This window comes from Colossoma macropomum, unplaced genomic scaffold (assembly GCF_904425465.1).
Source record: "Colossoma macropomum unplaced genomic scaffold, Colossoma_macropomum, whole genome shotgun sequence".
In the NCBI taxonomy this organism is placed as follows: Eukaryota; Metazoa; Chordata; class Actinopteri; order Characiformes; family Serrasalmidae; genus Colossoma; species Colossoma macropomum.
This window is the reverse complement of record NW_023494806.1, coordinates 30,354,797-30,426,885: the sequence shown is the minus strand read 5'-3', so window position 1 is coordinate 30,426,885 and position 72,089 is coordinate 30,354,797. Positions and strand designations below refer to the sequence as shown.

The window sequence follows — 72,089 nt, the reverse complement described above, 5'->3', positions numbered from 1 at the left end:
TGCTAAAGCCTGAGTAGACTGATAAATCAAAGTGATGATTCAGTTATTAATCTCAGTGTTACTGAGTCTGAGTAGGCTACTAAATTAATTTGATGAGCCAGTTATTAATTTTAGCATTACTGAGCTCTCTTGAGGGATGGTTAAATTAATGATCTGCTCAGTATTGAACATGTTTGCGAGTGATTGAACATGTACTGTACAGGAGATTTTGGGAGTAGCCGTGGACTGAAGCAGGCTGTGAGAGAGAGAAAAGCTGACTTGGCAGTTTTCATCCAGTAAAGAACAGAGCATTTCACATCAGGGAGAACACAAGAATTGAGCATTTCACACTCACATTCACACTCAAACCACTCTGAATGATTTTGCTGAAATGTTAATCATTGAATTATGCAGAATTTTGAAAAACACTTGAGTTCCCTTTTAATGTGGAGTAGGTATTTAATGTCAGTCCTGGGTACTTGCTGTATGTTGAATGTTTGTATCTCCTGATTAGAGAACTGTGAAGTCCTTCATTAAGTGAGGCAGGTCATTAGAGTGAGGCAAACATCTAATAATATGCGTGTGAGGGTGCCACCTAGCATTTAGTCCATTAACTACAACTTAGTCAGTGCATAATACAGAATGAACAAAGAACATACTCAGATCTGGTGAAACTGAATGTCAGCACAAACACCATCAGACCAAACGGCCTCAGAGAAAAGGTATCAGACCAAACGCAAGCTTGGTCGAGAATATAGTGGTTCGTATAACTTAGAAAACTATTATGTATCTCTATATAAATGCCAGTATAACATTTCCAGTTTTTTCTGACTGTGTTTGGTCTGACGGTGTTTGGTCTGACGTTCAGTTTCACCAGATCTGAGTCATGAAGTTTATCTCTGACTTGGGGGCCTAAGGATGTCCTAAAATGTACCCTGTAGCCCCGCCCAGTGCTATTTAACATATATTTGCATGTTGGTCAGTTTGAAAACGAAATTGAAAAGTGGAAAATGTAAAGTAAATGTCCAGCAGGTGGCGCCAATGTTCGTTTGCATTTGCCTTTTCATTCTGACACCTAAAGCGCGTCCGCGCCGAAAACTGAATCACAAACTGTCACTTTGCTGCTGATTTATCCATTTTGCATTTTCATTTTGTCAGATATGCAGCCGATTGCTGTGAAAAAGAAATAAGAACGTAAACACTGCATTTTGATTTTAGTTTTGACATGTATTCTGCATTTCATGAAGAAAAGCCAAAGCTAAAGTGAAGCTTGGATTTTATTTTCTCTATTAGCTTTTTCATTTTAGATTTGGCCATGAAAAACCAGAATAACGACTAAAATGAAATGACAAACAGCTGTTTTACATTTATTTTTTTATTTTTGTCACAAATGGCTCGTGCTTATGTGAAAAATGAAATTGCAAATGTAGGTATTTCATTTCATTTTCAATTTTGGCAGGATATTTGCGCAGATGATTGGAAAAAGAAAAGGCAAAAAAGAGGTTTGCATTTTCATTTTATGGTTTTAATTTATTATTTTTTTCTTTTTTGGCTGGATTTGCCTCCCATACTAAACAGGTCCTGTTCAACCCCTCCAATTTTCAGCCCAATGTTGAGCCGTTACTATTACCCAATCAGGGCGCTGGAGGCGGGGCTTGATTGAATAGGGTGGGATTTAAAATAACAACCGTTCCGCCTTTTTCTGTGACCGCGTGGTTCCAGTGTGAAGCCGCTTCAGGCCAGGTGGTGGCGCTAATTCTGCAACCATAACTTTCTCCAACTGCACTAAAGCGGAGAAGCAGAAGGTTGTCCACGCCTCCGCGCTCATACAGTGTTGATGGAGGAGCAGATACAAGAGCTGAACTGTTGAAGGTAGGAAGCTGTCCGACACTTTAACACTCACTGTTCTTCATTCACTCTGAGACAAACAGCTGGAGACACATTTGAGTTCTGAAAATAAGATTTAATGGGTTTAAAATAGATTAAACAACACAGAAGCAGCTTCATTCAAACAGAGCTGAGTAATGTGAGCTGCTGGGCCAGAATATTTAATGGAGTTTTTGTATTTATTTATGATTTACACTATAAACAAGCTACGTGGAAAACTTCCATTGTGTTAACAATGCTCTTGTCTAGTGGACTAAAATGCTGTTTTGCTTTCAGGCCAACGCTGCCCAGTTAGTTTTAAAGAGTCTTTTGGAAAATTCTTGGCTTATCATATAAGCTTCTGTACTTTTGTGTGTTCATGTTATCAAGTCAGCTCCTTCTTTGTCAAACAAGCTGTAGAAATGAGTCCTTTAGTCCTTTGTGACTTTCTCTGCTCCACTGTCAGTTGTTGAACACATACAACCATCTTACCAAATAATCATAAAAAAACAAAAAGATGTCATACCAATATTAATCACGTAATTATAATATGTGTAGAAATATTGACTAAAGTTATGCAAAGTGGGTGAAATTGTATAGCTATTTGTACAAATGTGGTGAGCAGATCAGTTTGTTCAATATGAAGTGCTTCCTGAGAGCTGTGAATGTCTGGGTGGGGGTTGGTGGTCAATAGCTGGTAGATTAAGAGCTGGTAGGAGTGTCTGTGGTGGGTGTCTGAGGCCTAGAGAGGGGGAGGTTTAGTGTGTTGGAGCAGTTCAGGAGCTTGATGGTCTAGTTCAGGTGTTCCTGTCTCTGTCCTGGAGACCACATGCTCTGTATATTTTTGTGAATGAGGTGTTCTAGATAAAGGAAGGCAAAACTGTGTGTAGTGTGGGGTCTCCAGGACTGTAACTGAGATCCAAAGTCTAGTTGTAGAAACTTTCCTGAAAGCTTGATCTTTCACTCTTTCTCCAGAGAGCATGAGTGTGAATAGAGTGTGATGGGGCTGGTAGTCATATTCACAATGAAGTAGTTGTTCCTGCAGGAACGACTTCATAAAATACAATAAAATAAAATAAAATCATTTTAATTGGAGTGTGGGTGTGTCATTAGCATAAGCCCCGCCCTTCCTACCCACTTCAATCTGATAGGATGCACTCAGATGTCTAGTTTTGATTGACAGTGATTTCCATGAAAAACTGTAAATGAGAGACACCCAGAAGAGACCAAGAGTTGTATTGGAGATACCGTTTTACAGTTCAGTGTGTCACATCATATTAGTACATTATGTGTTAGCTAAAAAGTGTTAAGACCTAAACAAAATGGATTCATATGGACTTGGAGGTGATTTATGACTTATATTTTCCACAGATTCTGAGGCTGAGATTTTCATATTCAGGGACTGATGTTCACCAGAGAATTGGATAACACTTTGTTAGTGGGTAAGTGCATAAAGTTGTGTGTGTGTGTTACTTTCTGTAGAATAGTCCCCAATATATTGACTTTAATATTAATGCCAGATTTGCTGCTTTTGTATATATTACAAATTAAGATCTCAGGCAATAGATTGATCAGAACAAGACTTTTATCGACCAGGTACATTTGCATATGCAAGGAATTTATCTTTTTATTAAATACTGCATGCAGTAAAGGATAATTTCAATCTATTTTGAGGCTTTTGACTTCAGTAGGTCAAACTACAGCCTGTCAGGGGGTTTTATAGACAAATGTGAAAATCAGGAGCGTTCTTGAACTCTGGGCAGATCAAAGCATCTGTATCAAGCTTGTCGAATTGTATTGGAACAAGAAAAAGAAAACAAAAGTAAAATGCAATCAACATATGTGAGGATGTTTTTTTAATGCAGGAAAATTAGTCAGATCTCATGTGATCAAAGAGGGGGTGCATTTTTGTAAAAAGTGCAAATGGAATCTGGCCAGAGCCAAATATGATGCGGGCACGGAACACAATGCAAGGTTTAAAAAGGCTCATAATCCAAGTGCTATATTGAGTACAATTTCTAACAAGCTAACTGATACCTCATACAAACTAATGTAGTAAATAAAGTCTGACAGTTAGCTCTCTCCCTGTGACCCAAGCCACATTCATGTAATGTTAGAAGCCAAACTGGAGTAAAAATGCATGTATTTTTTGAAACAGACTAAGACCCAAAGTATAACAAACTAACTTACTGCTCTTCTGGAGTATGAATATGTCATCAAATATCTGAACATCAGTCCAATGCCAGTGTGTGTGTGTGTGTGTGGCGATTCATATATATATATATATATATATATATATATATATATATATAGTAAATACACATACACATATGATTTTAATATTATTTTGCATTAAATGTGAGGGCTTTGGTAAGTGACACTCTTTCCTGAGCCCCCAGCTTAAACACACAGCTACAGTGCTGAATCTGCTAAATCAGAGGTTCATAAACTTTTATTGCCAGGTAATGTTTGCCCTGCAACCCACACAATAAAAGTCAAAGATTTTCAGCCACTTTTACTCAGCGTTCTGTTCTGTCAATCAACAAACGCAGCAGCACACCATGATAAAAAAATTACACATGCATAGGCCTGCATTGGTGAGATGTGTGATAAATGTCACTTATTTGTTCTGTAACTAGATGTAATCCATTCAACCTTTACCTTTACTATGAACACTTTAATACATTTTATTCATATTTAGTTGGTTATTACATCTGGAAGCTTTGAGTGGCGACCACATGTCTGTACTGCTGTATTTTGATTTGTTTAGTGTCTCCTACTGCAGTTTTTTCTTAGTTCAGTGTTTGGATAATACTGGAATGGCAGCCCAGGCACCATGACTGCTTTAGATGGGATATTTATTCATTTAAAGAGTAAAATTACCTTTTCATTTAATCACAGTTTTAGTCTCCTGGCAGTATTGGTACCTTTTTTCCTGCTGCATTCCTGTTTGCCAGTTGTACAAAATCATCCTGCAGCTGAATCACTGGTACAGCATGACCATTTTCTCTTATTTCCAGAAAAAAAAGAAATGCAGTACCCAATTCTGATCCATCTAGGATCCATCTATTGGAACCCATCATTTAGCTTTAGTGATTGCAGTGCAGTTCATTGCTTATTGTTCTCTATGTAACTGTTGTTCCTGCTGCTTTCAGATTGACCTGCAACTCTTTTAGTGAGTACTGCCTTCTCTGTTAACTTCATTATAAGTCCATGGGAAATCTTGCGTTACCATCTTGCAAAATCATTAGTTGTTTCCATTAATATTTCAATTGCATGTTATCAAACTGGTTGTACTGACAGGGATGTTCAAGGTGTTTGCGAAGGCTTTTTTTTCCGTGTTTAATAATGACGTCCCTAAGAATTTTAGGAAGCTTCTTTACGTTCACCACGATTGCCTCTTGTTGCATGGATTTTTTTCCTAACAGATGGCAAATTTTTTTATAATGACAGCAGGTGCAATTTGCGCAAGAACATTTATATTTTGCAGCATTGATATGTAGAACTTGTTTTTATTTTTAACTGTGACATATTTTTAAAATATTGTATGAATATGTTTTTCCGTATTTGTTTTGTTTTTTTGTTTTATTTATGCTTATGATTACATACTTTTTTGGTGTATTTATAAGATCAAAGTCAACAGACATTTCCATTAGTTGTGTACAATTTAAGTGGCTATACGTGCTGGTAGTATTTTAAATAACAAGTATTCAGACACTTTTGTTTTTACTCACTGAGGTATTTCCTGCAGTCCATAAACATACATACATATACATCAACTAAACCACTTATCCTTCTGGGTCGCGGTGGGTGCTGGAGCCTATCCCAGCTGTCATTGGGCGGAAGGCAGGATACACCCTGGACAGGTCACCAGTCCATCACAGGGCAGACAGACAGACATACACATTAACACACACTCACACCTAGGGGCAATTTTAGCATGTCCAATTGGCCTGACTGCATGTTTTTGGACTGTGGGAGGAAACCCACGCAGACATGGGGAGAACAGGCAAACTCCACACAGAAATGACCCTGGTCACCCGGCCGGGAATCAAACCCAGGCCATTCTTGCTGTGAGGCGACAGCACTACCCACTGCGCCACCGTGCCGCCCAGTTCATGAACATTTTAAAATATTCTTTGCAGCAGCTGTGTTTGTTGTTCTTGTTGATGTTGCTGTTGACATTTTTCTGTCTCTGTCTTGTTTGTACCTCTGCCTCTCAGTGCAGTCTCCCTCAGCATTTCTGAAATTACCGAATAATTGCTTCTTGGGTGAGAAAAGTCTGGATTTTAAATTAGTTGTCCAATTGGTAGTATTACTAAATTTTTCAAAGGCTCTGAATGCTCATTTAACCTGGCTTCATAGCCAAGCTATTAAGATCTCTAAACAGCTTATTGCTGAGCTTGTGGACCCGGGTAAAAAATTTATTTTAATTGGTTATCTAACACTGTTACTGTTATTTATTTGCTGATTTTAATATATTACAGAAGAAAAACAACATTAAAATCTGGTGTGTGTAAAAGCTCGGGCTCCCCCTCAGTCAATGATGGTTGTAGTCAAAGAGTGCAGTTTTTGACTACAGCACACTGTGTTGCCTCTGGTTTATTTAAGAGTTGTTTGCAATCTTCAGACATTGACATTTCTGATGATATCACAGTAAGATCACCTTCTGACAATCTTCCTGCAGATGTTTGTGCAACAACACTGCACAGTAGGCCAGTCCATCACTGTTCCTGTGCCAGCCAAATCATTTTGCAGGTCTTGGGCAGTGAGGCAGGGGTTTTGCTTTGCATAGCTTGCCAGTCTACAAGCAGTTTTTTTCCAGAGATATTACTTGGTCTTCCAGTATATCACTTTGACTTCAGTAGGTGTCCTTAACATGTTTTTATTCTTAATGCCATTTCAGACAGTGAACGTTTATAAACAGGAAGTAATCAGATATTTTAGATTCTTCTTTTGCTTTGTAAGAGTCGATTATATTTAGCTTCAGATTCTCAGACAGCTGTTTAGATGAACCCACGGCTGTGAAATGTAAGACATTTGAAGGATCACCTAATTTATTATGCTCTGAAATTGTCTGTACATGATTTGGATTAAGGCTGAATGAGTCAAATAATCTTTGAGACCTTTCAAAAAATGTACATAGGATAAAACATACCGAGTTTAGAGTATTTTTTTTTTTTAACTTCAAGGCATGATGGTGGCATTTTTCAAATAATTCTAGTCATTCTTGCCATTCTTTGCCCCGGAAATTCCGATATTTAAACTATGGAATGATGACTTGAGTGGTCTATATTGTCTATTAGAGGAATTTAAGTCATAAGGTGATATGGCTTTTCCACATCAGATAGAAGTTTATTCTTTCTTTCCACCTTCTACCAGTTGATGTAAGTGGAGCATTCATGATTTGGATGAGACCACTTTTGTTGCATTGCACATTGATTTTGGATTTTCTTTGTTCTTCTTTCAGTAATGAACGAAGTCTTCTCCAGCACTTTTCTACCCAGCTTAAATGTGCTTCCATAATCACATCAGAGCATTCCACCAAGAAGGAAGTAAAACTGCTGAAACAGTTGAAAGATAAGAATATGGCATCCAGAAGACGTTCCACTGCTCAGCAAATGTCATCTGGTGCCCTCCACATGACCACATCTAACAGACAAACACGGAAACGCAGCAAGAGCAATCACTGTTGCTTAGAGTGTGGGAAGAGTTTTACTCTACAGATTTCTCTGAAAATACACGAGTGCGTTCACACAAGAGAGAAGCCGTATCACTGCTCAGAATGTGGAAAGAGTTTTACTCAGCAGGCTTCTCTCCGACAACACATGCGTATTCACACAGGAGAGAAGCCGTATCACTGTTCAGAGTGTGGGATGAGTTTTACTCAGCAGAGTACTCTCCGGCAACACAAGCATATTCACACAGGAGAGAAGCGATATCACTGCTCAGAGTGTGGGAGGAGTTTTACTCGACTGAGCTCTCTCCAAAAACACCAGCGCATTCACACAGGAGAGAAGCCGTATCGCTGCTCAGACTGTGGGAAGTGTTTTACTCGGCAGAGTACCCTACACGAACATCAGCGCATTCACACAGGAGTTAAACCATATTACTGCTCTGAATGTGGGAAGAGTTTTACTCAACGGACTAATCTCCAACAGCACCAGCTCATTCACACGGGAGAGAAGCCGTATCACTGCTTGGAGTGTGGGAAGAGTTTTAATCGTCACAGACATCTCCAAGAACACCAGCGCATTCACACAGGAGAGAAGCCGTATTACTGCTCAGATTGTGGGAACAGTTTCAGGCATTCAAAGACTGCAACAAGACACAAGTGCTTTAAGAGCAGTGATGGAAACGAACAGGAATGAGAGTAACCATAACACATTCCAGGAGAAAAAGTCTCCAGGGAGTGGTGCTTCCAGCCCAGAATTCAAACTGTTTTTAAGGTAAAGCCACCTATTATTTAACACTGTTCCTGAAACATGAGCATAAATTGAAATATGATTTCCTGTGTTGAACACCAAGTCAAGCCTAAAGCTTATACCACCAATTAAGGTGTGGTACTGCATATTCTCCCCAAAATGATTCCTTTATCTGTTGAAAACAATTAAGAGGCTCCACATTCAATAATAAGAGGTTCTTTGCTCTCTAATGTATTATATCTAAAAAAGTATTTTATTTCTCATGTAATAATGGATATTTTGACACACATTTGACAGTGTGCTTGACTCCTTAAATCCCACTTTGCTCCTTTGATTCCTACACATTAACTAGTTAATGGTTGTGGCTATGAAATTGCCACTTTGCCTTCCCTTTGAACCTTTAGGATATGTTGTCCGTATGCTGTAGTTTCGAAATATTTGTGCCTGGGACTGCAATAAAGGAGACATGACTCTGAAGACTGCAACAGGGAAGTTTTTTTGCTGTGCTGGGTAGAATGAACAGCTTTGTAATGGAGACACTGGAGTATGAAGGACTGCAAGATAGCAAGCTATCTGAGTGACGTATTGGCGACCTCTCCTCAGTATGGTTTACACATGCCTGTTCTACACGGCATAAAGTCACATACAAGCCTAGAGTACAACTCATCCATGAACTTTCCATTATTGTATTCATAGACTAAATACTCGTGTCTGTGTTCTTTGTGACACTCGGAGAGTGACTGTTCTTTGAGAAGGGCAATGTCACATGAGATAAGGACGTGTTTATGCCAATCTCAAATCTGTTCTGCCAGACATAGTGGTGGCCTATGGTTCAAGAGTTTGAACTGGGTATATCATTGTAGAACTGGGATAAAGGTGACCAATACGGATGTTCAAAGCCTTGGGGCACACTGAGAGCGACTCTTGTTGATGTCATTAGGATGCACATGAGGGATATTTTCTTTGTTTTCTAAATCTCACCACTGACACTGTCTTCAGTTATGTTCCTGAATCAATCCAAGTATGCATTGTAATAGTTTTGATTTGTAATGATGATTCAATATGCATATATGTGAAGTGTCTAATTTACATATAATTTGCGTAAAAGCATTACTACTTTGACCAGGTCTGTGTTATGTGGCACTTGGACACTTGGGTGCTCTTAAGCACCCACTGCCCCCCAATTCTCTCGTCATTTTCTTTAAGCTTTTGCGCATTAGTTTTTTTTTTTGTTGTTGTTGTTCTTCTGCTGCCCTGGCCAGGGTGTATCCTGCCTTCTGCCCAATGCCAGCTGGGATAGGCTCCAGCACCCCACCGCGACCCAGAAGGATAAGCGGTTTAGATGACAGATGGATGGATGTTCTTCTGCTTTTATTTTTAAAGTAATATTCCTTTTTTATGTTCCTGTAAACCTGAAAAAATCATATTAAATTTTGTGTATTCTTTTGAAAATCATAATGGGGTCCACTCTTTAGTAAGAAAAAAAAATGAATGGGTGTTTTTAATAATTTATAAATTTTAATTTTAGTCATGCTGTGGTAAATCTTTCTAACACTAAATCAGCATTACCTTGCTTTACCTTTTGTGATCAGAACAAGAAGCTAGTTACTAAAACATAACGGTCTTGTGTATATGTGAGTAATGGATGACCAGGGGCAGTCCGTACTTCATGGACGTTTCTCTGCATATGCAGCTCAAACAAAGAAATCTGAACACTAAATGAGTCACCATGTGACACCTGCATGTGATGTCACTGGGGCTGTATCACCTCATGACTCACTGCAGACTTCTTTAGGGACCTGGATCTTCTCCCACACTCCAAGTAAACAGGAACCCTGGTGGTCATCCACTACTCACATAAGCAGTTACATTTATAACTACCATTATGTTTTGTGTCACCTGACTGCCAGGGACTTATCTTACCTACTGTATGATTTGTACCCAAGCCGTCACGAGGAGTGCATCAGATGTGGCCCCTGACGTAGGATACTGCACCCAGCTTCAAGTCCAATGACACCATCACATTGAAACTGTAGAATTGGGGGAAAAAGTGCAGGGTGTAGATTATGCGGCTGCTGCACAGATGTCAATGAAAGGAACTCCTTTTAGGGCAGTTCAGGATGTGGTGATTCCCCTGATGAAGTGTGTAATAGCCTAGTTGTCAGCTATGTAAGTCACCTCAATAACATTGACCAGCCAGTGTGAAAGGTGCTTCCTGGAGAGCTGGGATCTCTCTTGGCTTTTGAAAACCATATGAACAGCTGATCTGTCTTCTGCACCTTCACAGTAGCAGAGACGTAGTACCTCAGTGCTTTCACACGGCGCAAGAGCTGTCTCTTGGTGTTTGACTGGTCAGTGTACGCAGGAAGTCTGGATTCGGCCTTAAAGTCACATACGAGTCATCCGAACCCCACTAAAGGCAAAAGGGGCTGACAGATAACGCATGTAGGTCACATATGTGCTTTGCAGTGGCCAAGGTGAACAAAAGTTTGGTTTTTAGTGACAACCACTTAAAAGTAGCTTGCTCCAAGGGTTCAAATGGAGTGTCAAATGGAGAGCTCCTAAGGTGGTGGCCAAGTCGAGAAGGGCCAGTGGAGCTTCCAAGCCCCTATCATGAAGGCTATGACTAGCTTGTGAGGGCCCAGTGATGTGCAGAAAGTGAGACCTCCCAGTCCGAAAAACCTTGTATACAGTTTGAGTAGAAAGAACTCTCATAGTCAGAATTGTGTTTAATGACTCTGGGAGAGCTCAATGACAGGAGGTGGTTCTAAGGGCCACAGCTGGAAGTAATCCGATTGTGGATGCCACACTTCTCCCCCAACCCGAGTTAGATGGTTCTTCTGTATAGGGAGTTTCTACATAACATCCATTAGTAGAGATAGAAGCAGAGGAAACCAGAGGCTACCAGGAAGACCTGATGTCATTCTCTTTGAACTCCAGAATGAGAGGCAGCAGGGGAAATGCAGAGACCAGCTCCCTCAGACAGTTGTGGGCCATGGCATCCTGTCCCTAGCGGGCTTTCTTGGTTCCACTCTGAGGACTACAGATGACAGTGAGTCGTGTCTGATAAGGTGAAGAGGTCCACCTATGCCTGCCTATATTTGTCCCAAATCAAATTGGCCACATCTTGGTGGAGGCTCCAGTGGCCGATATAGTGGCACCCAAGATAGACAGCAGAGCATTGCTCCAAGCACATATCTGCCCTGGAAATTTGGAAGAAAATGGTTTAGTTTCACTGCTCATAGCTCAAGGCGGTTGATATCCTTCTGGGCAACTTCTGTTGTCCACCTGTGCCTCCAAACAGCACCCCATTATGTTATAGATGCATTCGTTGTCACTACCTCCCTGTATGCTGGCAGCTGACCCATTATTGTTTTGGACGTGAGGAACTGTAAGAACCCCTGTGGTCTGAGGGCCTCCAGACACATGGAATATGGACTCGAGCGTGCCTGTGGCAAAGTAGGTTTAATTGGAGAGATATCAGCTACATCTGGAAGCTTCTCAAGTAGTGCCTCCTTAACGCAATGAAACGTAAGGAGACCCTGAAGCCACAGAAATTTAGGTAGTACACCCTTGCGCCCAGCCTCAGGTGACTGATGAACAGCAGAATTGCCTGTGCATTGGTCTATGGTAGTAAGGCCTTCATCATTTGGGCCATCTGGCTTTTAGTCTGCCAAAAGCTCTCTCTACACACATACTTGCTGTGCTCTGTCTGTAGTTATACATGTGCTGATCCTGTGTAATCCCGTCACCTCCAAGATATGGTTTCTGTAGCCATGGTATGCTCCATCCGCTACAATAGATGCTGGAACAGAAACACCTTGAAATTCCTCCATGATGGAAAAGTTTTCCAGACTGACCTTTCCAGAAGATGGAGGAATTGCCAAACAGTTTTGCATTATGCCAACCTGCACTGATATCCCAAAACATTAGCTTGCGGTCCACGACACCCTGCAGCAGTATGGAGTAGTAGCCTTCCCTATTGTAACAATCTGCCTGACTATTATGTTAGGCTAGCCCCATTTATCCCTGAAGCCATTGATGTATTTCGCAGGTGGGACCTTGATTAGCAGTGGCTTCAGGTTGTGGACAATGGTAGAGACTACCTCTTGTGTTACCGTGCATGCTGTTGATATGCCTATGCCAAAGAGGTGCGAGATGGATCGGTACTCAATATTTGTAGAGAGCCTCCATAAGGTCATTCCAACACTTTGCTCCACTGTAAGAGGAACTCTGTAGCATGTTCTTTGTCTCTCCAGGTGAGGTCTCAGGTTATTGCCAAGATACATGTATGTGTCTCTTCGCATCCTTACATTATCTGTTACTTTTACTGGCCATATGGAAATATGATTTTTACGAGGTAACGCACAGAGCTGATCTCAAGATCAGACCATTAGCTTAATTGAAAGATAAATAAATAAATAAGCATGTCAAGTATGTGCACAGGACGTTTTCTGATTCATTTTACATTAGACATTTTAGTTTATACAAATAAATACATCAAAATTGTTCTGGACAACTAAATATTTTTAAAAAATTGCTTTATTTTAGGGTGAGATTAAATGGTACAGCGCTACTAAAAGCATGCCAACTACAGCCAACACAAGTTAACTTTGAATGATAATAGCTTAATATTTCTTTAAGCATGATTTATAATGTCTATGTGTCTGCCTTGTGATGGACTGGCGACCTCTCCAGGGTGTTTCTTGCCTTTTGCCCAATGAGCACTGGGATAGCCTCCAGCAACCCCAGCAACCTAGAAGGATAAGCAGCTTAGATGAATGAATACCATTAGTCACTGTGGAACCATTTAAGCCCAGTACACTCCATTTAAGCCTTGATCAATGTGTTTCAATGAGGAGTTCCTCTAATTATGAACTTGGATCCATTCTTACTGCACTCTTGTGTGAAAGTGTTTTATAATAACAATTCTATGTATCCTTTTATTTTACTGACCTAATTTACAACTATAATTAGAGCTATACGTTACAAACGACACATTGTTTAAAACTATTGTATTAGCATCAGCTAATGAGTATCATTTGTATTCAGTGAGAAAAACAACAACAAAAAGACAAAACTACAGCATCTGGTTACGGTAGCAGTTGGGAGAACAGAGAATCTCAGGCGACCCTGTCCCCTGCAACTTCCTCCAGCTTATTCCAGGGGACCCCAAGTCGGTCCAAGGTCAACTTGGGTCCTAGGACGACCTCAGGGTCTCATGCCAGTAGGCCATGGCTGGTAAACCCTCCACCAGGAGGCAGCCAGGGGGCATCATAATCAAATGCCCAAACCACCTCAAGTGGCTCCTCTCAACGTGGAGAAGTAGCAGCTCTACTTTGATCTCCTCCCCGATGACTGAGCTCCTCACCCTATCAAGTAGAGTGTAGCCCGCCACCCTTCAAGGAAAGGTAATTTTCACCGCTTGTATCCGCAATCTCATTCTTTCAGTCACAACCCAAAGCTCAAGACTATAGGCGAGGGTTGGGATGTAGACTGACCGGTAAACAGAGAGCTTTGCCTTATGGCTCAGCTCTTTCTCCACCTTTACAGTCTGGTACAGCAACCGCATTACTGCTGCCATCTGTCCCAGCCAGCAACCGATCTCACAATCTCTCTTTCCATCACTCGTGAACAAGACCCCCTACTTCTCCACCTGGAGTGGGCATGCCTCCAACTATTACAGTAGCATCAGCTAATGAGTATCATTTGTTTTCAGTCAGAAAAATGACAACAAAAAGAAAAAACTACAACATCTGTCCAAAAATTGTAGAGGCATGTCACCTTTACCATAAGGGCACAATAAAAAACTTGTCTATGCCAGCAAAAAACGTTTGGAGTGGACAGAAAATCTTTAAGGGAGAGAGTAAAGGCCAAGATCAGAGTAGTGGCTCATCAGGGAAGGGAGACCTTCTTCAGTTCAGCAGTAGAGCGGGAGATTTTGGAGTGTCTTCCAGTAGGCTGTAAACAATAAGTTAAGGTATGCAAAATAAAGGCTAAGTTTAATGGAATAAATGAAGAATGAAAAATGTGAGGTTGCAACGTGATCTAAAGGTGGTTACACTAATATGTCCATGTCTTTTTACAATCCTGGCAGGTCCTGTGCGACTGGGGTTGGGGTTTCATTCCAGCAGACCTTTTAGATTTTGATGAGAATCATATTCTGGCTGGTGACATTCAGAGCCCGTTCACGAGGGGAATACCAGGGTGAAAGTCATAAGGAAATGGAAACAAAAAAACAAATAAAAAGGAAAGAAAATCATCCAACTAATAAAAAAATGGCATTTTTTATTTCATTTTTTAAATACTTAACATGTAACTGAATACATTTTTGTTTTTATATTTTTACCTTTTTATATTTTCAATAAATCATCATGTGGGCTTTTTGGGCACACACATGGGCTTAAATGGTGCCACAGTACTAATTAAGCCCATAATAGACTTTTGGCTTACTTCTTAAATATCTCCAATTTTCATTCTAAAATGTACATAAAATAGTGAATACTTTTTCAAATGAGATTAATCTTGCATTTTCCTAACAGATATTCATTACAAATCGTCAATATCTATGAAAAACACCTGAAAAAAAGATTTTGGTGGGCTTAATGGGTACATTTACCTAATACTTTTACTCATACTCAAGCAATTTATCACTACATTACCAGTACTTTTACTTAAGTAGGGATTTTCAGTATTCGTTCCACTCCTGGAATCTGCCTACAGATAATCACTACAGATCCCTGGAGGTTCTAGCAGAAGAGGAGACAGAGCAAGCATTGAAACAAGAAGCTAGAAATGCAAGTATGCAAGCAAATATAACTACTGAAAACTCTACAGAATAACGAAAAAAAAACAATGTTAATGAATTTTGAACTAAAAAATTTTGAGGAATTTGGATGGATCCTCTGACTCCTTTTGTTCTTCCACCTCTGTCTTTTCCATTCTTTTCATTTCCCAATTCTAATTCCAGTCCCTCTTCATTCTATATACACTGAGTGGACAAAGTAATTGCAATGCCGGTCTTTGAGCTGCACCTATGAGATGCCCACATTTTAAACAGCCAGCTGGAAGTTATGTCTATTTCAGGCTCTACGTTTGTACTAAAAACTTGATTGTCTTGTACTGTATATATTAGACATGTCTTGTACTGTATATATTAGTCTCCATTGGTCTCTTTCATGAACGAGTCATTTCTAATGAGGGAGCAGGTCTTTAAGCATTAACTGTATCATATGTAGTTACTCAGATCTGCTCACATGCAGCATGCTTTACTATTAGACACAGCTTATAGATCTGAATGTTCTGGTCACTCGGTGTAGACTGCAGCCCTCCTGCCTTCCCTAACACGCTTTCCTTCTTTTAATTCTGTATCTGTTACAGTCTAAAGGGTCAGTGGGCATGTTCAGGGACTGCCGAATTTAGACCAGTTTTTGTTTGGAAAGAATACCAAATAACTCCTGAAGAAGAATTAGTGTTACTTCAAAAATAATCTGAACAACTCAAAAAAGAGCAAAATAGGAATTAATTTAAAGATGCTGTTACCTTACACCGCAGACCAGTCAAACTTAAAGTAGTTTCACCACACATTAAAGCTTTATATCTCACAGACAATGAACAGTAAAGCATTGTTCACTGAGCTAACTTAAACTATTATTATCATCATCAAACTTATTTTGATAAAAGTTTGTAATTGAGGTTAATCCTGCTTTTGAAGTGAAAAATGGAAGTCAGCCTAAAAAAGCTTAAACAAAAGCCTGTAGTTGATTAAAAAAAATACAACGAAGTGTACATTGAACTCAGTTTTCAAACTAATGTATGGTGTTGTCTTGGTTTTCTTTTGCACACGACTAAAAATAAGAACACTGTGTTCCTGAAAATGTTCCAGATATTCCTTACATACCTCACTGACTGAAGAGCATTGCTCTCCTTTACGGTTTTGCATTTGAGCTGCTTCTTTTACAGTTCTCCACCTCCCTGAGAAAGAGGCAGTTGAACAGTTACTCCAGTCAGCTGAAAGCAAAACCAGAATCTCTTAAATCCTAAAAGCTTTCTATTGTAAATATTTGGTAAAGATGGAGAAATAATATCACAAATTGAAGTGAATGAATATAGAAGTACACAAATAACACAACACAGCACAATAGGATGTACTGTAGTATTAAGCTACATCTTCTTTATGTGTCATTTGTTTTATAGGCAACTAGTTAAGCAGCTAATTTAGTCTAGTTATTATCAGTAAACACACTTTAAGAAGTCTTTAACTGAGGGTAATGCTCCTTTTTAGTGAAAGATCCTGCAGAGCTGCATCTGTACACTGTACAAGAGCAAAGAAAGTCAGAGAGAGCACGCTAGATCACAGCTCACATGAGTGACTCACATCCACAATTCAACCATTCTGGAAGAATTTTGCAAATGAAAAAAATCACTCACTGTACTTGTACTGTTTCTTCTTTCTGGGTGCTGCAATACTGACACAGAGAAAAGTGACAAACACAAACACAAACTACAGCTTCAAACTCTTTAACACAAATACGATTTTTTATCTTTATATAAAAGAAATACATACATGAAATTTCTTTAAAATATATTTAGAAATGTTTAAATATTTCTATTTATTGTTATTTTTTGAAAATAACAAACATAACATGCTGAAATGCTAAAGCACATTCACAATATACAACCAACAAACTGTATAACACCTCTGAAACACTGCTTATTCATACAACTGCACAAATGTTCATAACATCCTGTAAAAGTATACAGTAATATACTGTAATAACAATCTCTGCACATGACATCACATATACATATATCTCCTTAGCTCCTTTTACGTTCACCCTGGAGAGCAGCAAGGACGCCGTGTAACAGGGTGTGGAGACACAGTTTTCTTTTTATTCTGAAAACACCACAATTCGCTTAGCTTTTCAGCCAGCATACAAATTAAAGAGCACATTTGTGGTGGAGCTATTGGAGAGGGGCATGGTCAGAACAGAGGGTAAAAGGGCATCCCAGCAGGTAATAACAGATAATAATAATAATAATAATAGTGCTGTACTTCCTGAACGGATAGCTTTCGACCTATGTACAACACTGGAACAAAACAGCCCCCAGCCCCCTGTCTGACACGTCAAAGACGAAAGGGAGAGTAAAATCAGGAGAATGCAGCAGCAGGCCCCGACAGAGAGCTGCTTTAACACGGTTAAAAGCCTGTTGGCACTGTTCCATCCACTGGACTGCATTTGGTGCTCCATTTTCAGTGAGATCAGTCAGTGGACTGGTGACATCCAAATAATTAGGTATGAACCTATGATAATAGCCAGCCAGCCCCAGGAACAGTCTCTCCTCCTTTTTGGTCTTTGGTCTCCTGCAGGCAGCAATTGCTGCCATCAGTTTGGGAACGCACCTGTCCGTGACCCAAGTAAAAGCCCAGATACCGTACCTTCACCCATCCAATCGCACACTTCTTTGGGTTGGCTGTGAGCCCAGACTTCAAATCCAGTGTCAGGTAACACACAGTGTTCATCAATACACAGCATTGGGTAGGCATCAAATGTAGACATTGCATTGATTTTTCAGTAATCCACACAGAACCATACAGTCCCGTCGGGCTTGGGGAAAGCAACACGGGGCTGCTCCATTCACTGTGAGACTCCTCGATGTCAAGCATGGCTATGATTTCATCCTCAACCATGATTTTTTGTGGTCAGGTAAGTGATAAGGCCAGCTGTGTACAACGATGTCAGGAGGAGTCTCAATGTGGTGTTCTATGAGGTCAGTACAGCCAGGCAGAGGCAAAAACATGTCAAAAAACTCTATTTGCAACCTGGCCACCTCTGCTTTCTGGTACGAGGAGGGCTGGTTGCCACAAGAGAGCAAAGTGTGACTGAGTGTTTTTGGGACCTCCGGTCTTAATTAGGCTCTCTTTGGAACTACCGTCACCAGAGAAACAGGGATTGCTTTCCTTTCAGGGTTTTAGGAGATTGAGGTGACATATCTGAAGTGTTCCGCCTCTGTTTTACCTCATAGTAGACTTCTCCTATTTGCTGTGCGACCTTGAAGGGTCCTTGCTACTTAAAGCAATTTAGAGCTCAACGTGGGGAGTAAAACGTGTACTTTGTCTACTGGTGAAAACCTACACAGCCGAGCACCCCTGTTGTAGGTGCAGCTCTGGCAATCTTGAGCCTGGAGCAAATTCTCCTGTGTTAAGTGGCCCAGTAATTGAAGTTTTGCTCTCAGGTCAAGAACATACTGGATTTTGTTTTCACTTTTTGAAGGCCCCTCCCCCAAATATTCTCTAATGACATTTAAGACACCCTGGGTCTCTTCCCATACAATAATTCAAAAGAAGAAAAGCCTGAGGAGGCTTGCGGGTTCTCTTGCATGGCAAACAGCAGGGATTGTAGCCACTTATACAAATTTTTTGGGTTGTCCTGAATGAATTTCTAAATTATACTTTTAAGGGTTTGATTTAACTGTTCGACAAATCCTTCCGTTTGAGGGGTGGTAACCACTGGTACGAATCTATTTAATGCATTTAAACAACTCGTATAGTTTGTTTAAATGCAGGGCGTAAACATAGTGACCTGATCAGTCAGGAACTCTTTCGGGATCCTGACTCGGGAGATCACTCTAAAGAGTGTCTCTGTGAACTTACATACTGATATACTGCAAAGAGGCACCGCCTCCAGACATCGCATTGCATAATGTACTAAGATTCAAAGCGATACCCACATGCACTTCTATCCAATGGTCTGATGAGGTCTGCTCCAGCACCACCAGATTGAGCACTTTCTTGGAATCGCGTTCTTTGGTCAACAGCCACCTCCTGCAGGAATCACAGAACTGTTGGGCCAACAAAAAGGGCCAGTCAAATTTCCATAGCATCAGTGAGCGGAACTGCTGACTGTGTTGTACTGGAGTCCGACCAATCCTCTGAAAGATGGCTTTTTTCAGCTTATCGTACTTCAGCTGCGAATGAGCGGGTGGCTGTTCGGCGGCCAAGGGGGCTTAACCCGTGAGCAGGGGAAGCAGTCATTTTGCCCAGTCCTTCCTTGGCCCCTCCCAGTCTTCCACTGCTCTCTCAAAAAGTTCCACAAACACTTTTGGGTCATCCTGGGGAGATTTTGAGCCTTTGAGATAGAGATGGTGGCTGAAGCTGGAGTACTGATTGCTGTCAACAAGCTCTGCATAAGCTTGCTGTCTGCCTGTCTTGAAGTAGGCCTGGTTTTCCTTCTGTAAATCCAGAAGAGCCTGATGTTGGGTCTGCTCCAGGAGGGAGAACGCTTTAACAAACTCTCCAACTGGTGAGGACTCCATGGCGACGTTTGTCCGCACTCCTCAGGTTTCAGCACCACTGTGACCAGTTTTTTCTGTTCTTCTGAAACAACACAACTCGCTTAGCTTTTCAGCTGGCATACAAATTAAGTAAGACGTTCACAGGACCTGTCTTTTTCTTCCTTGGGTCTTCAGTGATCTCCTTCTCTCTCTAGGCTCTGCTACTTACTGAGAAAAGACTTGGCCATAAGTAGGCTGGCAGAAACAAGACATAGGCGAATCTTATCAGCTACTTAGCATGACTGGTCCTGCATCCTGCATGTGACGCTCAACCATCCACAAATACCTAGTTATAATTTCTGTCATGCGATATACCCCAAAAACTAAAGAGAAGACCACAAAGTGTATTTCAAAAGAAGAATAGTTTACAGAATTTAATAGAACTTTTTTTTTTTTAGGTTTAAATGAACATAAAAAGAAGTATTAGTAAAAGAATAAAAATGGAGACAAATATTCTGAACAGGTTAACATGTTCAAACAAACACACAAAAGCTGAACTAACCAAATGTGTAAAGAATGAAATCAGCAGGCAAAAACGCAGAAATAGAAAGAAAGAAGAAAAGAGAGAATGGTGGGGGTCGAGAGCACCCACATGTGTCTTCCCTACCTAACACAGACTTGCCAAAAGTGCTTATACATTTAATAAAAATTATATGTAAATTAGACATTCTACATACAGAATAGCTGACACATACCGATTCACCATTACAAATCAAAATTATTGTAATGCAGACTTGGATTGCTTCGAGAACAAAACTGAACACAGTGTCAATAGTGAGATTCAGTCAAAAAGGATACTGTCCCTCATGCGCATCGTAATGACATCAGTAAGGGTCGGTGTCAGTGAGGCCCAAGGGCTTGAACAACTCCAAATGGGCACCATTCACCCAGTTATATGATGATGGAAAAACCCCGTTCAAACTCCTGTACCATTGTCCGTCCCCATGTCTGGAAAGATGGGCATTAACAAGTCCTTATCTCATGTCACAGCCTCCTTCTTAACAAAACCACTCTCCAAGTATCACAGGATACATCAACAGTACTTAAAGTCTATGAAAACAGTAAGGGGAAATTCATGGATGAGTCGTAGTCTGGCCTGTATCCAACTTTATGCCATGTAGAATAGGCATGTGTAGGCCATACTGAGGAGAGGTCACCAGTATGTCACAATGGTGTGATGTCTTGCAGTCCTTTATGCTCCTGTGTCTGCTTTACAAAGCTGTTCAATGCTGCCCAGCACAGCAAAGTTTCACTATTGCAGTGTTCAGGATCACATTTCCTTTATTACTGTCCTCAACAAGAACATTTCAAACAAACAGCATACAGAAAACATCCTAAAGGTTAAAACGGAAGACAGACAAAGTGGTACTTTCATTGCAACAACCAAGAACTACTTCATGTGTAGGAAACAAAAGTGCAAAAGAGGGACTCAAGGAACTAAACTCAAAACATCCATCATTGCAACCAAAACACTGTACTTTCTTGGATATACTGAAATTAGAAAGTAAAGAACCTTTTTTATTGATTGTGGACCTTCATAATAGTTTTCAACATATAATACAAATGAAACTAAATTTGGGAGGAGAAGCTGAAGTACTACACTTTCTCACTGGGTGTATGAGCCACAGGCTTGACTGGGTGTTCAGCACAGAAAATGATATTTCATTTTAGAAACAGTGTACAACAAGTGACCTTAAAAACTGTTTGAAATCTGGGATGAAAGCACCATGTGTTAAGGTTGCACTCACTACTTTCCATTTCCACCATTGCTCTTAGTGCACTTGTGTGTCATCACAGTCTTCGAATGCCTGAAACTTCTCCCACACTCTGAGCAATAATAAGGCTTCTCTCCTGTGTGAATGCGCTGGTGTTGCTGGAGATGAATCAGTTGATTAAAACTCTTCCCACACTCTGAGCAGTAATAAGGCTTCTCTCCTGTGTGAATGCGCTGGTGTTGTTGGAGATTACTCTGTTGATTAAAACCCCTCCCACACTCTGAGCAGTGATATGGTTTCTCTCCTGTGTGAATGCGCTGGTGTTCTTGGAGATGGCTCTGACGATTAAAACTCTTCCCACACTCTGAGCAGTGATACGGCTTTTCTCCAGTGTGAATGCGCTGGTGCTGTTGGAGAGTACTCTGATGATTAAAACTCTTTCCACACTCTGAGCAGCTGATACGGCTTCTCTCCTGTGTGAATGCGCTGGTGTTGCTGGAGATGACTCTGACGATTAAAACTCTTCCCACACTCTGAGCAGCGATACGGCTTCTCTCCTGTGTGAACGCGCTGGTGCTGTTGGAGATGACTTTGACGATTAAAACTCTTCCCACATTCTGAGCAGTGATACGGCTTCTCTCCGGAGTGAATACGCTGGTGTATTTTGACAGTACTCTGTCGAGTAAAACTCTTTCCACACTCTAAGCAGTAGGGAGTTCTCTCCTTCCTGCATTTCTGTGTTTGTCTGCGAGATGTGTTCATGTGGAGGGATGATATTTGCTGAGTGCTGGAACATCTTCGGGATGCCATATTGAACCTGTTTCTTCAGTTTAACATTCTTCTTGATGGACAGTCCTGACGTGTTGAATGGAAGGACATTTAAGATGGGTAAGAAAGTGCAGGAGACTTCAAACAGGACATCATTTATTTCTGGAAGAAGAAACAAGAAAATCTAAACTCAATGTGTAATGCAACAAAAGTAGTCTGATCCAAATCATGAATGCTCCATTTACATCAACAGGCAGAAAGTGTGAAGAAAGAATATTCCATCTGTTGTAGAAAAGACAATCAACTAATTACTCAAACTCATCTATTAGACACAGAGACCACTGAAGTCATGTCGTCATGCCCATATTGGGAACAATTGCAAAGCAAAACCCCCAACTCACAGCTAAAGACCTGCAGGAAGATTTGGCTGGCACGGGATCAGTGATGCACTAGCCTACTGTGCAGTGTTACTGCACAAACATTATATACACAGAAAGTATCAGAAGGTAACCTTAACTATGATCTCATCACAGATGTCAATGTCTGAAGTTTGCAACACAACTCTTAGAAAACCCAGAGGCATTTTGAAATCGAGTGCTCTGGTTAAATGAAACAATAAAATGTGGTGTGTGCAGTGATGTTAATGATGATTGAGAGCCAAAGAGTTGAATTATTTTAGTTTTGTTCTCTTCCAATATATGAAATTCACTAAATAAATGGTAACATTGCATTTAAATTTGTAGCAATATATGATATTTATGTTTATTTCATGCGGATGTCGTATTAACTTTACATTTAGAAAATTAAACATGTACTTTGACCAGGGGTGCCTAAACTTTCACATACTACTGTACAAAAAACATCCTGAAAATGTTTGTTTTTTATTTTTTTTTTGTTTTCTGTGTGAAACATAAAATGTTCGTTCTTAAGGATGGGGGTGTGGGGTGTCGTGACCCCAACTGCCTAATAATATAGTGTGGATGTAAGGCCGTTTTTTCCACTATCGAGCCAAATGGTTCTCAGGGCCATATTGAGCCGGTCTGCGCTGGTCCGGACTCGTGAGACCAGTTACGGTTTCTTTTTCCATCTGTTGTACCGCTACATCAGAACCAGGAAATACCCAAGAAAACTACATAAACGAGTGTCTAACTACTAACAGTCATGCTCACACCACCCACCACAAAACCAGTTTGATTCGGTCACTCCAACTTTAGTCTCTCGGTGTACTCTCATCTTCTTTATTACGTTACTGAAACAGCCTGTACTGAGGTGGGCTTCACCTGTAGCTGGATAACTATTTTACTGTCACTTTAACACCAGTCACTCAAATTAGTGCTCTCAGATACAAGTCTTTATCCTCTAAAGTGGTGTTTTTTTTAATCATAAGTTTGCTAGAACCAAGCCCGTACTGCACTGGGAGGCACTGTGCACTTGAGCTAGCTTAGCCTAGCAGGCGATAGCTTAAAGCACTACAGAACAGGTTCAATTTCAGCTTTCTGTCACTCCACCACCAATGAGTTGACTTTCCTCTCACAGTTTTTATCATTTATACATGTGATAGCAGAGTACCAGTTAAGTTGAATCGAACCTGCACTAGGATATTTGGATCTCTTCAGCTATGCTAAGTTAACTAGGAGAGAGGAGCCGGCTAGCATTAGCTTAGCTATGAGGTTCCAGCTCCAGACACCAGAGACCAGGTTTAATTTTGGCTTTTCCTCACTCTAACATCAGCTGCTCAACTTCACTTCCTCAGTTTTGAGGCATTATCATCTAAATTTGTGTCAGTAAAGCTTTTATTAGTCAGAATCAAACATGTTCCATAGAAAACAGAGCTGGCAGCATGCTAGCTAAGCTAACGCCTACCAATTACTCTCTCGGTAAATATCTTTGATATTTATTGAATGGTGGGTTTATAACTGTGCATTTCTTTCATTTATTTGCTGTCTGTGTTAGCAAACTGAACTTATTTGATTGTTTTTAATAACACAGCAGGATGCGGTGGCACAATACTGACATAAACATAGAAACAACCAACAAACAGCTGCGTCGTTACATCATCCCACCGAACGGTTCTATGGCTTCGAGTACGGTTAACTAACTGTGCTGAAAAAACAAACGGAGCCCAGTTTTTAAGAGTTCTGTGTCGAACCATGTCCACGTGGAAACGCCACTGGAACGGTTACCCTCCATGCTCAGAACTGTTCAGCCCTGCAGTGGAAAAAGGCTTATGACTACGGCTAAATCCCATACAGTGCAGTTTATGGGTTATAATCTAGGTTCTGTGAAGGGTTTAAATTGTATTAACTAAAGTTTTGAATTGCTGGTTATACACAGTGTGTTACTGTGTATGTTTTGCAAGTTGAGCTCACATGATTGTTCCGTACTTGCAATCAATTTTTCAAATGGAAATCATCTTGTGCTGCCCTCAGATACTCTAAGTTTATATATTTGTGATATCATTTTTTGAGGTTTAAGGCCGTGTAGTTTTGAGAAGAGAAAAGGAGTGGAATTGTCAAAGTGTCTAATGTTGAATGTTTTCTTTATAACTTCTTTGAGCTGTATATACTTAAAGGAACAGTGGAATATTATATTTTTCCTTTATGATGTTGAAAGTCATGAACAAGCCATTAGTGAATAACTGCTGCAGGCTGGTTACTCCTCTCTGACTCAACGCTGAAAATATGAAGGGTGTATTGTAGATCAGAAACTTGAGGTTGTTCCATAAAAAAGTGTGCTCAGAAGGAGAAAAACTACAACTGAGGATTTCACTACATTTCCAGCAAGCAGCTGGGTGGTACTTGTGTTGTGTTTAGAACAATTTTGTGATTTTATTGTGTGGTCTGTTTAGCGAATGATGTTATTGTCTAATTTTTTAATTAAACCGCCTTCAGTATCCAAACATGGTTGGTTTGCGTTACTTGTCCAATGTTGAATGTGAAGTAGCTGGTATGACAAGACGTAGTAAAATTCAGGGCTCCAAATCCCCCAAGATGTTTCGGCTTTTGAAGCGTGGATAATTTTGATTGGTGATTTCAGTAGAACCTGATACCTGCACATTTGAGAGAAGATAGCCAGCCAGAAAGTGAAGTGACAGGGGTCACAGAAAACAGATAATTGATTTTAAGGAGGATATTCATTTTAATAGTGGGTGTTCAACAAATTAAAGATAATGGTAGATTGTTCCATCTTTCTAGAGTGTCCTTCATTTCTTGCAGTAGAGAGGCATAGTTTGGTTTGGAGAAATGTCAATACCAAGATACTTAATAAACTGAGCTGCGTGTTCAGATGGCGAGTCCCGGACCTCAGCACACCCACTGAATTTGCTCAGGGGCAGAAACTCGTATTTTCACAAGTTGATGGAAAAACCAGACGCCTTGCTACAGCTGCTGATCATATTAACTTAAAATACAATACAAATTACAAATAGAAATAAATTAAGTCCTACATAGAACTGGCAAAAATTTGCTTTAAAAATTACATCTATTTCAGACCGATATTTAATGACATATTTATAACTCATTTCATAAAAAGCAACACACTTTGACTCCAACTTGGCTTCTAAATTTACATGAACGCAGCTCAGGTCATGAGGAGAGGGAGGAAAAGGAGACAGTGAGACAGTGAGCAGAAAAAAGATGATGAGAAAGAAAGTGCCAGGTCAGATATTCTTCTTCCTTGCAATTATTAGACTTTATTTACTCTATTAGTTTGGTTGTTATAAGTATGAGTTAACAGTTAGCTCGTTACATATTGTACTTAATACAGCACTTGAATTATGAACACTGGAGCACACAAAAGAACAGAAGCCCATGAGATAAAAGCCAAGAATCATAAAGTTTGCTCCAAGAGACGTCCTGACAACTAACTAGGCAAAGTTGGATCAAAGCATAAAGCATTTTAATCCACTAGACAAGGGCATTGATAGCATAATGTAAGTTTTCCATCTAGCCTGTTTATAATGCAAATCATAAATATCATTAAAAACGACCAAATATTCTGGGACAACAGCTCACATTACTCAGCGAAGTTTGAATGAAGCTGCTTCTGTGTTGTCTAATCTATTTTAAACCCATCCAATCTTATTTTCAGAACTCAAATGTGTCTCCAGCTGTTTGTCTCAGAGTGAATGAAGAACAGTGAGTGTTAAAGTGTCGGACAGCTTCCTACCTTCAACACTTCTGCTTGTTTCTGTTCCTCCATCAACATTGTATGAGCGCGGAGGCGTGGACTGCTGACCACAACACAACCTTCTGCTTCTCCGCTTTAGTGCAGTTGGAGAAAGTTATGGTTGCAAAATTTGCGCCACCACCTGGCCTGAAGCGGCTTCACGCTGAAACCATGCGATCACGGATCACGGTCGTTATTTTAAATCCCACCCGTATTCAGTCAAGCCCCGCCTCCAGCGCTCTGATTGGGTAGCAGCAGGACTCAACTTCGGACTGAAAACTGGAGGGATTAAACAGGTCAGCGCTGTACAATAGAACTGAAAAGAGCACCATTAATGAAAAAGATTGGCAAAGCGTTTCTGAGCTCTCCTGTCTCGCTTCTTTTCTAACTCCGAGCTGTTCTCACCTCATGTCTGTCAGTCTCAGCCTCTTGCTTCTCCCTCCTTTTTTCAGATGTCTACCTTAAAACACAAATACCTTAAAACACTTATACTGTGTCTTCAAAAAAAAATAAAAAATCTTTGTGCATATCAATTCATAGCATATGCTTCTTGCACACATATATAATGAAATGCACATGAAGACGTCCAATCAGAAAAGAGGGAAAAAAAGAGAATTCACAATCACATAAAACTTTAAGAAAAAAAACAAAACAAAAAAAACATTTATGGGTATTTAGTGATTTAGTATTGGTAAAATGCACAAATAGTATGTAGATATTGTTTAATTTCTTGTTCAAAAATATACAAAAAGTTCGCTTGTTAAATTTACTTTTGTAAATTGATATTTGCCGAACTGTCAGAGTTATTGAACATTACTACCATAGCTTATCTGTATAACTTTGCTCCTGTCGTCCACTTTCTAACAGCTAACATGATTCCAGGTGTTAAACCATTAGAGAGCAAGGGTGATGTGAGGTCTGTGTTTATGCTCGTATATAAATTTGTGTTTTTATGGTAAACATCAGGAAAGAAAGGAGGGAGATGCAAGAGGTTGAGACTGACAGACATAAGGTGAGAACAGCGGTATTATAGGAGGGAGTGAGAAAAGAAGTGAGACAGGAGAGCTTAGACACAAATCATACGTGTTTTTTATTAATTGTGCTCTTCTCACTTCTATTACATGTTGTTGACATACATGAAGAGTTCCATAACTTTTTATGTTGTAACCTTTTTATAATATAACTTTTTAATGGGATATTCAGACAAAATAAAAATCATGAGCTGTATGTAGTTCTGGATATTAAAACATTTTTTAAAATGGGATATTTCTAGTAATTTTTATATAAAACCATAAATGTCTAAAACTTGTCACCATCAAACCCAGGAGAAACCACAGCTGGTCTTCAGAGTAGTGTTAATTTATCTATATAATTTGAGAAATCGTATCTTCACTAGCCATATAATAACCATTATAACTTTTCAGGTTGGAATTCTTGTGGTGAATTTAAATAGTTAAATCTTTTATTATACATTTTCTCCAAAACGTGTTTAATAGCTATTAAACAGGTCCTGTTCAATTCCTCGCATTTTCAACCCAAAGTTGAGTCCTGCTGTTACCCATTTAGATCGCTGGAGACGGGGCTTGACTGAATGCTGTTGGGATCTAAAATAACAACCATTCTACCTGTTTTTTTGATCGCATGTTTCCAGTGTGCAGTCACCTCAGGCCAGGTGGTGGCGCTAAGTGGAGAAGTGGAGTAGCAGAAGATTGTGCTGTGGTCAGACAATTAGTTCTCACTTGATCTTCTCAGCTTAGCTTAGACTCCTAGCAGTGATGGTACCTTTTATTCTTGCTGCGCTGCTGTTTGTTGGTACCTTTCATATCATTAGTCTGAGGAAAGTCTTGCATTGTGTACCATTAGTTGTGGTTGTTCAATATAATATTCAAATTGCATATTATCAAATCAGTTATACTGACAGGGATGTTCAAGGTATTTGCTAGGGCTCTGTAGATTTTTCCATATAAGTCTTGTTTAATAATGATGTCCCCCAAGAACTTTAAGAGGCTCCTTCACCTTTACTGTGATTGCAACTTGTTGTGTGAAATTTTCCCAAACAAGGGCAACATTAATTTGCACAAGAAATTTTTTATTTTGCAGAATTTATATGTAGATGATATGCGATATGTTACATCATATGATATCTACATCATAATAAACTGTGAATGTCAATAACAATAAAAAGAGTTTTTGTTCCCAAAAGGGAGAGTGGAGTTGTGGCAGACATTAGCCTGGGTTTAAAAAGCTGGATATTATTTTGCTTGCTGACTGACTAACATCTGCTAGATAAACAATGTAGCTATAGCAATATGTTTATAACATTCTCAGAATGTTTTTTATACAGTTGTATATGAACGTTATATGTGAACACCCCGGTCAAATGATAAATTATATATATTTTCTAAATGAAAAATTAATACAACATTTGCATGGAATAAACATTAATTTGACATTTTTACAAATGTAAATTTAGAGCTACTATTTATTTGATGAATGTAATATATTGGAGGAGGAAAAAAATAACATAAAATATGGTGTGTGCAAATGTTTGGGCACCCTCTCAGTCAATGGTGATTGTAGCCAAATCTTCCTGCAGGTCTTTGGTAGTGATGCAGAGGTTTTGCTTTGCATACCTGGCCAGTCTACAAGTAGGTTTTTTCAGAAATATTACTTGCCCTTCAAGATCTTGCCTTGCCTTTCTTAATGCCATTTCATACAGTGAAAGTTTGTAAGCAGGAAGTATTCAGATTTTTATATTCTTCTTTTGCTTTGTAGGAGTCAAGTATATGTTGTTTCTGATCTTCAGTCAGCCGGTTAGATGAACACCTGGCTATGAAGTGAGAGCACCCTTAATAGATTGAAGAATCACATCATTTATTATCCTGTGAAACTGCCTAAACATGATCAGATTAAGACCTAATGAGTCAAATAAGCTCTGAGACTTTACCAAAATAGTGACATGATGAAATGACTTCAGTGGTCGGTATGTTTGTTTGGAGAGTTTGAGTAATTAGGTGATTCCCTTTCCCAAATCAGATGAAATTTTATTCATTGTTTTTACTTTCTGCCTGTTGATGTAAGTGGAGCATTCATGATTTGGATTTGGATGATTTGAGTTTTACAGTCCATTGTGTGGGAAGAGTTTTACTGTACAGCGTTCTCTCCATCAACACCAGTGCATTCACACAGGACAGAAGCCGTATCACTGCTCAGAGTGTGGGAAGAGTTTCAGGCATTCAAAGACTGTGATGACACTAAGGCTGTGTTCAGATTGTATTCAGTATTTGAACAAAGTCTTTACAAAGACAAGATATTTAAGGCTCATCTTCATTGTTTTCTGGGGATATACATTGATTCTGAAATTGTTGCCTGCAACTTGTTCCAAAACACTTAAGACAGGACCAATTTAAGATGAGGAATATTGTAAAATCAATAAAATCTGCAGTCAAGCTTGGATATAAAAGAAGCATCCAAGAAAAGCCTAGTCATTTATGAGCAAGCATGAGTTGAGGCTTGCCACTTTGTCAAAACTGCATTAGCAAAAAAATTGTTATGTTCCTCACTCAGGGATTGCAAGGATTTTAGATTAGCTTCAGGGAATCCAAAGAACTCTCTGTGCATAAAAAGGAAAAAGTCTAAAGTGGATATCATTGCATGGGCTCAGGAATGCTTACACAAACTTTTGTCAGTAAATACTGTTGTTGCTGTATCCACAAATGCAAATTAAGACTGTACTGTGCATAGTGGAATCCATATATCAACAACATCCAAAAACATTGCCGACTTCTCTTGGCCTAAGCTAATCTGAAATGGACTGTTGCACAATGGAAACATGTATTGCAATCTGACAAGTCTGACTTTCAGATTGTTTATGGAAATAATGAATGTTGTGTTCTCTTGAACCAAAGGAGAAAAGGACTATCCAGATTGTCATCAGCGTAAAGTGAAAAAGCCAGACTCTGTCATGATATGGGGAGTATTAGTGGGTAATTTGCACATCTGTGAAAGCATAATTAATGCTGAACACGTTTTTGCCTTCTAAATGCTGTTTTTTTTCAGTCTCCCACTGAAAATGTTGACCTTATTAAACCCAAAATATGACAAGAAAAGGCCCATATAGTTGCACAGCTGACTGTCTAGCAAAATAGTGTCAAAAATTACACTTTAAAACTGAATCAGTTTGTATATTCAGCCCCAAACCATTGTTACTTGTTGTTAAAGGATAATGTAACACAGTGGTAAACATACTCCTGTTCCAACTTTTTTGGAATGTGTTGCAGGCATTAAATTTGAAATGAACATATACATACAAAACTACTAAGGGACACCTTCTTCAAAGAGGCTTTGAAGAGGCTCCTCTACATCACTCTCCATAGTCATCCTCTTTGTCTCCTCCTCCTCCTCAGTCCTCTCATCTGCTGGGTGATGAACTCAATGCTGTCTCTGGGGATAAACTCAGCAGTGTACCAAGAGGACAGACGCCTCTATGAATGACAGCCTTCGGCCTCATAATCATTGTGTTCCTCATAATCATTGTCTCCTGGTCTTCCTCCTCCATATCATCCTGAGCATCATAATCATTGTACATCGGTTGATGTTGGAAAACATACGTGCTCATTTCACACAGGTTAATCTGAGGAACGCTTCATAATTTTCATCACTTTAATCAAGAGTAACAGCTCCCATAGCAAAACAAACATTCTTGAAATTTCTATCAAACTAATAGCAATGATAAAATAAATGGACCAGTTTTCTGGCTTAAACCTGTACTAAATCTGCATTTTAGGGCACATTAGGCCTAAATTTGCCTATTAGTTTATATGATAAATTAAGTATTTCTTCTTTTGTTAGAAAATTGCACAGTGCACAGAAAAAAATAGGTTTTAGTAACAATGGCATAAGAAGAAATTAATTTGGAGTGGAGCTGTGAAATGCATACACTTAAAATAAATGAAAATAGAGCTGAAGATAATAATCCACCAGTCGTCGCTCATCACTAATGGCCAATACTCAGTCTGAACAACAGGCGAGGTGCGGTGAGTTGGGTGTCTCATTAGTAAGCTAATATCTAGATAGGTGTTCTTTAAAGTTGCAGAATAAGTGCTGACTTATACTGTGCTTTCTGCTAATGCAGTATTACTGCTATGTTTTATGTGTTATGTGTAACTGATTTTTTTTTATTTTTTACGCCTCTAATCAACACATATTAAACTTATGAAGAGGCTCTATTCTGCACAGACAGTATACATATGTAATGTCCAGGAGTGAAATTAAGTGGTCCACGAGGAAACTGAGCGGTCAATTCACTGAATACTTAAGCACAGAATGAGATATAATTATATATATTAAGATATACTTAGCCTGTGACATCAGGTTGCATTCAAACGCCTTCAGAAATGATTTGTTTTGCTTGAATGGTCTGAATGATGTGGTTTGAGCACTAAAAAGGATACAAACGTTCTGTATCACTCACCTTTTCCCTCACGTCGAGATAATGTGTAGTGTGAGTAAAAAACAAAAATTTGTTTCTTAATATAGCAACATCGCTCCCACTTTATGACATAGCATCCTTGCAGACTTTAGGCCCTGTTCAGCGCACAGGCTGTACATGTAAGTAAGATGTTCATCTACAGTGGCTGGGTGTACATTAGCGGCTCAATGCAGCTCAAAGGTAAGTTAACGATTTAGCTCATAACAATACAAGAGCAACTAATAGATGTAAATGCTGTTTTTTAGTGTATTTTTAATGAATGTATTAATTAATGTTAATGTCTGCTGCAAACCTCAGCAGACCCTGCACAGCTTGTGGTTGAAACTGAGAAATGTAGGCAGTACATTTCATTTATTTATTTATTTATTTGTACAGATTTTATTTTTACATATTTTTCTTTGTTCTATAATGTTATCTACCTTCGATTGTATCGACTTCCACAATGAAAGAGCTGAAAAGCTTGAGCTCATGGCTTTCTAAGATTTTCTCATAACCAACTACTAGCCAGATTGTACCCTGCTTAGCTTCTGAAACCAGAAAAGATCAGAATCTCTCAGTGCCAACTTCTAAGTGTCAACCAGTTTAAAGTATTCCACACACTTTTTTTTTTTATTATTCTCTTCATTGTTCCATAAGGCATACTCATTCTAGAAATTCTTCTGTAGTTCACATGTTGTGAATGAGTTGGAAGAGATCAAAATTTGAAAACGATTGCTGTAATATTCAGATCAGTGGGCCTCATTCACCAACCGTGATTAAGAAGAATTTTTTTCGTAGAACCCACTTACGCTTTCATGAAGATTCTGACATTCACCAATGTTTTCTTATTTGGGGTTTGTTCTTAGACAAGAACCGAATCTACACACACTCAAGACAGTTCTGCGGTTTGAGAACACATCATGAATGTGATGTGGACTTTTTCTTAAGACCTTTTTCAAGAACAAACGTAATAAAAAACCTAGGAAGATATTGGTGAATGAGGCGCATCGTTCGGACTGATTGTAGAAAAACCTGTAAACTTAACTGTGCATGGAGTGTAACTTACTTAAAATGCATTAGCAAAGATCCATTAGCTTCTCAGGCTATCGCCTTACAGATGATAATACATCATCAGAGGCTTTTTTCGCTCTGTGACTGCCTTTGTGTTTGTATGTTTATTTAACTGTGTGTGATACCATTTAAATTTAACTGATACATATCAAATAAATTAAATCTTACTGTGTACAAAGTGATTATGATTATCAGAAGAATATAAATCCGTATGCTAAAGTTGTTAAGGATTTTAATGTACTGCACAGATATTACTTTAGCTTATAGAAGTTTGCATGCTGTGAATATAATGTTAAATGCTAATGGGCAGTAGTAACAATCATTATTTTGACTCTAAATAAGACTCTTTTTTTTTTTTAAGGCCAAACCAAAAACTGACTTAACTGACTTAAACAGTAACAAACTCTGGAGAACCTTTCAGAGATTCTAAACTAAGCTACTTTATTGAAAACAGATAAACTAGAAAGCCTTTTATAATCATGAAATGCATGTAGTTTAACACAAACCCTGTAATATCATGTTTGGCTTTAGCTTTATTTGTACAGATTATTTCCAGTGATGTAGCCGAGTCAACTCAAATGTTTTTCAGGTTGTGATTTAGGATATATGAAAAGTAACTCATGTAGTTTTCCAAAAAACAGTTTATTTATTCTTGAGCAATTTCCTTTATTAGCACAGGAAATTACATTCCATTTTATGCATATGCTTTACATACAGGGTAAAACTGTGAATTTTCCCCGTAAAAGCAGGTTTTTATTTAAGTCTGGACTGGAAACACTGTTTTCTCCAGATTCCTGGTGTGTTAAGCAGAGCCACTTGGCCCTATATGCTCACTATGCATGCTGCGTAGGGCCCTGCTGGTCATGAAAGAAGAAAAAAAAACATGAAAGTATATTGTAGAAACAGCAATCGGGTAAACTTGTGTTCTCTCTTCTCCAAGTCTAATGTCAGCATATTTAAAAAAAAAAAGTGAAAAACAACTAGTATTACATTGTTATGAATGCCAACTGAAACAGTGTTAACAAACTGCAGCTTGGAAAATATAACCATGTCACTAGTAAACATGTGTTCATATGCACATGCATGAAATGAAACTTGCACTTTGCAGCAACAACCACTGTAGTGAGCAGTCCGGTGCAGATAATATATGAGTGTGATGTCACACTCCTCGTAGGTGCACATACTTTTAAATAAGACCGTGATTTTCTAGTCTCTCAGTTAAGGTTAGTTAACAACTCTGGACTAAAGCAAAATGGAAAGCAATGGATTAACATTGACTACTGATTAAATACTGCATTTAATATGCTGGTTAGCTGGGCATACTCGGCAATATGGATGCACATGTCTTAGTAAATAATAACCACCCAGGATTCAGCCAAGCCATAGTATAAATCAGGGGTGTCCAATCTTATTCGCAAAGGGTCAGTGTGGCTGCAAGTTTTCATTCCAAACAAGCAGGAGCACACCTGATTCCACTAGTATAAGCAATGGCTCAGACGTCAAACAAATGATCATGCGATGTCCTGCTTTGTTGGAATAAAAACCTGCAGCCAGAGCGGCCCTTTGTGGATAAGAGTGGACAACACTGGTACAAATGGCGGTTGGTATTTGAAAATGTATAAAAGTAATTTGTGGACGCCAGTTTGAATGTTAAAATTAATAATACTATTATATATCATTTTAAACATTGTTTATGTATTGTTCTGTGTAGGTCTACGTATTCTTAGACCAACAGATAAAGCGAAGGAGAGAGGACTGTAACTGTGGCAACTGCAAATGGTGGCAATTACATGGCTCACGGGTCAGGTAGGAGGGCCCTGTTGCACCCCCGCGGCCCCAGGGAGGTCAGGACCAGTTCTGGTGTTAGGGTTACACTCATTGCTGCCCACTTCCACCATTGCTCTCAGTGCATTTGTGTGTCTTCACAGAATTTGACTGCCTGAAACTCGTCCCACACTCTGAGCAGTGATATGGCTTCTCTCCTGTGTGAATGCGCTGGTGTCTTTGGTAAGAACTCTGTTGGGTAAAACTCTTCCCACAAGCTGAGCAGTGATAAGGCTTTTCTCCTGTGTGAATGCGCCGATGTCTTTGGAAAGAACCTTGTTGAGTAAAACTTTTCCCACACTCTGAGCAGTGATACGGCTTTTCTCCTGTGTGAATGAGCTGGTGTTGTTGAAGATTACTCTGTATAGTAAAACTCCTCCCACATTCTGAGCAGTAATATGGCTTCTCTCCTGTGTGAATGCGCTGGTGTTCCTGGAGATGACTCTGTCCAATAAAACTCTTCCCACACTCTGAGCAGTGATACGGTTTCTCTCCTGTGTGAATGCGCCAATGTTGTTGGAGAGAACTCAGTTGAGTAAAACTCTTCCCACACTCTGAGCAGCAATATGGTTTCTCTCCTGTGTGAAAGCGCTGGTGTTTTCGGAGAGTACTCTGTAGACTAAAATTCTTCCCACACTCTGAGCAGTGATACGGTTTAACTCCTGTGTGAATGCGCTGGTGGGTTTGGAGAGTACTCTGTCGATTAAACCTCTTCCCACATTCTGAGCAGCAATATGGCTTCTCTCCTGTGTGAATGCGCTGGTGTTTTAGGAGAGTACTCTTTAGAGTAAAACTGTTCCCACACTCTGAGCAGTGATGCGGCTTCTCTCCTGTGTGAATGCGCTGGTGTACTTTGAGATGACTCTGTCGATCAAAACTCTTTCCACATTCTAAGCAGTTGTGAGTTCTCTTCTTACTGTGTTTCCATGTTTGTCTGTGAGATGTGTTCATGTGGAGGGTACCAGATGACATTTGCTCAGTACAGCTTCTTCTGGAAGCCATATTCTTTATTTCATTTGTTTCAGCAGCTTAACATTCCCCTAACTCGAATGTTACAGAAGCATATGCAGGTTTATGGGGCAGTGTAGAGAAGTGGACCCTAGGGGCAGGAGAAGAACTGAAACAGGACGTTATCAAATTCTGGGGGGGACAAAAAGAAAAAAGTGAAATTTTGTCAATGTGAAATTCAACAAATAGTCTGATCAAAATCACAACTGCCCCACTTACATCATGTGGCAACAAGTGAAAGGAAAGAATAAGCTTCCATCTGATGTGGAAAAGCCTAATCAATAAATTATTCGAGCAGACATTCAGAGCATTGAAGTGGTGTAGTCATTCTGTCGTTGATGGCACGCCAATATTAGAAACTCTAAGATGGATTTCTCTATGGCAAAAATGAATAGGATTTTCAATAATATACAGAGCAAAATTGTTCCAAACTTGATATGCTTTATCCTATGTATATTTTTACACTGAATGTCACTGGATTCTCTGCTGAAATTATAATTTTGCAACATGCGTTTCTTTTTTGTAAGGTCTTAACACTTCAAGTCAGGTATAGACAATTCCAGAGCATAGTCAATTATGGAGTCCTTCAAATCTCTTATGGTGCTTACACTTCACAGCCACAGGCTCATCTAAAGAGCTGACTGAGGATCTGAAACTAAAGATAACAGACTCTTACAAAGCAAGAGAAGATCTATAACCTTTTTTATATATCTATAAAAAGATATATGAATACTTCCTGCTTATGATTTTTAACTGTCTCAAATAGCATTCAGAAACAAAAGTTACTAAAAATCAAGGAAAGATCTGGAAGACCAAGAAATATCCCTTAAACAACTGCTTGTAGACTGGTTAGGTATGCAAAGCAAAACCCCCACATTACTGCTAAAGACCTGCAGATTTGCCTTGCACAGGAACGATAGTGCACTGGCCTACTGTGCAGTGTCGTTGCACAAATAAACTCTTTGGCTACAATCATCAATGAACTGAGAGTGTGCACAAACTTTTGAATATTTTATTTTTTAATATATTTAATCTTGGATTTAAACTTTCATATTTAAGGTTGTAATTATTGTAATTTCATAATCATTCTAAAAATGACATACATATTGTGTTGATTTGTATTTCTCTCTGTTTCTTTAGTCAAATATGAATGTTTATTCATAAGGGTTGGGGTATTACAACCCCAAAGGCCATTCACCGCTACCCAAAACCCCCCCCACACACACACACACACACACACACCCACTCCCCACCCCGTGTTGCTGCTGATTTGTTTACGTTTTCTCTTTATTGAGTAGAGGTCTGTAATTAGTTACACGGGGGATTTTGTACATTTAATAATTTAGTGTCAAGTGTTACTTTTTTAAACAAGCAGTTCCTTGATCAGCCAATATCGTCATCTTTGGAGTTGCTAGGAAATTAAATGTCAAAGTTACTTAAGCTACATTGCTTATCTATCTGATGTTAGTTAGCCAACTATAAATACAGTGAACGAAACAAGTATTTAAACACTTGTGCTTTTGTCATTTAATAAACTTTCAATGTATGTAGCCACTTAAAGTGTACGCAAGTAATAGTAATGTCTTTTGATCTTATAAATATGCAAAAAATGATGTATTCATTAGGATAAACTCCTAAAACTAAATGAACTTTAACTTAACTCCAGCTTGCTGTTACTAGTCTCACAAAATCTTGGTTTTGTTCATATTAGACACATCATAGCTCGTGTGATAGAAACCATATTGAGGATGGATGACAATAGATTGATATAGATTGTATAGATAGATATAAAAATTGTCATATTACAATCCACAAAACAGCACGTTGTTTATGGTACTCAGGCTCCATTTACTCCTGATCACTCACTGCTCACACCCCGTTACACCTTTTCGACCAAGGACTGCCATCTCCTGCTGGGGGAGGGTCTCTGGTAATTCATATTTTTCTAGAACAAACTACAATTTTCTTATCACATATGCACATTTAACTATACAGTTATACCCACCTTGAATAAGATCAGCATATTTCAGCCAATATTTCTGCATGTATTACAACTACATGTCTAATATTGAATCACCTCTTTTTGCTTTGTTTTTATAAGTGAATGGTTAATAAGATCTGCTTTTTGTGTTCACAAACTGACAACGAAGCAGATAAAGTTAACATGACTTATCTCTACAGCTTTCCTGACAATGTTTACACCAAAAGGTGTGTTATCAACAATGAAAAGGCTGACTTTATAACATTAGCACACAAAAGAAGAGAAGCATATGGGCCAAGCAGAGAATCACAGTCTTGATCTAAAGGACATGTGATTAATGTCTTTGGTGTGTTTGGAACTAACTTGGCAAATAAATCAGAAACAAACTGCTCTAAATTTGCCAAACTCAACTAGGAAGACATTACCAACCAAATATTCTGGCCCAGCAGCTCACAGTACTCAGCTCTGGTTATATTAAACCTTATTTTCAGACTCAAATGTGTCTCCAGCTGTTTGTCTCAGAGTGAATGAAGAACAGTGAGTGTTAAAGTGTCGGACAGCTTCTACCTTCAACAGTTCAGCTCTGGTTTCTGCTCCTCCATCAACACTGTATGAGCGCGGAGGCGTGGACTGCTGACCACAACACAACCTTCTGCTTCTCCGCTTTAGTGCAGTTGGAGAAAGTTGTAGTTACAGAATCAGCGCCACCACCTGGCCTGAAGCGGCTTCACACTGGAACCACGCGGTCACAGAAAAAAGGAACGGTCGTTATTTAAAATCCCACCCGTATTCAGAGCCAGTTTAAGAGGAGTCTGGTTACGTTCTATTTCTCCCGTTCTATCAAACATATGACTGCTAAACGCCTGAGGGGGCCCGCCGAGCGAGTCCTCAGTGAATGGGGGGAGTTATTTAATAATAAAGGTTTATAATTTTACCACGGTATGGAATGCCATTGACACCCATGGAATTATGTTGTTTTGCATGCAACCCCCATTGGGGTAATAATAATGAATAAAAGCGAAAAAAAAAAACACTGATAGAAACCATTAAAAAATTCCGTTGGTTCCAGGTAGGGTCAAATAGTCACTAATGGTATTCTGTGTTTTCTTAATGGGTTGAAATCACCGTAAAGGATTTTAATGGTTAAACAGGTGTTCTGGGACCAATTCCAGATGTATTTGATGATTTCCTAATGGGATCTAAAGGTGTTCTGGTAACCATTTAAGCCAATTCCCATTAGGAAGCAAAATATCCTAATGGTTCTAATGAACTTTTTTTCAGTAGGGTAGGTCAACTTAATTGCTTTCATCAGGACATTCCTGCTGGATAAATATATATAGTAACCATTAAAAGTTTCTGCTGGTTTCTGGTAGTGTCCAATAGTCACTAATAGTATTTTGTGTTTCCTGATGGCTTGATATCACAGTGTAAAGCATTCTAATGGTTTAACAGATGTCCTGATATCAGATACATTTATTGGCTTCCTAATGGGATCTAGGGTGTCCTAATGGTAACCACTAAGCCAATTCCCATTATAAAGCAAGTTTTAATCCGAATGGATCTAATTGTCTTGTTTCCCAGTTGGTCAAATATGCATTAGAACATAAAACATCTCCCCATCTTTAATTCAGAAAGACTCAGCCTCTCATGCAGGGGTGATGCCGCACCTCCAAAAGTGGTGGGGCAAAACATATTGTTTCAAAAAAAACAGCTCGCTGAGTGTTGAGTGACGCAATGCAATTAGGCCACTGACTAAAACTGCTGATGGTTACTGATGCTTGGCCAAAAATTTGCTCCACAATCCATAATCAAATGCATATGATTATTTTATTGCTTGTCTTCTGTTATTTACAGCAGCTCACAGTGCAGGAAGGAGCACTTGCGTCCCTGCAAAACTTTATCAATAAATAATTACTCACATGTGTGAGAGTTTGTAAAGAGTGAAATGTTAAAGCAGCAGATAGTGCAGACAGTACAGAGAAAATGTGCAGTGGGAAAAAAAACGTGCTCTGGTGTTGAATTCCCTCATGAATTAGCGCGAGTTGAAATACACTCCCCCCCAAAATGCTCTCACGTTGAGGTTTCCATGTCTTGCACAGCATCATCCTCCTATTTCATGGGGAAACTAGTATTGAAATTAGTAAATGGAGAGAGAATTACTTTAACACTTGTATTAGTCTTCCAGTGCAGGCCATATATGTCAAAAGCCCAGATACCCAATTAATGTGTAGTGTGGGTAAAAAACATGTCCCTTAATATAGCAACATCACACATATGCCTCTCCTTCTTCATGACATGGCATCTTTGAATGAATGTGCACGATGAGTTACAAGAGACACCAGAGTCACTCACAAAAAATATTGCTATAATATTCATTATACAATATATATTATAATATTCATTACTTACTGTGCCTGGAGTGTAACATGCTTAAAAATGCATTAACAAAGATCCATTATCATCCTTCCAGACGACACTTCATCATCAGAGACTTTTATTCTGTCAGTTTATCACAGAAAACAGCCTGACATTGATCTCTCTCTCTGACTGCCTTTGGGTTTGGATGTGTATTTAATTGTTTAAACTGTCAAATATGAAAAAGTAAATCTTATTGCATAAGAAGTAATCATTAATACCAGAGAAATATAAATTAGTAAAGAACATCAAAATTGTTGCTGTTAATGATTTTAATGTTGACATGTACTACACAGATATCAGTTACTTTTGCAGTTTGCACGCCGTGAATATAATGTTTACTGCGACTGGGCAGTAGGGCTATCCCAATTACATTATTAGTTCAGTTATCTAATTATTTTGACTCTCAATAGAGTTTTTTTTTAACGCTAAACAAAAAACACACTTAAACAGTAACAAACTCCGCAGAGCCTTTCAGATTCTAAACTACTTTATTGGAAACTAGATAAACTAAAAAGCCTTTTATAATCATCTAATCATAAAATTAATCTAGTGTAACACAAATCTTCTGCTTTACACAGCACAAAGAAAGATGTGCGAATGTGCACTACAAAACATACCATGATCAGTGTCTGTGTTTTTTCCTCCAATAATATGTCTGGCTTTAGCTTTATTTGTACAGATTATTTCCAGTGATGTAGCCGAGTCAACCTAGAAGTATTTTAAAGTTGTGTTTTTGGATATACAAAGCAGTAACTCAATTACTCAAGTGGTTTTCCAGTAAACAACTCCTGTACTCTTACTTGAGTAATTTGCTTTAATAGTTTTACTTGTACTCAAGTAAATTATCACTACAGTAACAGTAATTTACTTACTTAACCAAACTTAGCTTACCTTTTATCTTGACCAAACTATTATAAACCAAGAGCTTGCTTGTTATGACCAGTCAGAACCACATGTGTAAACATCTCCCAACATGAAACAATACCACAAGGGCTGCATCCAGAAACTTTTGTTCCTGTCCTTCCCATCGCTTCCTATCGCTTCTCTCATACCCCGGAAGAGTTTGAAAGAATGAAGAAGGAATGGAGAGAATGAACAGAAACTGGGAAAATAGAAAGCTGATCCCTATCAACATTATTAAAATCTGATGTTGTCTAAAGCTCAGTGCATCAAATCACAACATTAGCTTGAAAGCACACCCCTAATACTCCTGCATCCAATCATAGCTGGTACACAGAGCCAGCCAGTAGACAATTGTGTGGTTTTATACTGCTACAAGTATGAAATACACAACACAGAATATAGAAACACAAACAAAACAAAGAATTTAAAGTATAATTGGATTGCTGTCCTCCGTCTGATTATCTGTCCTCTTTGACCGTGCATGCAGCCATGTCATTTGCCAATCTGTAAAAGACTTGCTGGGTATCCTCCAATGCAAGCTGCTTGGGCAGGTGTTTGGAGCAGTCTAGCTCTAGTATTTGGACAGCCAGTAAGAGGGCATCACAAAATCGATTTTCAGGTCAAAGAGGAATGGAGATTGGTACAAAAACAGTAGCTTTCAGGGTTTCTGGATCTAACCTATGTCTCACAAAAAGTAGATGCTGTCCATTCGGAGTGGGGGTACAGCAGATCCTCCCAAGGCAGAGTAGAAACGTTATAGAATTCACAGATCAGCTTTTTTCTGCCCTACACCAGGTTAACTGGCAAGGTTTTAGGGACACCATGTTCTTTGTGAACATTAACAATGCTTGTGGTGGAGAGGGTGAGAGAGAGACACTTCAGCACAGGAAATTACATTTAATTTTATGCACTGTGTTTAGACACAGGGTAAAACAACAAAACGTGGTTTTCCCCCTTTAAAAGCAGATTTTTAAAAATCTGTGATGGAAGCACGGTTTCCTTGAGACTCCTGGCATTTTAAGCAAAGCTATATATATATATATATATATATATATGATTTTGTTCTGTATAGGTCTGCTTATTCTTATACTGACAGATGAAGCAAACTGTTTTAAAGAAGAATTTTAGTGGGAGCACAGGGGTATCAGGTTTGACTGCGTGGCAATTGCAAGTGGCTTACATGGCTCACAGGTCAGGAAGAAGGGACCCTTTGCGTAATTTTGCATAGGGCCCCAGGAAGGCCAGTTCTGGTGTTAAGATTACCCTCATTACTGCCCATTTCCACCACTGCTGTTAGTGCATTTGTGTGTCTTCACAGAACCTGAATGCCTAAAGCTCTGCCCACACTCTAAGCAGTAATATGGTTTCTCTCCTGTGTGAATGCGCAAATGTTGTTGGAGATTACTCTGTATAGTAAAACTCTTCCCACACTGTAGGCAGTGATATGGCTTCTCTCCTGTGTGAATCCGCTGGTGTCGTTGGAAAGAACTCTGCATGGTAAAACTCTTCCAACACTCTGAGCAGTGATATGGCTTTTCTCCTGTGTGAATGCGCTGGTGTCTTAGGAAAGAACCCTGTTGAGTAAAACCCTTTCCACACTCTGTGCAGTGATATGGCTTCTCTCCTGTGTGGATGAGCTGGTGTTGTTGGAGATTACTATGTACAGTAAAACTCTTCCCACATACTGAGCAGCAATATGGTTTAACTCCTGTGTGAATGCGCTGGTGTGTTTGGAGATGACTCTGTACAGTAAAACTCCTCCCACACTCTGAGCAGTGATACGGCTTCTCTCCTGTGTGAATGCGCTGGTGTTGTAGGAGATTACTCTGTTGAGTAAAACTCTTCCCACACTCTGAACAGCAGTACGGCTTCTCTCCTGTGTGAAAGCGCTGGTGTTTTCGGAGAGTACTCCGTAGACTAAAATTCTTCCCACACTCTGAGCAGTGATACGGTTTAACTCCTGTATGAATGCGCTGGTGGGTTTGGAGAGTACTCTGTCGATTAAACCTCTTCCCACATTCTGAGCAGTGATACGGCTTTTCTCCTGTGTGAATGACCTGGTGTTTTTGGAGAGTACACTTTTGAGTGAAACTTTTCCCACACTCTGAGCAGTGATACGGCTTCTCTCCTGTGTGAATACGCTGGTGTATGTTCAGATGACTCTGTCGATCAAAACTCTTTCCACACTCCAAGCAGTAGTGAGTTCTCTTCAAGCTATGTTTCTGTGTTTGTCTGTGAGATGTGTTCATGTGGAGGGTATCAGATGACATTTGCTCAATACAGCTTCTTCTGGAAGCCATATTCCTTTATTCAGTCCGTTTCAGCAGCTTAACAGTCCCCTAACTGGAATGTTCTGATACATTTATGGAAGCATATGTAGGTTTATGGAGTAGTGTAGGGAGGTGGACGCTGGAGGAAAAGAACTTAAACAGGACGTCATTCAATTCTGTAAAAAGAAAAGAAAAAAGAATATTTTAAGTAAATGTGAAATTCAACAAATGTAGTATCTAAATAATGAATGCCCCACTTACATCAATGTTAAAAAGTGAAAAGAAAGAATAAAATTTACATCTGATGTAGAAAAGCCAATCACTTAATCACTCAAACTATTCAAACAGACATTCAGAGCACTCAAGGCGTGTAGTCATTCTGTATTTGGTGTCATGCCAATATTACAAATTCTGTGCTGGATTTTTCTATGGCAAAAATGAATGGGATTTTCAAAAATCAAATGGTTCAAAACTTGATGTGTTATCCTATGCATATATTTTTTTTTACACTGAATGTCACTGGGTCCTCTGCAAAAATCTTAGTTTTCAACATGCATTTAGTTTGTGTAAGGTCTTAGCATTTTAAGTCAGACATATTCCAAAGCATAGTAAATTACGTGATCCTTTAAACTCCTTAGGGTGCTTACATTTCACAGCCATAGGCTCATCTAAGCAGCTGACTGAGGATCTGAAGATAAGATAACTAAAGATAATTGACTCTTACAAAGCAAGAGGAGACTAAAAAATATATATGAACATTTCTTGCTTATGATTTTCACTGTCTGAAATGGCATTAATAAACAAACACTAAGGACAACTATTGAAGTCAAGGAAAGATCTAGAAGAGATATCTCTGAAAATACTGCTTGTAGACTGGTCAGGTATGCAAAGCAAAACCCCCTGCATTACTGCCAAAGACCAGGAGGAAGTTTTTGGCTGGCATGAAAACAGTGGTGCACTGGCCGATTGTGCAGTGTTGTTGCACAAACATTATCCAAGTGCCTAAACAATGATCTCATCACAAATGTCAACAAGTGAAGTATGCAATACAACACTCAGATAAAATAAAGGCATTGTGGAATCAAGTGCTGTGGTATAACAAAACAAAAAAATCTTTAGCTACAATCACAGACTAACTGAACTAACTTTGGGGACTGAGTGTGTCCCCAAACTTTTTAATATATTGAATTTAGCAAATAAACAGTAATCTTGCATTTAAACTTGTAGAAATATTCATATTTAAGACTATATTTATTGTTTATTATTGTAATTTGACCAGGGATGCCTAAATAGTCAATACAACTGTAGAATAATCAATCTAAAAGTGACATGCATATTGCGTTTTGTATTTCTCGCTGTCTTCTGTGTTATATATGAATGTTTATTCTTAAGAGTGCTGGTGTTACGAACCCAAAGGCCTAGAATCCCTTCTGTGTGTTGCTGCTGTTTTATGCACGTTTCCTCTTTTTTTGAGTAGACTGCAGTACCTGAAGGTAATTGGCTGCACAGGGGATGTCCTTTCACAATAAATCTTGGCCTCAGAATTATGATTATATCTGACATTTTCTTTGTCAAAAATGACTGTGTCATCGTGCAGGGTGCCCCACTTTGGAAAAGCATAAAGAGAACGGCGAGTTTCACCACCATATTCAAGAGGTAAAACTTTATGAGTTACGTAAAACTCAGCTTGGATATCCGTAACCCAGTTTGATTTGGTTTTGGAAATGTAGTTCTACATGTGACGCAGCACAAAACAAATGGGTGAAAGGTCTTCAAGTATGAATAAATATACTTGGTTTCTTAGAGAATGGGCAAACAGTGACATTAAGATGTTTTAGGGCATGTTTCAAACAGAGAGAAGACTCTCAAGAATCTCCCAAAAATCAGAGCAGCATCACTCTCCCATTCACTCACATAACCCATTCAAACGCACAACAAAAACGATGTACCCACAACCACACACTTCCTTCAAATTCACAGCAGTGTATACAGAAGTCGCCACTGTAACAGGTGGACATAGCAGAGCCTAACAACACAATTTCTGAGTTGATTCTGAAGCTCAGCGTATGAATGAAAAACTAATTTACCTTCTATTTTAGCTAACTATGATGACCCGAGATAAGCATTTTGTAATTTTGCCAAGCGAGCTCTCTTTCCAGAAGCTAAAGCAGTGTGAGCTCAGTTTTTACAAACAGCCAAACTCAGCTCGTGTTTTCTGTTTCTGCCGAGTGTCCATGGAAAAAGTTCTAGTTTGCATTTGATGCTGTTAAAAAGTCCAAACTTTAAATCCTTCTGGTGATGTATGAACTTCTATTGTCAGTTACTGCGTAACCGTGAGCGTCTTTGTAACTGCAGACAGATTCTTTGTATGTACAAATACACTTGGTTAATAAAGCCTGATTCTTATTCTGATTAACCTGTTGTCTGAGGTGTTGATTTGGAATATATGTAGAGGCATCAAATCTGGCATTAATATCAAAATAATTAATAAACTATCATTATTGGTATTTATCCGACATTAATTAACATAAAAACACACACACACACAGCTTTATGCACTTTCCCATTAGCAAAACTTTGTCCAATTCTCTGCTGAAAATCAATTCCTGAATTTAAAACTCTTATAAATCACCTGCAAGTCCATATAAATCCATTTTTATTTAGCTTTTAAGACTTTTTAGCTAGCACAAGTTGTACCAATACACCTCTTAGTCCCTTCTGAGCAATTTTTCATTTACAGTCTTTCGTGGAAATCATTTGTTTGCATCCAATCACATTAAAGTGGGTGGAGTGGGGAGAGGGCTATTTTGTTGGAGATTATTGTGACTGGTGTTCAAAAATGTTCTACTAAAGAACTTTAGTAACAAAACTGTATAGTACATAATTAGAACTCTGCAGGACCAAGACATTTTCGACACACAAAATATTGAAAATCAAACTGAATCTTGACCTTACAAGTGACAGTTGAAACAATCCTGAAAATATGTGTATATTTAGATCCCTAGTGTGCATGGTGCAAACATTATCATATTAACACATGAATATGAGGCACATATTCAGACACTCATTTTGCTGCAGATTCTAAAATGTAATGGCTGTGCAAAATGATCATGGTCAGTTTGAATGGTAACAGTCAGCACAAGTAATCACAGTTATGTAATAACTAGGAGAGGTCTAGGCTTGACACTAATTTTCTGATGAATAAAAGACATTCCTATACATTACATTCCTAAATCAAATATCCACTACATTAAAAAAAACTAAGATAGCCTGACACAGCTATATAAAGCCTATTATTCTTTTAATGCTTAAGTGTGAACAATTATTCAGTTTTTCCATTCAAATCCCAACCCTGTGCTGTTGTCATCTAAATGGCCCTATTGACTACTTTAAATGCATCTTTTTAACTCAACCAACAAAATTGACACCAATTAATTTGTATTTAAATCACTGAGATACTGTTTACTGTTTAGACCACAAAGATCCGCAGGAAGAATTACTTCATCATGAATATGACTACCTGCCCCATTATACTCTATTCACACTCATACTGTCTGGAGAGAAAGTGAAAGATCAAAGACCACCAGTTTTCAGGAAAGGGTCTATAACTTGACAAGACGATCTCAGCCCCAGTCCTGGAATTTATGTTTTCTTTTACCTAGGATACAGCTGATGATTTGAACACATGCTGGATGTGGAGCGTGTTGTTTGCGGAACTGGGATTGGAAACATTTGGCCTAGACCACCAAGCTCCTGAACAGCTCTCACACACTACACCCCCTTTAAGTAGACTTCAAACACCCACCTTAGACACTCCTACCAGCTCTTAATCTACAAACCATTGACCAGCAACACCCACCCAGATATTAACAGCCCACTACCAGGGATTCTCTAATATAAGGGGAAATGGCAATCCTCTGGAAACAATGGAACTGCTTTCAGTAAAATGGATTTAAAATGAATAAGCCCAAGTTAAATCTTCGAGATTCAGGCTTGTTTAGATAATCAATGTAGTATTTATGATGGGCTAAATTTGGAGAAACAACACACAGCATACCAAGAACCAGTCATTTGTTACATACTTTTCTACAGCGTTTAATCTTTTGTTGTTTGGAGGTGTTTTTTCATATTAGACACACCGTAGCTTATTAAAAAACAAACGTGTGATAGAAAACATACTGTGGATGAACAAAAGGACAGATGAATTGTTATATTACAATGTCCCACAAAACAGCATTGTGTTCAGGGTACTCATTTGCTCCGTTTACTCCCATTCACTTACTTAGAGCCTCTGGTCTGCCTGGTCACACCCCGTTACACCTTTTAGACCAAGGACTGGCGTCACCCTCTGGGGGATGGGTCTCTGGTAATTCCTATTGTTCTAGAACAAACTACTATTTTCTCATCACAACTGTACATATATAACTACACAATTATACCCACCCTAGACGACATTGGCATCAGTCAATATTTTTTGCATTTATTGGAGCTACATGTCTAATATGGAATGACCTCGCCTTTGCACAATGTTTTTATAAGTGAATGGTTGATAAGATCTGCTTTTGTGTTCACAAACTGACTATGGAACAGATAAAGTCATACAGGACAAAAGAACAGAAGCACATGGGCCCAGCAGAGAATCACAGTCTTGATCTAAAGGACATGTGATTAATGTCTTTGGTGTCTTTGGAACTAACTTGGCAAATAAATCAGAAACAAGCTGCTCTACGTTTCCAAACTCAACTAGGAAAACATTACCAACCAAATAATCTCGCACAACAGCTCACATACCTGCTGAAAAAGTGGCTTATTGATTTCCAATAGACCAACAGTTTCCCATAAAACACCTTCACATCCATTTAGGACACCATCAAATGCACTTAGAAATCAGCCATTGGTCACCTGTTAAACCGTTAGGATCCTTTACATTGTGATATCAACCCATTAAAAAGCCAGAGCACATTACAATACCACCAAAAACCAACAGAAACGCTTAATGGTTTCTGTGGGGGTTTTTTTTCAGCAGGGATTCCTCAGCCAAGTTTGAATGGAGCTGCTTCTGTATCTATTTTAAACCATCACATCTTATCTTCAGACTCAAATGTGTCTCCAGCTGTTTGTCTCAGAGTGAATGAAGAACAGTGAGTGTTAAAGTGTCGGACAGCTTCCTACCTTCAACAGTTCAGCTCTTGTTTCTGCTCCTCCATTAACACTGTATGAGCGCGGAGGCATGGACTGCTGACCACAACACAACCTTCTGCTTCTCCACGTTCTTCTTCTTCTTCAGGGTTGTTTTGGCGGTTGGCAAGCCTGTTATGCGGTGCATTAGCGCCACTTACTGGCCTGGAGCATGTAGCACCAATATCAGGATTTAACTTTCTAACTGTGAATATGTGGTTACTGATACAAAGCTGTGACGGAATGGGATAATGATCTGTTAGTAATAATAATAATAATCTACATTTTATCAAACAACCCTGTTATTTTCAGAACACTTATCAAGCACATTCTTTTGTTTTGTAACCTCTTATTCGTTCATGTTTCTTTTACCCCATAATCACAGAAAACCACTTTCCTTTCGTTTTCATCCGTTTTGCAATGCATTTGGACATGCTGTACAGCCTCGGGGTGCTCACTCTATGTATAGTGACCAGTTAAATGTTGTCCAATTCTGAATAATGACTGATTTAGCTCACTGTCCGATACGGAGCCTAGCAACTACAGCCTGAATGGGAAAAGCCCGAAATAAATACATAAATAAAAACACCCAAATATCGCAAAAAGAATTTTACGCTAGTACGAAGTGTAAATATTAGAACATCACAAAAGTGCTAATGTGAAAAAGGGTTTTCCGAGTACACGATGACGTATAAAACCGTAAGTCACATGATTCCGTGACTCCTACAGATGGTCCGATCGTGGTGCCTAGCTTTTCCAAAGTTGCTTTTGATATTCTCAAATGCTTCATTCAAAGCTTCTTTGAGAAATTCTTCTGCCTAATGTGCTCCCAAAATTGTCTGGTGTGTTTGTGTTTCCAGAGTGGCATGAAGATTTCAGCCCTCACTGCAAGAGCTTAAAGAATGATGTCATGATTCATATTGAATCAAATGAAAGGAGAGCGTATCTTAACCAACTCCAGAGGAATGTCAAACAGCTATATGATTGATAAAATCAGCGTTATTGACGGTCTGGGTCTACACAAACCTCCAAACAACGAATGGAGTAATGATATGGACATGCTACTCTTCTTTCACTCATGGACTTCTTCATATCTGGTGTGGGGCTTAAGTGCCTGTTCTTTTAAGTAGGTCTTACGTTTAAGTCACTCGAAGCCCATGTAAAGTTTACAAATGGTTATTTTACTCAGCCAACAGCACATCTACCTTGGTTAATGTCGTATTTCCCTCAGCCATCAGCAGATTTACCTCAGTTACTGCCATATTTTACTTAGCAACTGCAGCTTTACTTTGAATAGTTCAGATAGCCCTCCTGTGTGTGACTGGACCATTGTTATTGTATGTTTTTCCATTATTAATTTTGTGTTTGGGATTTGTTTTTTTGGCAACTGATGTGCGGTTCACGTGCGTACCGAACCGTGAGGGGTGATCCGTCCGGATCACGGATTATCTGTGGCCCGTTACACCACTAATAAGTTTGTTTGAAGTCATATTTTGCATTCAATGCTGATGCTCCCTCTGCCGGCCAGAGAAAATATTACCATTACTGATTATGTGGCCAACCTGGGTTTAAGTCAAGTTTCCACATTTCCTGTGCAATTGCGGAACATACATACAATTGCAATGTTTTAGATGTTAATGAGATGCGTAATTTGAAACCGTTATCTTTTCTTTATTTTAATCATAGAAAGATATAATGACATTTTAATAATTATGCACTAGATTAAGTATTGTAGGGGCTTATGACAATCAATTTAAATGAAACTTTGCTTGTGTCCTCAGAAAATGGTAATGTACATTTTTACCAAGATTTATCACAATCACATAAAAACCAAATAATCTATAGCCTCCCTAAGTCAGAAAAAGCCAGGCCAAACAGATTCATTGATGTCTCATGGCCATTGTTTGCAATAGTGTCAAGGTTTTTTTGATACTTATTTATCTGAAGACTAAGATTAACATTGAAACAATTGTCTGAATATCCACAGACAAGTTCAAAAGCTAATTTTTCAAACACTGATCAAAGAAAAACTTCACAAAATTTTAAAAGACTTGTATTGGATAAAATGTCATTCTCAGTGTAAGCAATGATAAGAATTGATTTATTTTGATCTATGATAAAATTTATAAGACTGATTCTTGTTTATGCTCTATGAGGTCCACTTTGCAGAAATGTGACCTACATTTCATAGTGAATTATCTAAGTGCCAAATATGAGTGTTACACCAACCGTAAGCTTCTTTTTTTAAACATGATCATGGCTCCTTTTTACCCCTCCATAACTGTTATGCACCTTTTTTTTATTTGTTCCTTTCTCAACCCTCCTTCCATAAACTGCTGTTCCATAAACTGATTTGACTCCTACCCTGTTAGATTTATTTAAATAATCATTTAACTATTTATTTATATGTTTATTTTCAGCTGAAAATACATGTTGAAACCTACACTAAATCAAGTGATTTTTTCAAATTGATTTAAGAGGAAGAAAAATCCTAGCAAAAGCAATATGGTTCTTGAACCTGTGGGTGCTTGAACCCCTAATTAAAAGAATGCAGATAAACATGTTCACATAAGCACACATAACCTTACACACAAAGGCTTAACTAAGGCAAAAAAAGAAACTACTATTGTGTCTCAATTACAAAGCTGTTCATTTCTGCCCAGCACAGCAAAAACTTCCCTGTTACAGTAATCAAGGTCATAGCTCATTCATATCAGTCTTCAACAAGAACACTCCAAAAATACAGGAAACAGAAAACATCTTCTAAAAGGTTAAAAGGGAAGACAAATTTTCTGAGGTTGCAGTCCTACATTTTTTTTTCCATTTTAAGCTCCTGTGTTAGAAACAACTTAAAACAGTTATTTCAATTTTGGGAATCTGGGCTGGAAGCACCATTCCCTCCAGATTTTGCTCGCGGAATGTGTTAGGATTACCCTCATTACTGCTTATTTCGATGAATGCTCTGTGTGTGCATTTGTGTGTTGTCACAGTCTTTGAATGCCTGAAACTCCTCCCACAGTCTGAGCAGTAATACGGCTTTTCTCCTGTGTGAATGCGCTGGTGTTCTTGGAGATGACTCTGCTGAGTAAAACTCTTCCCGCACTCTGAGCAGTGATATGGCTTCTCTCCTGTGTGAATGCGCTGGTGTCGATCGAGAGAACTTTGTCGAGTAAAACTCTTCCCACACTCTGAACAGTAATATGGTTTCACTCCTGCGTGAATGCGCTGGTGTTCTTGCAGAGTACTCTGTCGATTAAAACTCTTCCCGCACTCTGAACAGTAATACGGCTTCTCTCCTGTGTGAATACGCTGGTGTTGTTGGAGATGACTCTGTAGCGTAAAACTCTTCCTACACTCTGAGCAGTGATACGGCTTCTTTCCTGTGTGAATGAGCTGGTGTTGTTGCAGATGACCCTGCTGAGTAAAACTCTTCCCACACTCTGAACAGTAATACGGCTTTTCTCTTGTGTGAATGCGTTGGTGTTGTTGGAGATGACTCTGTACAGCGAAACTCTTCCCACACTCTGAGCAGTGATACGGCTTCTCTCCTGTATGAATGCGCTGGTGTTGCTGGAGATGACTCTGACGATTAAATCTCTTTCCACACTCTAAGCAGTCGTGAGTTCTATCCTTGCTACTTTTCTGTGTTTGTCTGTGAGATTTGTTCACGTGGAGGATACCAGATGGGGTTTGCTGAGAACTGGAACATCGTCTGGATGCCATATTCTTACATTTGGTCTCTCATAGTTTCAGCAGCTTAACAATACAGTCATTATAATGGAGGGATCTTTGCGCACTGTGGGAAAGCGGACTGTAGGAGCAGGACTTGAAACAGAATGTCGATCATTCCTGGAAGAAGAAGAAAAAAATCAAACTAAATGTGAAACGCAGCAATAGTAGTCTGCTCCAAATCATTAATGGCCTATTTATATAAACCGGCAAAAAGTGTAAAAGAATAAACTTCAATCTGATGTGGAAATCCAATCACCTAACTTCTTTTCAAACTCTTCAAATTGACACATACACCACTGAAGTCATGCCAACATTCTGTAGTTGGCATCATGCCCACATTAGTAACTATGGGTCTAAACAGGATTTCTCTATAATAAAAATGAACGGGATTTCTGAAAATTGCACTCAAAATGGTTCCAAACTCAATACATTTTATCTGATGCACATGTTCCCCATAAATGTCACTAGATCCTCTGGTTTGCCAAATATTTTTTGGAGCCAAAATATGAAATTTGCTATGTGCAATTTTTTGTAAGATCTCAGAGCTAAACTGACACATAAGGCCTTAAAACAAGTAGCTATACACAATCCCACAAGATCATTTGTGTGATCCTCTTGGGGTGCTTACACTTCATAGCCAAGGAAGTAGCTTAAAACCAAAGAAAATTTGTTCTTACAAAGAAAGAGACGACTTTCAAAAACATCTGAACACTTTCTGCCTGTAGTTTTTACAGTTTGCAATGGTATTAAGAAATAAAAGTTAAGGACATCTGGAGAACCAAGAAAAATCTCTGAAAAAAAAACTTGTAGACTGGTTAGGTAGGCAAAGCAAAACCCCTGCATCACTGCCAAAGGCCTTCAGGATGATTTGGCTGGCACAGGAACAGTGATGAACTGGGCTACTGTGCAGCACTGTTGCACAAATATCATCTACATTGAAAGATCAGCAGAAGGTAACCTTAACTGTGACCTTATCACAAATGTCAACATGTTAAGTTTACAAACAACTCTTAATTTTGAGGTGAGAGAAAGGAGAAAAGGAGATGGTGAACTAACTAGCAACCTACCAGTGAGCCATCATTTCACCCACAAACAGGCTCTGCAGTACTTCTTAGGAAACAAAGGAAAATCTGATGTGCGGATAAGCAGTGCCATATTTGTAAAAAAAAAAAAAAAGACTTTATTATGTTTAGCGTGGCAGACATGTACATGAAAAAATATATCTGCCCAAAATTCCCATATAGGTGCATCCCTACAATTAAAGTCTACACATACATTTTGACTGGTCAACACAAACATGGAATTTCAAATATTATATTTAGCTAAAGCACTTTTATTTATTGATTTTGTTGATTGTCAATTGAAAGCACATCTGAACAGTCATTTTGGGTTTGCCATGTAAGAAGCTGTTGAGCCTATCATACAGCTGCCACTATATGATATCTAATGAATAAAACATCTAACCTATAACTTTGTGTTAGTTCCTTAAGTTAAGGATAGCGAGTCCAATACCATCACGAATCACCATCAGATCGTTAAAAACTAATTAGCTAGCTGTGCAACATTAGGAACCTTGGATCGACTAGGGCTGCTGTGGAAAAAAGCGTTTTTTTTCTTGTCACAAAAGCACTTCTGTACAGCTGCAAGTGAAGTACGTTTCATAGTTTTGATGCTACTCATTGGTCTCTTTCCACAGCAGTCTCTGTAGCACAGCAACAGCAGAAATCACAGGCTGACTCAACCGAGGAGCTCATGTGTGAGTTTTTTGAAGGACTCTGTTTGGCTGGTTGAGCTGTAGTTGAATGTCCTCTAAATCTAGACATACACTGCCACATACAATTTTAGAAATTTTGTCCTTTACTCAGTCACACTAAATTTGAATAGACCATGGCATATGGACAAAGCCTGTGATTTATATACTCGTGCTGTACAACAAAAACGCTCCGTCCATGCTGCATGAAACTCAGGCCTTACAGATGTGAACGACTTTAAATTAAGCGGTTTCATTCAAAATGCAGTTTGGGGAGGTTTCATCTGCTTCTATGCATCCATTCTGACATGTTTTCACACTGAAAATCCGGACCAAGGTGCGAACCAAAGTTCATGTTTTTGTTATAGTACATACATTAGATGTGGTTAGTTTTGGTTTCACATTCCAATTTAGAAAGCTAACTAAAGAACGAAGCATGACACACCTACGACCTGTCGCCATCACCTGCGTGGGCTGCATCTCCCTATACTTGATTGGTTTGTAGAGCAGCGTGCGTCTGACGTCAGCGCGTTGTAACGTTTCTCATTTGGATGGAGAAAAATGAATATCCTCTCTCTTCTCCTCAGAAAATAAGCTAGAAGTTATTCCTTTCTTTTCCTTTCCAAATTACAATTAAATATTCCGACGTTCCTCTCCCCGTGTGCTACCGTAGCTTATTCTGACTTCTCTCTCAGCTCTTTTTCTTCTTATCTTGTTTAATGGGTGAAGACAGCCTCCCTCAACTCCCTGTAATTGGTCCGAGAATCTGAACCATCCAAAAAAATGTTGTTCACACTGCGAACAAACTGAACCATGATTCAGTTTTATCCAGACTGAGACCACCTCTTTGTAAAATCATCCACTTCAGACAAGCTTTTGGGACCAGCTCCAAAAAAACACGACTGCTCCACCCACCACCTTAAGCACCACCTGACTGACAGAAGCTGATAAGACCTCAGACACTCACAGTCCAGTGAGTTCATGGTTAGCTTGGCTGGCTAGTTAGCTATCTGACATGTCATATCTGTACTACAGTGTTTTCAGTGCTGGTATTGCTATTAGAAATTTTACAGTTAAACTCATCGCGATACAGTTCCTACCTTCAACAGTTCAGCTCTTGTTTCTGCTCCTCCATCAACACTGTATGAGCGCGGAGGCGTGGACTGCTGACCACAACACAGCCTTCTGCTTCTCCGCTTTAGTGCAGTTGGAGAAAGTTATAGTTACAGAATTAGCGCCACCACCTGGCCTGAAGCGGCTACACACTGGAACCACACGGTCGCGGAAACGGGCGGAACGGTCGTTACTTTAAATCCCACCCGTATTCGGTAAAGCCTCTCCTCCAGCGCTCTGATTGGGTCGAGCAAGGACTCAACTTTGGGCTGAAAATTGGAGGGGTTGAACAGGACCTGTTTAGTAGCTATTAAACAGCTTTTGGAGAAAATATAAAATATAACGAAAAATATACTGATTTAATCTCACCAACCAGATTCCAACCATGAAATGTTAGAGGAGAAAATTCTTCTCAATTGTATTTTAACACTAGTCAGTCCAACCGTGGTCAGTTTTTCTCCTGGGTTTGATAGTGAGTAGTAGTAGATATTAACGCTTTAATATATAAATCACAAAAATGTTTATTTTTTTATGTTTTATTACTCACAATTATATAAAAGGTCATGATTTTAACCCTAAATATCATAATATTAAAAACTTTACATGTATGTCAACACTGCATAATATTGAAATGAGTGAGAAGAGTACAAATAATGAAAAAGACAATGTGTTTCTAAGCTCCCCTCTCTTACTTCTTGTGTCACCCTCTCATGTAATAAACCTATTCTCACCTCATGTCTATCAGTCTTGGTCTCTTGTGTCTCCATGGCCCTGACTAGCTATGAAGCCCAGACAGGTAGTTTTAAAAGGGATTTTTACGCATCTCTATTTTTGAGATTTAATGTGGAAACAGCTGATAATGTGGCAGCCTACTCAGGGGCGCAGCTCTCACAGACTGGCCACTGTGTTGTGGCCAATCAAATCATTACCCTCTAAGTCATCGTTGCTATCCACAATTACCTCAAGCCTTCAGTATGAGCCTTCGGAAACAGAACAAATTCCATTCAATGTGGAAACAGCTACATGACTGCACAATCAGCAGTGCCTCATTCTCAGTTGACTTCAGAACAGCTGTGGTTTGGCACTGACTGAACCACCTGTTCTGTTTATTTCTGTACAGGCAGTGATGGACAGTAACGAAGTAAATGTAATTTGTTACTGTACTTAAGTAGTTTTTTCCTTCTTTACTGAAGTATTTCCATTTTGGGCGACTTTTTACTTTAACTCCACTACATTTCAAAGTCAAATATCTTACTTTTTACTCCACTGCATCATGTCATTCCTGTCAAAATCTGTCATTCCTTTTGGCTTTTGTGAGCATAAAAATGTGACACGTCAAAACAAAAGAAGTGCAAAGCAAGCACACCAGTCAGGGTACAGCGCAAACTTAGTTTTGAACTTGTTGTTTTAGTAGGTATGTCTGTTGGACATACCTACCCACTGCAAGCATGTCCACACTATACTTATGTCACTTTAGCAGGTAAAGCAGGACGGGGTTAATGCAAACACTGAATGACAATCACACATCAAAGAATTAGTGAACAGATAACATTGCTCTTGACTTTGTGGGTAAATAGACCACAATATAGAACTATGTACACATATGCAGTTGTGACTGCCATGTGTCTTTTTTCTGAATTTATACAAACACATTTTCTTTTACAGTAAATTCATTTCGGCTAGTTTATGTTTATGAACAGAGATCTACAGATGCAGTATAGTAAGCTAAAACTTATTTGTGAACCTGTGTTTAAAGCAAGTCTTTATTAAACTTAAACTTGTAATGAAGTTGCAAATAAATCTTAAACTGAAACTTTGCTTGTTTCCTAAAAGTTATTTCATGGCCACTCAGTTCTACTTAATAGAAATTGTTTGCCTTCAGTGTTTTGTGCTTATGATAATTTTAATGGACATCAGTGACAGACTAATTAATGATATTCTATTAAAAGATTGGTTTACCAAGAGTGACACTAGAGTATTTTCTCCTAAAATGAGTTGATTAAGCAAGAGTCTTGTTATAGAAATTATTATAGGACATTAGAGCCATAATGAATCTTTTAGTACTTTCACTTTTGATACTTAAGTACATTTGAGGGAAAATACTTTTGTACCTTTACTCAAGTAGAGGTCTAAAGGGAGGACTTCTGCTTTTACTGGAGTAATATTTTACCTTGGGTATCTCTACTTTAACTCGTACATCTTTTTTGTACTTCGTCCACCACTGTGTACGAGACACTTTGCTAACGTTGCCCAAAGCAACTTTGACTGCTTGAGATGGAAAGTTTCAGGCATACGGCACATATAGGCTACCATACAACACTGTGAAAAAATGTGAGAGCTTATGAGGGTAATAAACAGATTATGATCGTAAAATTCAAGTACATTCACTTATTTTTTGGAGCACTCATAGCTTGGCTATCTAAATCAGCATGCTTTAGGCTAGTTCCAGTAGCTCCTCAGTTTACACTATAGGATCTGTATTTGGCTATGTCGGTGACCAGATCAGTGTTTTGCGGGTTGATACCATTCACCGATTGCCTTTCAGCATGATCAGATGACAGCTGATACCAATATTATCAACGTTTTTCATATCAGTATTAGTAATAGCAACACATTTTTAATAGCCATTATTATATCAGTATATTCAATGTTTCACCATATTTTATTGTTTTATAATCAAATAATTATTACCAAAAATATTATAGAGGGGTGTAGAGGGTATCATAAAAAATAGGATTTCCTCGCTTACTCACAGTAAAAGAGTCTGATGTACTACACAAACATTATTAAGGTTTCAAAATGTACCATTCACTCTCCAGCCCAGACAGTCCATATATGGAAACTAAGTGATAAGAACAGCTTGTTTCTATTTGATTGTTTCTGTGACAAGAACCGTGCCTGCATATATGTGCCTATTCTGTCTACAGCAGTTTAGCCCCGCCCACTGGGCTTTCTTCTGGAGTTTCAGGGAATGGAGAGGCCAGAGCATCCTAAGATAGACAAGGTGTTTCTATCCGATTTGCAGCCGCTTCGCGAGTTTCTTTCATCTTTAAAGTTTGTCTGGCTCTCTCTCACGACTCCTCTTGGTCCTCCTCACTTCTAGACATTTACAAATCCAGAAGCAAAAGTCAGAAAACCTCAGGTAGCCCTGACAGAACAGCAGAGTGCTCCCTTCTACAACGCTGCCATCTTTATTTATCCTGTAATTTGCTACTCACTGTTCCAGTATAACATCTCAGAAAAAGCCAAGCTCTTAGCTAAGCCAATAACAGATACACTGCTTGTCATTACAAAGTGGAGTCATTTGGTTTAGGCAGCTAAAATTATTAAAGGATTTTCTTGTATTTAATATTTTCCACTTATGACATATCAGTAGCTTTATGTACCGAATATTGTAATAATTTATTTCTACATGATCATTTTCAAACCTCTCTTTATTCCTTGGAATTAAGCTAGTTTTTGTTACTGTGCCTTTGAAACTGATATATATCTCTGTTCTGTTTGGCTGCTTTCTATCGTACTTGTTCAAAAATCACTCCAAACTGAAACACTGGATAACTTCAGTGAGAGTGGGCAGGGCTAAACTGCTGTAGAGTAAATAGGCAAATAAATGCAAAAGCACTGGTTTTCATGACATCACAAACAATCAATTTGAAAAGCTGTTTTTGCAGCTTAGTTTCCACATATGCACTGTACGGACATGAGATTGAACTCTGAAAACTTATAAAACTTAATAATGTTTATGTAACACATCAAACTTGGTAGGCTTGTTCAACTTAACCTAGTGCTGCGAAGGCTATTGCCAGCTGGCTCGGTACCATGCATTTTTTTTTTTTGTCAGCCTTGCATTTTGCGCTACTGGGGCATCACAATGACACACCACAGCTGGTTTATGGGGAGCTTGGCCATTTCCTATTTTTCTGTTTAGATAAAGAAAATGACTGCAAAATACCAGAACGTGTCTGCAAGCTTATCCTCAACGAGTAGTGTTCAATGGCTATAAACGTATAAAATAGTTTATGGTAGCTTGTGCTAATAAATTAAAATAGCTTTAAATCTAGCTGAACTGACCATCTGTGATGTATTTTTTCTCAGTTATCCCATACATAGAGCAATCAGAAGAGGCACAAATGATATTAGGTTTATTCTGGTGCCTCTGGCCTATCACTAAATAGAAGTAAGTGCAAACTTTTAGCTGTAAAACAATACAAGAATGAATTACTCTTCAACATTACAGTTAAATCCCAGGTCACATAGTTATTGTGATAACAAAAGGATGCTAAAGCTACATATATATTAATTTTTGATCCAGCTATTAATAAGATTCAGAAACAGTTCAATTCATGGCTCTTGTGAGATCTAACTTCAAAAAGAATAATACTGATAACTAAAGCTGAAGACAATTCACTCTATATGTTGACGCATCGATAAGCAAATCAATAAACCAGACCCGCTTTTTAGGTTTTTATGGAAAAATAAAAATTACTGGATAAAACACTTTGTTATAATGAACACAGTAGGCCACTAAAAGGGCCATGTTAAAAAATCTTAACAAATCGTGAGCCAGAGAACACTATGTTTTTATTTCATTTTTAAATAACATTTTGCTATAACCTAAACTAGCCATTAATATTTCAAAATAAAGCAAAACATCAACAGCGAAATACAAGCACTTGTAATAGACCTTAAAATATATATGTTCCCAGGTCTGCTTGATCTAGATAACTGGCAACTTTCCTTTGCTGCAAGCTCATTCATTCTTGGAATCAGTTTCTGAGCTGCTAAATGTTCATATTGGTTGCAGCGTAAACCCAGCTAGTGTGTTCGGTTATATGACTGGTACAGTAGAATTGAGGTGTAACCGCTGTTCCAGAGATTGTTGTTGGGGGAGGGGGTGGGAGCGCACATTACATTGCAGTGCTCGCTCGGGGATTGTAGTCTGGGGCATTGTGAAACAGGCTAACATTAATAGAAAATTGAAATAATTTTGTAGGCCAGATAGGACTGTGTGGGCCTTCTGTTTGATATATGGGCAGTGGACAGCGTCAACCCTTCAAATATTTTATCACAAATACAGTGAGAGAATTAATTACAAATTACTGCACAGAAATTATCCTCCTAAACATTTCTTACAAAGATTTGAAAAAGATATTGATATTAGTTTTTCGTTTTGTGATGCTGGTGTCCTATTGGAAATCCTTTTGGACGTTTATTAGCCAAATTATTTGTAGTGATTTTTCTTATTTTACACAGATGTATTTAGGTTTACGATATGTGTAACAGAAGAGAAGAAGACTACTCTCTGATCAACCTTTGTATAACTTTTACAAAGCATTCCCAAAAGCAAAGTCGAGATTACATTCACAAAAGTAAATTCAACAAGCAACTTTTAAAATGTTTTATTTGCTTTTAAGTTTTTTTTTGTTTTTTTTTTAATTTAATTGTGAAGAATTTGAATCCCTGATGGTCTTTCTTGTTTTTCTGAGTTCTCATTGGACATCTTAATGTGTATTTCATTATATATCTGTGTAATAAGCATAAGCTATGCATTGTTATTCACTTTGTCAAAAAAATAGTTTTTATGTAGCTGTGCGTGGTAAAATATAAAAAAGAACATTTTTTTTGTCATTTATCTATTAAGGAAATTAATATCTACAACTCGTCATTATCAAACCCAGGAGAAATAACTAACCACAGTTGTACTTCTGAGTAGCGTTAATATACCCTATACTACAGAAGAGTTCCCTTCTTTACTCATAAACCATTAAAACTGCTGAATTTTCAGGTTTGAATTCTTGTGGTGAGATTAGATCGTTATATTTTCACTATATTATATATTTTCTCCAAATGCTGTTTTATCGCTGCTAGACAGGTCATGTTCAACTCCTCCAATTTTCAGCCCACAGTCCACACCTCCGCGCTCATACAGTGAGCTGAACTGTTGAAGGTAGGAAGCTGTCCGACACTTTAACACTCACTGTTCTTCATTCACTCTGAGACAAACAGCTGGAAACACATTTGAGTTCTGTAAATAAGATTTAATGGGTTTAAAATAGATTAGAGAACACAGAGGCAGCTTCATTCAAACCAGAGCTGAGTAATGGGAGCTTTTGGACCAGAATATTTGATTGTTTTTTTTTTCTGATTTATTTTAGAATTTACACTATAGACAAACTACATGGAAAACTTCTGTGGTAACTTTAATGATCTATTGGATTAAAATGCTGTTTTGCTTCAGGAATTAACTTTGCCTAGTTAGCTGTAAATACATGTCTTTTGGAACAAGACTCCTTGATTCTTGTCTTATATCTCATGTGCTTCTGTTTTTTTGTGTGTTGATATTATCAAGACATCGCCTTCATTATTGATCATATCATTGGTATTAATGTAAACTACTCATTGTCAGGAAAACTGTAATGATGAGTCCTTTTATGACTTTCTCTGCTCCATTTTCAGTTTGTGAACATATGAAACAGATCTTATCAACTATCACTTATAAAAACAATGTGCAAAAAGAGGTCATATTAATAAGTCATGTGGTTGTAATAGGTGTAGAAATAGATATTATCCAAGATGAGTATAATTACATGTACAAATCTGGTGAGAATCACAGTTTGTTCTAGAATAATAAGAAAAACTTCCTGAGAGCTGTTGATGTCTGGGTGGGGGTTGGTGGTCAATGGCTGGTAGAGTAAGAGCTGGCAAGAGTGTCTGTGGCTGAATATGTGTCTGGTGTTAATGTTAATATGTTCATGTTTGCATCATGCACACACCACACATGCATGTGCTGGTGGGGTGTGTTTGTAATAATATGTACATTTGAAGATTTGGAAACAATTTAGATAGTAAGGTCAAGACTTTATTTATTTAATTTTTTAATATTGTGTGTGTTAAAAGTATCTTGATTCTGCAGAGCTCTAATTATATACTACACAGATTGTTTGGGCTCATATTTAAAACTGTTCTTCAGCAGAACTTTTTTCAATGCCTGCCACACTGACCTCTAACTAAGAAACCCCCAAATCTCAAGCTCTGGAATTTATAAGCACTTCAGAAATAAAATCCCCTCATTTGAGTATGGGCATGTTAATAGCGTAAACCCCGCCCCTCCCCATCCACTTTAATCTGATATGGTGCACTCGGATGTCTAGTTTTGATAATTGACAGTGATCTTCATGAAAGACTATGAATGAGAGATGCTAGTGCTAAATGAAAATGGATTTATATGAATTTACACGTGTTTTATGATTTATATTTTCCACAGATACAGATTCATAGACGGAGATTTTCAGATTCAGGAACAGATTTTCACTGAATTTGATAAAGAATGGGATAAAGCTTTACTAATGGTTAAGTCCATAAAAGTGTGTGTGTGTGTTAGTTTGTGTTGGATTGATACCAATATTTTGACATAGATATTAATGCCAGATTGCACATGTATTTATTCTAAATCAGTACATCAGGCAGCAGATTAATCTGAATGATGATTATTAATAATAAATAATAATAATTATTATTATTATTTCTTTTTAAAAATGTAATCTGTCTTCAGTTGCACAGACACTCACAGTTACACTGTAACAGAAAATAGAAGTTCACACTTAGACAGTTACATAGAAGATTTCAAAAAGGATTTCAAGTTTGGACTTTTGAACAACATCAAATCCAAACTGGAACACTTTCCGTGGACAGTCGGCAGAAACAGAAAGTGTGAGCTGTTGTTGTAAGTTAGGTTGTATTTTATATTCTTCTCTTGCTTTGTAAGAGTCAATTACCTTTAGTTTCAGATACTCAACCAGCTGTTTAGATGAGCCCATGAGCTGTGAAGTGAGGTTTGAAGGATCACATAATTTTTTCTGCTCTCAATTTGTCTACACATAACCTGAATTAAAGCCTAATGAATCTATTAAGCTCTGGGACTTTATTCATGTAGAAAAATTAATATTTTGGCTCCTTAATGACTGTACAAAGCAGAGAACCCAGTAACTATCAGTGGCAAAATGTACATAGGTACATAGGTACAAATGTACAATATGTATCAGATTACGTTAGTTGCATTGTATGTTGAGTTTAGATTTTCTTTTTCTTCTTCCAGAAATAAATGATGTCCTGTTTCAAGTCTTTTCCTGCACCTTCCTACCCAGCTTAAATGTGCCTCCATAAACACGTCAGGACTCCAGCAAGAAGAATGTTTAGCTGCTGAAATAGGTTAAACGTAAGAATATGGCATCCAGAAGACGTTCCAGTACTCAGCAAACATCATCTGTTAACCTCCACATGAACACATCTCACAGACAAACACAGAAACACAACAAGGAGAGAAATCACTACTGATTGGAATGTGGAAAGAGTTTTACTCGAAAGAGTCATCTCAAAATACACCAGCACATTCACACAGGAGAGAAGCCATATTACTGCTCAGAGTGTGGGAAGAGTTTTAATCGTCAGACTCATCTCCAACAACACCAGCTTATTCACACAGGAGAGAAGCCGTGTCACTGCTCAGAGTGCAAGAAGAGTTTCAGGCATTCAAAGACTGTGAAGACACACAAGTGCACTAAGAGCAGTGGTGAAAATGGACAGCAATGAGGGCAACCATAACACATTCTAGGAGTAAACCTCTCCAGAAAATGGTGCCTGAAGCCCAGATTTGAAACTGGTTTTAGGGGAAAACCACCTATTGTTTTTTAATGCTATTTCTAAAACATGACATAAAAACATTTATTTTCTTGTGCTGAGAACCAAGCTATGCCTACAGCTTATACACCCAAGGATAAGGAGAAGACATTATAGTGCATATTCTCCCCAAAATTAATTTAATTTGTTATATATGTTGAAAACACTGGAGAAGCTCCACATTAAATAATAAGAGGTTGTTCACTTTCTAGTTGAGTATATTTTGGTTAATGTAGTGTGTCTGATAATGTGGTGGATGTTTGACAAAATTTGACAATGTTCTTGCCTCACTGCGTGTTCTTCTTTTGTTCCTTTCCTACACAGTAACTGCTTAATGCTTATTATGACGGAAGTGCAACATTTCCTTCCCTCTTAATCTTGAGATGTTTTCTGTTTGCTGAAAGGTCAGAGTGTTTGTGCTGAGGACAGCTATGAAGGAGATATGACCCTAAATACTGCTGGCAGAAATGAACTGCTTTGTTATTGAGACTCTGCAGTATGAAAGACTGCAAGATTTCAAGCTGTCTGAGAGATGTACTGGTGACGTCTCCTCAGTATGGCCTACACATGCCTGTTCTACGCAGCATGAAGTTGTATATAAGCCAGACAGCAACTCGTACATGAGCATTGCATTACTGTTTGAAGCAAATTTAAGGATTGTTGATGTTCTTTGTGAGAGATTGCTCCTTGAGACACGAGGTCTTCTATGCCCAAATACAATCTGTCCTACCAGACGTGGCGGCCGGTCGATGGCACAGGAGTTGGAACTGGGTATCTCCATCATTGCAGAACTAAGTGAAAGGTGACCATTTGGGGAGATGAAATGTAATTTCCTGTGCTGAAGTCTCTCTCTCTCTCTCTCTCTCTCTCATAGTATAGTTCTTAGTATCTTTTGTTTACTTCAAGTTACGCAAAGTGAGGTTATATTTTTTAACCGGTTATATTTGTTAACCTGTTCAGATTATTTTTCTCCCTTTTTCTCTTTTTATTACTGAAATAATGTTTCTTTTTTATGTTCCTGTAAACATGAATCAATCTTAAAATTAAAAATGTAAATAAATTTTATATTCTTATGTCCTGTTCTTCTTTTGAATGTCACTGTGTGGACTTTTTTAGGGTATATTGCATCACAGAAATGATAAATATGTGTTTATCATACATTTCTACATTTTAATCTTAGCCATGCTGGGGTAAGTCTTTGCAAAATTAGGTTGAATTTACCCTGCAGTTACCCTCTAGTTGGTGTGTTTGTGTTTGTCACTCTTCTCTGTGTCAGTATTACAGCACCCAAAAAGAAGAAACACTGCAGTGACTGATAAACTTTTATTGCAAATGCAGTTCATTGGTTGAGCTGTCAATGTCAGTCTCTCTCTCTCTCTCTCTCTGACTCTCTTTGCTCTTGTACAGTGTGCAGATGCAGCTCTGCATTTTTTTTTAATTCAAAAGTCAGCATTAGCCACAGTTAATAATAATATTTTAATGAATATATTTAAGTGCTGTCAAGTTGTTTCTTACTCCTGGTGACCATACCGATAGTGATTTTCCAGAATGTCCAGTCTTCTGTTTGGGTCTTCAGGCTTCTGAATGGCTGGTTCAAGATTCCTCTGATTGTATGCATTAGTGTAATGATAAATAACTAGACTAGTGTTGGCTGCTTAATGAGTGGCCTATCAAAAATGACACATGAAGTAAATGTAGTTTAATACTACAGTACTTCCTATTAAGCATTTCTGTACTTCTATATTCACTCACTTCAAATTCTGATATTTCTTTATTCCTACAAGGTAATCTTCATATTACAAAGCTTTTAGGATTTAGGAGATTCTGGTGCTGTTTATAATAGATTTTAATCAGTGTTTTCAATAATATAAAAGAAATTCAGCTGCATATACATCTACAATATGTTTCTAATATGATTTTTTACACCACAGCTTTATACATTTGGAATCATTTGTAAGAAGCTGTAAAAATGAAGAAATGTTAGATGTGTCCTCCGTGATAGATGACTGCAAAATTAGTCAGTTATTCAGTATTCTTTCCAGACAAACACTGGTCTAAACTAATGGTTAAAAATGGGGGGTGGACAGGACTCAGCAGTCCCTAAACATGTGCACTGACCCTTCAGACTGCAACAGATACAGAGTTGAAGGAAAGATAGCATGTTAAGGATGGCAGGAGGGCTGCACTCTACACTGAGTGAACAGAACATTATGGTCTAATAGCTGTATCTAATAGTAAAGCATGCTGCGTGTGAGCAGATCTGAGTACCTACACCTGATACAGTTAATACACCTGTTTTGGGATAAGACTTGCTTGCTCATTAGAAATGACTCATTCATGAAAGAGACCAATGGACAAACATATACAGGACAAGACATGCTACTATCAGACAAATAGGTTCTCAGTACAAACGCAGGGCATGAAATAGACATATTATGACTTCTAACTGATTGTATACGGTATGGATGACTAATAGGTGTACCTCAAAGACAACGTTACAATTGCCTTGTCCACTGAGTGTATACGGAATGACGAGAGACTGAGCATAAAGATTAGAATTATAATTGGAAACATGTAAAGTATGGAAAAGGCAGAGAGAGATGTAAAAGAAAATAAGTCAGAGGATACATGTGTATTTTTCCATGGAGCTGCTTTAGATTTTTATGGATCCTCCCTCTGAATCTTTCTCCTTAAAGACAAGGAGATTCCCTGATAAGACAAAAACACCCCAAAAAAATCACAAGCAGGTTGTGAAAGTTATGTGATAGACACTGATCAGGCATAACATTATGACCACCTGCCTTGTTGCTACGCTGGTCAGGACCCCATGGACCCTCATAGAGCAGGTACTATTTGGGTGGTGAATCATTCACTGACGTGATCAGTAACACTGACGTGGTGGTGTGCGCTGGTACGAGTGGATCAGACACAGCAGTGCTGCTGGAGTTTTTAAACGCCTCACTGTCACTGCTGGACTGAGAATAGTCCACCAACCAAACACATCCAGCCAACAGCGTCCTGTGGGCAGTGACCTGTGACCACTGATGAAGGACTGGAGGATGACTAACACAAACTGTGCAGCAGCAGATGAGCTATCGTCTCTGACTTTACATCTACAAGGTGGACTGACAAAGAAGGAGTGTCTAATAGAGTGGAAAAAACTTTTAAAAACTCCAGCAGCACTGCTGTGTCTGATCCACTCATACCAGCACAACACACACTAACACATCACCACCACGTCAGTGTTACTGCAGTGCTGAGAATGATCCACCACCCACATAGTACCTGCTCTGTGAGGATCCATGGGGGTCCTGACCACTGAAGAACAGGGTAAAAGGGGGCTAAAAAAGTATGCAGATAAACAGATGGACTACAGTCTGTAATTGTAGAACTACAAAGTGCACCTGTATAGTAAGTGGAGCTGATAAAATGGACCATGAGCGCAGAAACAAGGAGGTGGTCATAATGTTATGCCAGATCGGTGTATACTTTAAAAGGTAAAATAATACAATTGTATATAATGTTAATATAAAAATCTTACTTGGATTTATTTTTCTTGGCAGCATCGCATGTCTGACTCAATGTTATAACAGTGGCATGGATCTCTTACTGATGATCTGTAGGTCATGGTTCTCCTCTTCAGCCACTTCCTCAGAGGGAAAATACCTGTACTGAAAAAGTTTTGTTGCAGTTTTGCTGGTATACAGCCATGTGAGGGGAAATCTAGTAATAAAGCTTTCCCCATTAAGTCTGATGACTAATTCTGTCACACAGTTTAACATTTTCAGATGGTCCAAAAGTGATCTGATCAGACTGTAAGTTCTTTCATTCTTATGGTTGTGTGCACGCTGTACACAGACAAACCAGGATCACCTCACATTAATATTCAGCCATTAGAAAAATCAGAGCATCACTCAAACAGTTTTAAAAGTGCTATTATATGCTATTAAGATCACCACTCGGTCTGATCGTAGAAAAAAGTTACGACACCTAGACCCTCACTTAAAATGTGTTTTCAAAAAATACATTTACTTCTCAATCTCATCTACAGATAAAACTGCATCATAAGAGACTTGTTTTGTTTTTTAGTTCATCACAGGACACAGTCTTGCTTCGCTCTCTCTATCTCTCTCTCTCTGCATTCGATGTTTGTCTTTAACTATGTGAGAGGCTGTTATATAAAGGAGAAATATATTTCTCATAGTGTATGAAGTAATTATGATTACCAGAGGAACATATCTTAGTAAAGAAAATCAAAGCGCTGAACAAATCGCTGTTGTTAACAATAGAATTTTTGGTACTGTTAACTTATACAGTTTGCAGTCTGTGAGTATAAAGTGTACTGTTTGTAATATTAGTTAATGTAAGGTAACGTTATGGAGCTGTATGCAGCAGGACAGTCACTAAAAATTACATTATTAATTGAGTTAACAACCCATTTTTTTTTTTTTATCGAGTGATGTGGGGTTTTTTTTCCATTTTTTTTTCTCACATATTATGTTTGGCTTTAGTTGTGTTTGTGCAGATTATTTCCAACAATCTAGCCCTGTCAACTTACTGGAGTAAATACATTTACTTGTACTCGAATTATGAATTGTAAAAGTTACTTTAAAATTTGATATAAACTCCGGAGAAACACCATCATTTTAAGAGAGTAAATACAGAAGAACACAAAAGCTCTTAGAATAAGATGTACTATAGTAATGACTCAGTAGCTAAGCAGCTAACTTAGTCTATCTTTTATCATCAGACTTACTTTGCTAAAGGTCTCTAACTGAGGTTAATTCTGCTTTTTAAGTGAAAATGTAAAGTCAGACTGAAAAAGCTCAAACTAAGTCCTGTAGTTGATTGTAGTGTTTTTTAATGAAGCAAATATGAAACTCATTTCGTTGTGATTTTTCCTAATCCAGATGTTCCTTACATACCTCACTCACCATATTATTAGCTTCGATACTTATACAACGTTGATTTTAATAATCTAAATTATAAATCAGAAGTTATTAATTGACAGATTATCTAATTATCTTTTTATAGTAATTTCTAATCAGAGTCCAGTATCACTTTCAGGATTAGTTTCAAATTTGGTCACCACTTTGCAAATGTAAGGAATTAATTTTACTACATTACTCTAGATGCACTACAGCCTTCTCACTCAATTTAGTGTCATCTATCATTGTGTACTCATCTAACATTTCAGCATTTCTAACAGCTTCCTACAAATAATTCCAAACGTATAAAGTTGCACAGTTCTACAGTCATATTAGAATTATATATTATCATATTATTAACATCAAACTTATTTTAATAAAGGTCTTTAACTGAGGTTAATGCTGCTTTTGAAGTCAAAGATCCTGCAGAGCAGCATCTGCTCAGAAATCAGAGTCAGAGAGAGAGAGAGAGAGCGCTAGACCACAGCATCCACCACTGCAGCTCTTTATTAATGACTCACATCCACAGCTCAGCCTTTCTGGAAGAAGAGGATAAACTCTTATTGCAATTGCAGTTCATCACTCACTGCAGTGTTGTTTCTTTTTGTGTGCTGTAATACTGATACAGAGGAGAGTGACAAACACAAACACACCAACTACAGCTTCAGTCTTTTTCCTTTCATACAAATATGGAATCGCGCTTCTTAGCTTAGTACGAAATACAAACATATAACTCCTTAAAAGTATAACAAAAACATAACATGCTTAAATGATAAAACATTTTTTTTATTATATGCAACAACTAACCTTACTGTGTAACTACATCACAACTCTACACTAAAATGCTCATTTATACAACTGTACAAATGTTCAGGTCATCCTGTAATATACTGTAAATAATAGTTTACTTCCTCAGACTCTGCATGTGGGTACATATTCACATATATCTCTTTAGATAGTTTCATTAGCTCTTTTATATCTTTTTTATTGTTTGTTCTGTTTATTGTATTTTCATTTTGCTTTGTCTTTTTTATGATTTCTTATTGTCTGTGCACTCATCTGGTCAGTGTAGTATGTTACATGTCACGTGTTCAAACACCAAGACAAATTCCTTGTATGTGAAACATACTTAGGGAAATAAAGTGATTCTGCTTCTGAAGGGGGTGACATTATGGAACAACAACAAAAAAGATGTCTGCATCTATTATGCGTATATGTATATATAGTGGTGAAATACCTTAAACGGCTTTATTGCTGGCCAGTTCTTGCCAAAGAAAGAAAACTTGTCTAATGGGAAATTTAGAAATGTATGAAAAACACCCAGGCACAATTTTTTGCAATACGATACAACTAAAGAGAATACAACAGTGAATTTAAAGTAGAACTGATTATAAAATTTAACAGGACTTTTTTCAGCTTTACGTGAACGTAAAAGAAAAATATTCAAAGAACAAAAAAGGACTATTTTAACAGGTTAAAACGTTCAAAAAAACACACAATACCTCATACTCACGTGTATCTAAGACAAACGCTTAAAGAAAGAAATGAGTCTGCTAAAACAGAAAGAGAAAAGAAAGAGAGAGCGATAGATCCCAGTGTGAAGCCGCTTCAGGCCAGGTGGTGGCGCTGATTCTGTAACTATAACTTTCTCCAACTGCACTAAAGCGGAGAAGCAGAAGGTTGTGTTGTGCTCAGCAGTCCAAACAGCGCTCATACAGTGTTGATGGAGGAGCAGAAACAAGAGCTGAACTGTTGAAGGTAGGAAGCTGTCCGACACTTTAACACTCACTGTTCTTCATTCACTCTGAGACAAACAGCTGGAGACACATTTGAGTTCTGAAGATAAGATTAGATGGTTTGAAAGAGATTAGACAACACAGAAGCAGCTTCATTCAAACCATTGTTTTATTTATAATTTATATTGTAAACAAACTACATGGAAATCTTTAATGATGTCAATAATTCTCTTATCTGGTGGATTAAAATGCTGTTTTGTTTCGAGAACTAACTTTGCCTAGTTAGTTGTAAAGACATGTCTTTTGGAACAAGACTCCATGATTCTTGGCTTATATCTCATGTGCTTCTGTTCTTTTGTGTGTTGATGTTATTAAGACATCTCCTTCATTATCGACTGTATTATTGCTATAAATATAAACGCACTGATTGTCAGGAGAACTGTAAAAATGAGTCCTTTATTATTTTTTTCTGCTCCAGTGTCAGTTTGTGAACACATAAAGCAGATCTTATCAACTATCACTTATAAAAACAAATATGCAAAAAGAGGTCATATTAATAAGTCATGTGGTTGTAATAGGTGTAGAAATAGTGACCCATATGCTGATGTTATCCAAGATGAGTATAATTACATGTATGAATGTGGTGAGAGTGACAGTTTGTTCTAGAACAATATGAAGTGCTTCCTGAGAGCTGTGAATGTCTGGGTGGGGGTTGGTGGTCAAGGGTTGGTAGATTAAGAGCTGGTAGGAGTGTCTATGGTGGGTGTTTGAGGTCTCTTTAGAGGGGGATGTAGTACACTATATTGCCAAAAGTATTCATTCACCCATCCAACTCATTGAATTCAGGTGTTCCAATCACTTCCATGGCCACAGGTATATAAAACCAAGCACCTAGGCATGGAGACTGCTTCTACAAACATTTGTGAAAGAATGGGTCGCTCTCAGGAGCTCAGTGAATTCCAGCGTGGTATCGTGATAGGATGCCACCTGTGCAGCAAGTCCAGTCGTGAAATTTCCTCGCTACGAAATATTCCACAGTCAACTGTCAGTGGTATTTCAGTGGTATTTTTAGTGGAATTCGATTTTCTGTAGACTGGAATTTTTTGCCACTGCTGGTAGACCCGTATGACAAGTTAAGCTACTTTTTTAAATTCAAAATCATTGGTGTTTGAGGTTAAAATATCCATTTATTTGATGTAGTCAATAGGGCAGTTGCACTGGCAACGTTGAGGCGGCAGGGTTTAGATGGCAAACGTGCAAGTGGACAATTGTTAAATTGTTAAAGAAAGGGAAAAAAAAAAGAATAGGCCTCATACACCAACCGACCATACTTCTTTAAATTCAAAATCATTGGTGTTTGAGGTTAAAATATCCATTTATTTGATGTAGTCAATAGAGCAGTTGCACTGGCAACGTTGCACTGGCAACGTTGAGCAGAGTATTCTTTCAGAAATTGGTTGTGAAGGACCTGCATTGACTTCTACAAGCAATTCTTGCCTGGAAGCAAAGCTATTTTTATTCACATGCCGTGAAACACACCGGTGGTCCCTTTCCGTCAGTTTCGTCCTTCAGCCACAATTCGATTTTCTGTAGACTGGAATTTTTTGCCACTGCTGGTAGACCCGTATGACAAGTTAAGCTACTTTTTTCATGCTATGGCATTTGGCATGCCCAAATGCAATCATTCCTTTTTGCTAATCAGTACCATCTGCTTTGCAACCCATTTTCCACACATCGAACGAGACGTTCACTGCACTGACATTCACTACCCCGCAGA

The 72,089-nt window shown here is 38.4% G+C and overlaps 4 protein-coding genes across 4 annotated transcripts in view; 2 read left to right on the top strand and 2 right to left on the bottom strand.

Annotated features, from left to right (window-relative positions):
- The first annotated feature begins 1,787 nt into the window (after positions 1-1,787).
- Positions 1,788-8,549, top strand: LOC118827373 (gastrula zinc finger protein XlCGF7.1-like). Its single transcript, XM_036598711.1, has 3 exons — positions 1,788-1,851; positions 3,217-3,287; positions 7,316-8,549. Exon 3 carries the CDS (start codon positions 7,434-7,436, stop codon positions 8,214-8,216), a length of 783 nt encoding a protein of 260 aa, XP_036454604.1. The 5' UTR covers positions 1,788-1,851; positions 3,217-3,287; positions 7,316-7,433; the 3' UTR covers positions 8,217-8,549.
- Positions 8,550-20,358: 11,809 nt separating this feature from the next.
- Positions 20,359-48,440, bottom strand: LOC118827379 (zinc finger protein 420-like). The gene is given in 4 exon segments (XM_036598720.1): positions 20,359-21,774; positions 21,776-22,037; positions 34,678-35,759; positions 48,372-48,440. Coding segments are annotated over 3 exon segments (1,629 nt in total). The 5' UTR covers positions 35,622-35,759; positions 48,372-48,440; the 3' UTR covers positions 20,359-21,351.
- On the bottom strand, positions 41,999-55,061 carry LOC118827378 (zinc finger protein 420-like). Its single transcript, XM_036598719.1, has 3 exons — positions 54,960-55,061; positions 51,352-52,226; positions 41,999-43,155 (listed from the first exon to the last, which is right to left on the bottom strand). The coding sequence occupies exons 2-3, from the start codon at positions 52,098-52,100 to the stop codon at positions 42,198-42,200; spliced, it is 1,707 nt and encodes a 568-aa protein (XP_036454612.1). The 5' UTR covers positions 52,101-52,226; positions 54,960-55,061; the 3' UTR covers positions 41,999-42,197.
- Positions 55,062-70,282: 15,221 nt separating this feature from the next.
- The window catches only part of LOC118827380 (gastrula zinc finger protein XlCGF26.1-like), a 13,605-nt gene continuing 11,798 nt past the window's right edge, over positions 70,283-72,089 (top strand). The window contains exon 1 of the mRNA XM_036598721.1: positions 70,283-70,334. The gene's annotated coding sequence lies outside the window, so the exon portion shown is untranslated. The remainder of the gene's footprint in view (positions 70,335-72,089) is intronic.

What these genes read in the sequence shown, in the direction of transcription:
- LOC118827373 (XM_036598711.1), top strand. Translation starts at nt 7,434, where the DNA reads ATGGCATCCAGAAGACGTTCCACTGCTCAGCAAATGTCATCTGGTGCC.
- LOC118827378 (XM_036598719.1), bottom strand. Translation starts at nt 52,100, where the DNA reads ATGGCATCCAGACGATGTTCCAGTTCTCAGCAAACCCCATCTGGTATC. An exon ending in AAGACTGTGACAACACACAA is followed by an intron (nt 43,156 to 51,351) that starts ATGCACACACAG and finishes TCACAGACAAAC; the next exon opens with ACAGAAACATAGCTTGAAGA.